We start from the raw sequence: 72089 nt of genomic DNA, 5'->3' as shown, positions 1-72089 counted from the left end.
AATCACCACTTTCAATTTCCCGCTCCGGCTACTCGCCGCTCCAGCCCTCCTCACTGCTTCCCCCCCTCGGCCCCTCGCTCCCCACCTAGCCGAGGCCATCCTTCAGCCACTTGCTCCTGCCCTCACCGCTTCCCCCCTCGTCCACTCGCTCCCCGCCTCGCTGATGCCTTCCCTCAGCCACTTGTTTCCCTCCTCGCCACTTCCCCTCTTCGGCTGCTCGCTCCCGGCCTCACCGCTTCCCACCTCAACCACTTGGTCCTGCCCTCACCACTTTCCCACCTTGGCCGATCGCTCCCTGCCGCGTCACCCGAAGAAGCGATGGGTGGGGCGGGGGGGGGGGGGGGGGGGGTGGGGGGGGGCGAGAACAAGCCGCAAAAGTGGCAAGGCAGGAAGTGAGCAGTCATGACGCAGAGTGGCCAAGAGGCAGGAAGCAGCAAGGCCTGCAGCAAGCGACCGAGACGGAGGACTCGGCAAGGGCGGGAGTGAGTGGCTGAGGGAAGGCAGTGGTGAGGCCCGGAGCGAGCAGCGAGCAGACAGGCACGGGAAGGAGCAGCGAAGAGAAGCGCGATGGCAGGAGGGAGCGGGGTAATGTTGGGGGTGGGATGGAGGCGGCAAGGGGGTTTGGGTTTAATTTGTTTTTTGTGACAAATTGAGCAGCGCCATCTTTGTTACTGGCAACTGCCTGAGATGATGCAGACAGTGACGTTTCAGTGAATGAGGTTGCATTTGTGCATGTGCCAGTACTGTGCCACCTAGTGATTGCATTATCAGCAAACGCAGCCATTGTCCAATGGGACATCTATTTCTTTGCTCAAACCATGGTGTTAGAGTCCTCCTTGACTCTGGACACCTTTCTTAAACTTTGTCAGTAAATTTCCATCACCCTGGATGCTACAGATGTCTTTAGATTGTTATCAGCACACACACAGCAGCATCTTCTTTTCCTGGTCACACATTCCAAGATAATTAAGACAATCAGAGTCCCTCAAATTGCAGACTTTTTGAAAGTTGTTGCTTAGTGAATTAAAAACAGAATTAATCTGATAAAGTATATTAAAACAAAACATGTGGCGTTAATTTCTCTGCATTTCAAAAGAAGACAAGCTCTGACATCATCAATCAATGTCAGCTTGCGTCAGTTTCTTGCAGCTGCCAAGTAAATGTCACATGACTTAAGTCTGCTGAATTGGCATTCTTTTTCTGGTGATTGGAGACTTCTGTCTCCGATTTGTAAACTGCCTTTTCAGGCTTCCTTGTTTGAATTCGCTTATTATCATTTATTTATGTCATAATAGTAACCCAGTCAATGCTCATTTCTTATCCTACTTATTGAAACATATAGTTTCGCGAAGATTAACGCAGCTTTGAAGCCTGGTCGTCTGAGCTATTTAGATTTAATTTTATGACCCCAGACCTCTGGCTGAACATTCCATGGCTTTGAAAGTGTGATCTTCACAGACCAGTGGCTTTTGTTTATCTGTGGTAAAACAGCCTGCAGCTTTTAGTAGGTTTTGCTTTACTTTGAAGTCTCTTTTCATCTTGCAGAACGTGCTGGCATAAAATTTGGTCAAGTTTTTACATTCGATGAAGTTATATCAGACCTGTATTCTTACACAGCCAATGAAGTACATTTGAAGTGTCACTATTGTAATGTTGGGAAACATGGCAGCTAATTTGCCTTCAGCACCATAAACATCAATGAGCTAAATCAGCAGATCATCTGTTTTTTCGTGTTGTTTGAGGCAATAAATATTTGCCAGGACACCAGGAGAACTCCCTGCTCTTCCATGGAATAGTGTCATGTGTCTTTTACGTCCACCTGAAAGCGTAGTTGGGGCCTTGGTTTAACGCCTAATCTGAAAGATAGCACCTCTGAAAGTGCAGCCCTCCTTCAGTACTGCACTAATGCGTTAGCCTAGATTTTGCGCTCAAGTCTCTGGAGTGGAACTTGAACTCACAACCAGCCTATGTAAAAGCAAAGCTCTATGTAAAAAGATCAAAATCTGTCAGATACATAGAATGATACATAATCTGTCAGTGAAGAAAACAGCAACCAGATTACCATGCACTGCTGCTGATGTTATATTGAAGGTTCTATCCATGTGAGCCGCATGGAAGATGGCAGGATCCCCAAAGACACATTGTACAGCGAGCTCGCCACTGGTATCAGACCCACCGGCCGTCCATGTCTCCGCTATAAAGACGTCTGCAAACGCGACATGAAATCGTGTGACATTGATCACAAGTCGTGGGAGTCAGTTGCCAGCATTCGCCAGAGCTGGCGGGCAGCCATAAAGACAGGGCTAAATTGTGGCGAGTCGAAGAGACTTAGTAGTTGGCAGGAAAAAAGACAGAGGTGCAAGGGGAGAGCCAACTGTGCAACAGCCCCGACAAACAAATTTCTCTGCAGCACCTGTGGAAGAGCCTGTCACTCCAGAATTGGCCTTTATAGCCACTCCAGGCGCTGCTTCACAAACCACTGACCACCTCCAGGCGCGTATCCATTGTCTCTCGAGATAAGGAGGCCCAAAAGAAAGAAAGAATTGTGTAAAGGAATATGATTCCCTGGAAGAGCTCACTTTGTCCATCTCATGAGGGAGTTCTAAGTGTCTCAGTCAACAAAATCGATTTTCCAGTGGTCTCTGTGATATATCCTGTTTTAATCCCAGATGTATATAGGAGTGCCAGTGGTCTTGATCTCCGTGAGTGGCGCGCTGAACAAGCACATAAAATGACTCCTTTAATCAGCTAAAAAAAAAGGCAAATGTTCAAACACAATGAAATACAAAGGGAACTGGAGATGCTTCCAGCTCTTGTTATAGCGTCCGAACAATTTTTCTGATTTGGCCTATAAATATAAAAGTTATTTCCTGAAATTTACCTTGTCAGGTTTGATATAAGTAGGGAATAAATTATTCACAGCTCTTTGCCAGACATTTTTCTAACTAAGACTGGGTGGTTAACTCAAAAGGATTTTATTAATTGGTTGTGGAAGGTTTCATCAATGAAAATTTGTCATTATAACCTAAGTCGCTCAGTGGGGAACTGACAGGATCGGATTGGCTGACCATGTTGCACCCCACTCTGTGGCTGGGATTTTACACCGGGGCAAAGGCCCCGCCCACCAGTCCAAAAGGTCGGGGGCAGCCCGCCTCTGCCGGGACTGGAAGACACGCCGTAATTTAACGTGGCTCAGCCCCTCAATTGGCCCTGGGGCAGGATTTCTGCCCCTTTGAGGCAGGAAGCTTTGCCTCCAAGAGCTGCAGGCCAGTGAGCCAGTAGCTCCTCAGTCCCAGCAGCATCACTGGGACTGCACCCAGTCAGAAGGGGACTGTGGACGTCAGCCTCCATAAAGGTGAGTGGGGTTTTGGGCCATGCCAGGGACAATTTCTGGGCCCTGGCGAGAGGGGTGGTGGTCGTACAGGAGGGAGGGGGGAGGGGCTCCAGTGGGGATGGCTTGTGCTGCTGGAGGGGCCCTCTGTGTGGGACAAAGGGTGCCCAATCAGGAGGGCCCCCCCCAGGCCCACAAGGAGGCCACCAGGTTTTACCGGGCAGCCTCCACAAGCATTGAAGTTCCCGGCCACCACTGTTAAAATACCGACGGCGGTGGGAGGAGGCCCTTAAATGGCATCTAATTGACAATTTAAAGGCCTCAGTGGGCCTGGGGTAGGCCAAACATTTGTCACCTCCCCCGTTGCTCGTAGAATTGCAGCGGGGACAGGAACAGTGCCCCCATCTCCCACACAATTTTATGCCCTGTCCCTCCCCTCACCTGCTCTGGCAGGAGGCATAAAATTCCGGCCATGTCTCCAGGGTAGATCTTGTCTCTGTGTAATAATATAAAACTGGTGATAGCAAGATGGCAGCTCGATTTACATCTTTCCCACTTTTTATCTCCATTGACTTCATTAACACTGCAGAGTGATGTCACCAGAGCCCGACCTGCATACTTGTAGAAGGATCCCACCGGCTTGGGTGTCATTGCTACCTGCAATTTAAAAGTCCAGTTGGCCAGATCAGAGGGGTGAAATGAGTGGGTAGATCCCCACAGTTTATTTTAACTGCTCATCCACCACTCCACCCCGGCCCCCTCCATCTGCATGAATTAAAATCGACCCCTCAGTGTCAGCAGGCTATTTGAGTACAATCGAGCCCATTCCTGACTTCACCTACTGTTCACACAACTGCCACTTCTCAGCTGGAGTCACTCGATCACTATTAAGAGTTGGCAACTTGGCTGCTTTTTTTCTCATCTTCAGCCCAGGATAGTTGACGCTAACAGAAGCACACGAGCAATGCTCCAACTAAGATCATCTATCACAGCACTGACAGAGGCTGGATCCAGAGCTTTCAAGATTTCAAACATGTAATCACCAGCACAATGTAGAGATGCAAAGACAACACCACCGAAGTATCCCAGTGTGACTTTCATGGTTTATAATTAAAAGACCTTTATCTCTAGAGGGCTGGAATAAAAAGGGCTGGAGGTTATGCTGCAGCTTTACAGAGTTCTGCTCGACCTCATCTGGAATACTGTGTTCAGTTCTGGTCACCGAATCTCAAGAAATATATATTCGCCTTGGAGGGGGTGCAGTGCAGATTTACCAGAATGATACTGGAGTTAAAAGGGTTAGATTACAAGGACAGGTTTCATAGACCAGGCTTGTATTACTTTGAATATAAAAGATTAAGGGTGATCTAATTAATGATGATTGAAGGATTTGATAAGGTAGATAGAAAGAAACTATTTCCTTTATTTGGGCAGTCCAGAACAAGGGGGCATAACCTTAAAATTAGGGCTAGGCCTTTCAGGGTTATGTCAGGAAGCACTTGTTCAATAAAAGGCTGTGGAAATTTGGAACTCTAACTCCTAAAAAGCATGGCATCTGGCATTGCTGAGAACATTGAGGATGATGATATGTTCCTGCCTTACGCCCCTTCTTCAGCTCCCAGCTCACCCTTATCCTGTTATCTGACCTGATGAGGAAGTTGCAGATGGTGTGACTATGGACCTCTTGCTTTCTAACTCAACTTCATTCCTCAACCCAAACATCCCCCTTCTGATTTTCTGCTTTCAGACACCCACAGTTGCTGCCTGTCTAACCACAGCACACCCAGGACGGGGAGAGAGAGTAACAGCACAGCACTAATGAAGAGGCCTCATAGCTTGATCTGACACTTAAAGGCCTGCTCGGGTCTGGAAATAAAATCCCGACCCGAACCCGACAGAACCACATCGGACCTGAGCCTGACCCGGCTCGAATCCTTCCATTTTTTCCCGCGCCCTCCCCGGCCCAACCCGCCCCCGACCCGACCACCGGAATGCTCACTTTCTCCAGTTGACAGCATTCGTTTTACATCCATAGTGCACTCACTGTACTTACCACTTTTGGATGGATGGAGTGGAAGGAAGCTGCAGCATGAGCGCGATGACGTCCTGGAGATGCTCACTCGCTCACTGTGCAGACTCAGAGTCTGTGGAGTCCGGATGCACATTTCCCTCCATGATGTCCCAGACTCCCAGCTCAGGCAGGCTTTACAAATTTTGACACTTACTCTACTTCCCTTTTCCTCCCAGCAGAGCAAAAGGTAGTACTGTGTGTGTCCGACCCGGACTGGGCCCGACCCGGAGCCTGCCAGACCTGGACCCTACACAAGCCCGAAAGCTGGACCCAGACGAGCGACCCGACCCGACCCGAACCCGACACATGTCGTCAGGTCCCGTCGGGTTCAGGTCAGGTAGCAGGCCGTTACTGACACTTGCAGCCAGCAGCTCAGATACTGGCACTGCATGTACCTTGGAGGCAAGCATAGAGTTAGGATCAGCACATGATGAGTCACTGACCGTGGGTGGGCTGCAGCCAGACCAGGGATAAAGGATGTTTCTTGTTCCAGCTGACCAGAGGGCGAGGTCACAGATGTATCCTGATACAGGTTACAGATGAGGATCTTGATGGGGTGGCATACATGAAAGAGCTGATGATGATGCACACCAAGGTTTTGAGTGCATTGGCCTGCCAGTCTCCTGTCACTATCAAGGAGAATGGAGGAGACCAGGTCCAACTTGGCAGAGGGCACCACACAGAACGTACCCTCTCCACAGCCTCTGTTCCATTTCCCTGTCATGTTGCAGATCCTGAGGCACTTTGTGAGGATTCCAGCATCGATCTCTGTCAAATCCAGGAAATCAGCACCTCCAGAAATACTCCACAGTACTTCCAGAGACTTCGCAATAGCAGAGGTTATTCTAATGATCTCATGTTGGGTGCCTGACCCTTCCAATAATGCTAGAGCTGGGCCCCTTTTGCAGCTGTCCGCATGTTCTTTGGTGAGTGGCAAGCGAATACGTTAAATGGACCTGCATGGTCCAAATTTGGAAATAAAGTGTCAAATCAGCTGCTTGATGTCATGACAGAAGCAGTTGGGAGGCTTCCAGCATATACAGGGGATGCCTGCATGAACATCCTTCCGAGTACAGGGCGCCAGTGTGGATCTGCCGGAAGCACCCATCAGCACTACCAATCTGAATTTTGTGCCCATACTCTTTTCTGTTTTCTTTGCCCTCAAGCCATGCTTCATCTGCCAAGGTAGAAGGTAATCCCTGTTCACTGCTAATCATTGGCAAATGGGTGGTGACTGGGGACCAATGTACAGGCTGTGGCAAAATTTCCCAGCCAGCGCTTCTCCAAATGAAACCTACTTTTATTTATGTGTACAGCAGCTCTGCAAAAAAAACCGTTCTGTTTCCTACTTAATGAATAGCTAAATCATAATAAAAGAGGCTGGGAAATTGCGATTAGGTTTGTACATTACTCCCCAGTCATTCATTTATCCAAATGGTGCTATATTATCGCAGGATCTCAGCATTAATGTGCTTTAATCAGCAAGCTAGATCAATGCTATACTTTATTTTCCAGTTGCTTTTTTTTTGCATTCACTACATTTCTCCTTGGGATGATGGAGAGGGGTTTATTCACCTGGCGTTTGTGATTATCTCCATAACTTCTGTTATTTGCTCTCAGTTCGCTTTATGCGCTTTATTCGCTTTTTATGAGCTTTAAGGAACACTAAGCTACTTCTGTCAGTTTCCTCTATATTTCGGGATAGAAGCAGAGGCAGATAACTAATGTCCTTGAGGGAAGGAAATCTGCTGTCCTTACGCGGTCTGGCCTATATGTGACTCCAGAGCCACAGCAATGTTGTTGACTCTTAACCGCCCTCTGAAATGGCTGAGCAAGCCATTCAGTTGTCAAGGGCAATTAGGGATGGGCAACAAATGCTGGCCTTGCCAGAGACACCCACATCCTATGAAAGAATAAAAAAAAGATCATCTGTTTTTAGCAGTGAGCGTTGTTGGTGAGGGAGGAATGTTGGCCAGGACAAATCTGCTTTTGTTCAAAATGGTCCAATTTATATCCACCTAAACAGGCAGACATGGCCCCATCTTAATATCTCATCTGAAAATCAGCACTGAAGTATCAGCTCAAGTCCTGAAAGGGGTCATGAATCTCCAATCTTCTGAGATAAACATGCTGCCAAGTTGACACTTATAAATACGTGTAGACCATGGATTGAAACACAGAGCAGCAGATACATTTGTAAAAATTATATAACATATCTATAAAATAGTATGTATCAACTTAACTCTGAGGAGTACTACAACAGATCTAAAGATAATTATTTTCACCAGCCAAAAACTTCAGAATCTGGAAGCATTTTCATTCATTTTCAAAAAATAAGCATGTTTTATGCATGGCTTTCTACACGGACAGCAACATGGTCTTGCTGAGAAGAGGCAATATTAGATCCTTGCCCTGAATTCTTAGGAATGGGGAAACCTTTTTTTAAAATCGGTAGTGTTCTGTAGAATCTGTTAGGCGTGAAAGAGCTGCAGTATTTTCTTTAAGGACACTTTGCCTGTTTACAGTTGATTTCATAAATACAGAATCAAAGGATCAGGATGTACCTCGGATTTATTGCAGAGTGGAGCTATGAGCAGTGAACAGATCACTGCAACTGAGATGTAGGATACCTTTTCCAGGGAGAATCCACAGATCAACAATAACAACTTGCATTTATATAGTGCCTTGAACATAGTAAAATGCCCCAAGACACTTCACAGGAACATTATCAAACAAAATTTGATACTGAGCCATATCAGGAGATATTGGGACAGCTGACCAAAACCTTTGTCAAAGAGGGAGGTTTTAAGGAGCATTTTAAAGGAGGACAGAGAGTTAGAGAGGTGAAGTGGTTTAGGGAAAGAATTGCAGAACTTTGGGTCTAGATAGCTGAAGGCACAGCCGCCAATTGTGCAATGGTTAAAATCGGCGCTGCACAATAGGCCAGAATTGGAATAGTGCAGAGAATTTGGAAGGTTATAGAGATAGGGAGGGGCTAGGCAATGGAGGGCCTTGAAAGCAAAGGCATTAATGAAGGTTTCAGCAGCAAACGGGTTGAGGCAGGGGCGGAGTCGGGTGATTTTACGGAGGTGAAAGTAGATGATTTTGGTGATGACCATGGAAGCTTATCTCAGGGTCAATAGGGCACCGATGTTGTGAATGGTTTGGTTCAGCTTCAGACAATGGCTAGGGAGAAGGATGGAGTCGGTGACTAGGGAACGGAGATTGTGTCAGGGACCAAAAACAAAGGCTTCAGTTTTCTCAATATTTACTTGGAGGAAATCTCTGGTCATCAGTATTGGATGTCAGACAGCAAGAGAAAGCAGACAGTGGAGGAATTGAGAAGGGTGGTAGTGAGGTAGAGGCGGCTGTTGTCAGCATACATGTGGAAGCTGGCTTTGTGTTTTCGGATCGTGTAGATGATAGAGGCAGTATGTAGATGAGAAATAGGAGATGGCCAAAGATGGATCATTGAGGGGGGACTCCAGAGATAACGGTGCGGGAGCAGGAGCAGATGCCATTGCAGGTGATGCTCTGGCTCTGACTGGATAGATAGGAATTAAACCAGGCAAGTAAGTAGTTACAATCCTCTAAATCATTGAGAAGTGCACTCTAAGGGCTGAATTTTGTGCAGACGTTTAAGGTGGATTCGGTGCCAGGGGGGGAACGGAGAATCGCAGTGGAGCCGTCCGCCCTGAAATCCAGCGTCATTCCGTAGGTTCCCGATTTTGTCAGAGGTGGAGAAGCACCATGATGGAATTGATGCCCCCAATGTGAGGGGAATCTAATTTAAATTGCTGAAATGCCATTTAACATGAATTTAAATGTAATTATCTCCGATTTAATGACTGAATAATGATTTTGTAAATGGCGTGCGGCACTCACGTGCCTTCAGCTTTGTGACTGTTAAAAGCTGGCAGCACTAAGACGAGAGGCCTCAGTGCTGTGACGGGGAGGTATCCTGACCATTGCAGCATAGGAGAAATGGGGGGATTCTGAGGCCATTGACGCTCTTCTGATGTAGGCTTTGCAAGGGGGTATTGTGCATCAGGGGCACTGAAAGGGGGTTGTCTGTATCGGGGACTCTGCAAGGGGATTGTATCTGCTGCGGGCTCTGCGAGGATTTAGGTCGGGTGTGGGTGGGCATTGGATGGTCTCATAACTGCTGTGTCACTGTGTGTGCTGGCTCACACTGCTGGAAAAGATGGTGGCCATCAGTAAGTTTGAGCTCTGAGGTACATCAGGCATTCCGCCAAGCAAATAGTGATGAGCATGTTTGCCCAGGCAGGCTCATCTCTGCATTTGAAGCAATCCAAAGGCCCCAGGACACCTGCCATGGGTCTCATACACCCTGTGTTTTTGGATCCCCTTGGTGTGTTGAGGTGCCTCCACCAGAGACAGGCCCAAGAGGCAGCTACACCTGACCCTGGAGCTCCACGACAAGAGCAGCAGCAGCCAGCCAGACCAAGAAGGGTCCACATACACCACAGACTCTGCAGGACTTGCATCGCCTCCATCCAGATGTCCAAGAAACACCATCAGCAAAGACTACAGCTCTTCAGAGAGGCTGTCACCGACTTATGCGGCGTTCTGCAGGATGATTTGCAAACTCTGGGATTTGGGGGTAACTGTATGCCAGTGGCTCTAAAGATTACCGCGGCACTAAATATCGACATATCTGAATCTTTCCAGGGATTCACCGGGGACATGTGTGGGGTCTCCCAGGCTGCAGCCCACCATTGCATCAAGGAGGTGACCAATGCCCTGTTCAAGAGGGGCGGTGACTATGTGTGCTACCGGACTGAGCCTGACAATCAGGCTGAGAGGGCCATCGGTTTCGGGCCATAGCTGGATTCCCACAAGTGCACGATGTGATAGATTGCACGCATGTAGCCATCAAAGCTCCCACGGACCAGCCAGCCCACTTCGTCAATATGAAGGGCTTCCATTCAATCATCATTCAACTGGTCTGTGACCACCAAAAGAGTTTTCTATTTTTTATATTCTTTCATGGGATGTGAGCGTCGCTGGCAGGCCAGCATTTATTGCCCATCCCTTATTGCCCTTGAACTGAGTGGCTTGCTCAGACAGTTTAGAGAGCAGTTAAGAGTCAACCACATTGCTGTGGATCTGGAGTCATATGTAGGCCAGACCAGGTTAAGACGACAGATTTTCTTCCCTAAAGGGCGTTAGTGAACCAGATAGGTTTTTACGACAATCGATGATAGTTTCATGGGCAATATTAATTGAATTTTTATAAATTAATTGAATTTAAATTCCACCAGTTGCCATGGATTTGAACCTGTGTCCCCAGGGCATTAGCCTGGGCCTTTAGATTACTAGTCCAGTAACATTACAAGTGCGCCACTGTCTCCGGGGAAGCTGCCACAATGCCTACATACTTCAACAGTCCCAGGTGCCTCAGCTTTTTCAATTCTCCTGTTCGTCTTCAGGCTTGGATTCCCATGGACAATGGCTACCCATTGAAGACATGTCTACTGACGCCTGTGAGGAAACCTCACACTGCAGCAGAGGAGAGGTACGACACTAGCCACAGTTTCACCCAAGCGGCCATCGAGCAGTCCATTGGGCTGCTGAAGGTGAGGTTCCGCTGCCTCGATCTCTCTGGTGGAGCCCTGCAGTATGCCCCAGTGAGGGTGTCATGTATTGTGGTGGTCTGCTATGCTCGGCACAATCTAGAACCTCAGAGTGGGGGAGGCCTTACATGAAGAAGATATGCCTGAGTGACAATCATCCTCTGACGAGGCCACAGAGCAGAGACAGGGGCAAGCAGCAATGGATGGTGGGAACACGGAGACAGAGGCCAGACATGTTGAGCGAGATGCAAAGGAGGCAAGAGGCAACTTCATAATGACCCACTTTCAGCCACCCTGATGTCCACTCACTGAGAACCCAATGAAGACTCACCTTCATGCATCTAGTCCACTGTCTGCTTATCATCTGTGCTCCCTGAATGCCAACCAGTTGCAATGTGCACTAGTGCCCATCGGAGAAAATCTGTTCCTGAGATCTGCAGTCAGATTGCCATGATAATGAGGGCTGTAGTCACATTGGCACTGCACTAAGGAGTAGGGTGGAAGTTAGAAGCTCACAATTAAGGCATGATGGAACATGGGTTTCACATAATGATGGCTAATGATTGGCAATCTGGGGTGTCAATCAAATAGTTTACTTTACCAATTCTCTTGACCACTTTATATGGAGTACTGAACCATGCTTTCAGCGGTTCACCCTGTAAAGGCATACTCATCTGCCCATTTCTTCATGGTTGTTTGGGAAGCTTTAAAGTGTTGCTGAGCCACTTTGCAGGCTTTCATGAGCCATTCCCAGAAAACAGATACATAATCTAACACAGAGATTTGTCCCTCTGTTCTAAAAACTTTTCTTTAATTAGTTTTAGAGGACCTCTTATCTCATGTCCATAAACTAATTCAAAAGGACTAAAACTGGTAGACTCATTGGGTGAATCCATAGCGGCAAACAAAAGAAATTCTAGCCCTTTATCCCGATCATGACTGTATGCCCTGATCATCGTTTTGAGGGGCTGATGGTACATTTCTAAAGCTCCTTGTGTCTGGGGGTGGTATGCTCAAGACTTTAACTGTGTTATACCTAAATTACCCATAAAAATTTTAGACATAAATTTGGAACCTTGATCCGACTGACTCTCAATTAGTAATCCATGTTTAGTGAAGAACTGGGTTAACTTCTCTACCACTACCCGAGCAGAAAGGGAACCGAGTAGCCATATCCATGATAGTGAGTATATATTGGTGGCCCGCTTTTGTTTTCGGTAAAGGTCCTACACAGTCTACCAACTCCGTATTAGATATTTCCCCGGTTTTACGGCAGGTTGCGGTTTTCCCACAATCTGGCACATATGGCACATTTTACAAAACTGTACCACGTCCTTAGAAAGACCTGGCCAGCAAAATGTTGACCTATACGTGATTGGGTCTTCCAGATCCCCACATGTCCCACTACAGGAATTTCATGGGCGATACTTAATATTTTCCGGCGATATTTGAGCGGTACCACTATCTGGTGAACAACTGTCCATTCTTCATCCGCAGGTCTGTGAGGAGGTCTCCACTTCCTCATCAGAATCCCATTTTTAATACAGTAGCCCTCCGGAACTCCCTTTGCCTCAGCCTCAGTTAGAGCCGATTGTGCAACTTTATTTAATTCTGGATCAGCTTGCTGAACCTTGATCAGAGGAGATTTATTGAACATTTGCTTCGGATTATCCAAATTCTCAAAGAAAGTTTCAGATATTCGACTATCTGACTGTGGTGCCAATTTTACCTCCGACAATGGAACTTGTTTAGCCATTGCTCAGGTCACTACATATGAAGGAAAAATTCCTGGAGCCTTTTCCTGCACCTGTTCTGTCTCTTTGACTTCAATTGGTCTTTCCGTGACTACTGGAGAAGCTACCACTTTCGATCTGGCCAAATCATTCCCAGGAGTAGGTCAACTCCGTCTACAGACAAACTATGGACAACTCCTACAGTAACTATTCCAGACATTAGGTCACGGTCTAGGTACACCTGATACAAAGGTATGGGTATATACTTCCTGTCGATACCATTCACTCAAACCTTGGCATTCTGTGCGCTTTCTGGTGGAAAAATTATGCCTTTTCCCAACAAAAGTGTTTGAGGGCTCCTGTATCCCTAAGTATAACTATAGGTTTACCTGCCTCACTTAAGGGATATGGAGTTACTTTTCCTTTTGGCAAAAATTCCTTATAACTCTCAGGTAACTTACTCACCTCCCACACACTCACAGTGGTTTTCGTACTTGGCCTTATAGCTGCAGTCAGAGCTACAGCCTGATCTGTCATACTCTTGGTCAGGGCCCCTTTCCCTACATTAGCTTTGTGTACCTCAATACGTCCCATGGGTTAACCCCATAGCTTCCAGCATTCTGCATGAAGGTGTCCCACCTTGTGAAAATGCCACTTAGGATTGCAGACCTTACTTCTACCCTCAACATCTTCCTTTCTGACCTGAAGAGGAGATCCCAGGGCATTCCCAGCTGTCCCTTCTTGTCCCTGGCTACTTGCCTTCCTTTCACCCTCCCACCTTCTATGCTTCTTACATTTTGGGGGGGGGGTGATGGACAAAGGGTTTGGGCTTATAAACAAGCTCATAATCATCAGCGATTTCTGCTGCCTGTCTGGCTGTTGAAAGCTTTTGGTTCTCTACATGGGTTCTTATGAATGGAGGGAGTGAATTTTTAAATTCTTCTAGGAGAATTAATTCCCTAAGAGCCTCAGATGTGGCCTCTACCTTTAGTGCCCGCATCCAACAATCAAAATTAATTTGCTTTACCCTCTCAAATTCTATATAAGTCTGCCCAGGCTGTCTTCGGACGTTCTGAAATTTCTGCCTGTACGCTTCAGGGACAAACTCATAAGCAGTGAGAATAGCCTTTTTTACCATCTCATAATCTGCAGAAGCCTCCACACAAAGCATCAATAATCTTCATGAACTCTGCCCATCAACCTGCTTTGCATAAGCAGTATCCAGCTTTCCTTCAGCTATTTCATCTGTCTGGCTATCTTTTCAAAAGAAATGAAAAATGCCTCTACGTCCCTTTTCCTCAAACATCTGGACGGCTTGTACAAATTTAAACAGCTCTCCACTGGGTCCTGGGCTGGAGTCAGTTCTTTCATCACTAGAACTTTCACTGAAGTCTTAGTTCCATCTTTTTAAATTCGAATTCTCTTCCTTCTCTTTCTCTTTGAAATTGCAGTTCAAGTTTTTTCATCGCTTTTTCCTGTTCAAGCTCAAGCTGCTTCACCTGTAACTGAATTGTAGCTAATACAACTGCACTACCATCTTGTTCACCTTTCAATTTCAAATGGTGTGCTATTACTGCAATTATGTCTGCTTTCTTAGCTCCTGGTTTTAATTCTAATGCAACAATTTTGCCAAATCCTTTAGCATAGCCTTGGTTAAGTTTCTCAAATCACTCAGGGATACATCCTCCTTCCCCAGAAAGGACAAAGACATTCTGTTAGTGTAAACTTAACTGTAATTCACAAGAAACCTTTTTTCATACTTTTCCTCTTTTCAATTATTATTACTCCACTTACAATTGCACTTCATTGGCATTAGGTTATCCCGCACAGAGCCCTCAATTACGACCAAGGCGGGAGGAGTCTTTTCTAGTTCCACTTCTCCACAGGTCACAACATATATTTTTTAAAATGTACACCCAGTGTCATGCTGGGCCCTCAGCTGCCAAGAATGAGGCATATAAATTTTGCCATATGGACATTAAATTTCAAATTGTTGCTGGGAAGAAGAGAAGGCCTGTTACAAGGGCTACCAGCCACTTGGCTGGAGGTCATTTGCATACCAAAAAGGACAAGAGAGGTTACTTCACTTATCCACTTACCTTAAAATGGACTTTGATCACCAGGTATTGTGTGCAAGAGGAGACATTCCGGTGTCTGCTAGGACAAGAGAATCCACAAACACATGACTAACCTGCTGGCCAACTTGGGAGTCTTTGAATTGTACAGACAGTATTTAAACTGGAGAGAAAGACTGTTTGTTCCTGGACTGAGAAGACCTCTCCTGTCTGCTCCCATCTTTTTCTCACAAGCCTCTGGATCCACTGAAGACACGTGAACCACAAAAGAGAAAAGTCTCCTACATTGAACAAGGTTTAAGAAGAACACTGGGCCCCAACGAAAAGCAAGACCTACCTACAATCAAGGACTTTACAGCGAGCTCGAAGAACAGTAACCAAAACCAGCTTCAGATATTATCTCAAACATTTCCACTTTATTTCTTCTCTTTTCTGTCTCTATCTGCATGTGTGTATCGCGTATGCATGCTGCCATGGGCGTGTTGAGTATCTGTAGGCATTAACTGAATTAGAGTTTAAGTTTAATACATTTTAACCGTTCTTCTTTAAACCCAAGAAAACCTATTTGGCTGGTTTCTTTGCCTTATAATTGGAAATCAGTGAACAAGGATTCACCAAGGGGGAACTAAAAACATGCTGTGTTTAAAATAAAACCCTGTTATGGTAAGACCAGGTGAAGGCTGAGAGTGAACCCTAGACCCCTTCTCACCTGGTCATAACATGAGTTACTGATGCAGTCAATCATATACTCTACTCTTGATCCCAGAATAAAATACACCAACCAGGTTTCTTTAATAAATTAATCAGTTTAGTATAAAACAAGACTTAACAAGTAATGAAGCAAAGAATTAACATACAGATTGAAATATGAAAGTTCCTCTTTTTGAATTCCCCACATACAAACTCACACACACACCGAAAAAAAATACAGAAATTCTCTCTGCAGAGGTCTGTTAAAAAAATGAATACTTTGGCTAAATACTTGCTAATTCTTGAAGAAACAAAGAGAAGATATGGAAAGATGTCAATTGTTCCTTTTTGGTCTGGTGTCCCAAATACGTGTAGGTGGCTGTCACTGGGATCTTTCTAGAGCAGTTCTTTGTAGGTGACGTTGAGGATTAGTTTGGCAGGCTTTCCAGGCAAAATGTAGCATCAGAAGTTTCTGGCAGGCTTTTCTGGAGAAATGCATCATCAGTTTCTCTATTTCTTCCACTTGGTTCTCAGGAAGTTCTCAAAGAGATAGAAGGGATGATGGTGGCTGCTCTCTTGGCGGGTTTTCTCCAACTGTCTTCAAAACAGTTCACACCCCAACACACTGTCCAAAGTGCAACCAAAAACAATATCTCAAGAGTCAAGCATCCTGACCCCTACAAATCTTGACCAATCACTTCTCTGTAAACATCTTCCCAGGTCACGGAGGTTTCTGTTATTTATTGCTTAAAGCACATGACATCTAGCAAGGCTATTTTTAAACAATATCTCAGTGTCCCTTCAATGAATGGTCAACAACAAAGCAAAGTCCAGCTTCTATGAAATCTTCAGCCTTCCAAAGAAACCATCTTCACAATTTAAATATAAGTCCTGTTATGACCAGGTGAGAAAGATGTTTAGGGTTCCCTCTCAGCCTTCACCTTGTCTTACTGTAACAGGGTTTAATTTTAAACACACCGTGTTTTTAGCTCCCCCTTGGTGAATCCTTGCTCACTGCTTTCCAATTATAAGGCAAAGAAAGCAGCACAAACAGGCTTTCTTAGGTTCATAGAAGAAAAGTTGAAATTTATTAAACTTAAACTCGACTGCAGTTAATGCCTACGGATACATGACACGACCACGCTAGCATGCATGCGCGATGCAAATAGAGATAGAAAAGAGCAGAAGAAAAATAAACTGAAAAGTTTGAAGCAATATCTGAAGAGTTTTTTTTACGGTTCTGCATGTAGAGTCCTTGATTGTGGGCAGATCTTGCTTTTCGTTGGGACCCGGTATTCTTCTTAAATCTTGTTCGCTGTAGGAGACTTTTCTCTCTTGGGGTTCATGTGTCTTCAGTGGATTCAGAGGCTTGTGAAAAAGAGATGGGAGCAGACAGGAGAGAGATATTCTCAGTTCAGGAGCAAACAGATTTTCTGCCCAAACTGTTTGTACAAATTCAAACAACCCAGCAGGTTAGTCTTGTGACTAGCTGGTTTGACCATGTCTGTTTGTGTATTCGGCCACCTTAGCAGTCAACCTGGAATGCGAGCTCCCCCACCTTCAACGTCTGGTGATCAAAAGTCTATTGTGGGTTGAATGTGTCAGGGAATGGTCCTTTGTCCTTTCTAAGCACTGTCTGTTAATATGCAAATATCTTTCCAGCCAAGAGTCCATCATGGGTGAATGTGTCAGGAAATGGCTGCTTTGTCCTTCCAAACACTGTCTGGTAATATGAACATGTCTTTCCAGCCAAGACAGAGTCATAGTCATAGAGAGGTACAGCACTGAAACAGGCCCTTCGGCCCACCGAGTCTGTGCTGACCAACAACCACCCATTTATACTAATCCTACATTTAATTCCATATTCCCTACCACATCCCCACCTTCCCTCAATTCTCCTACCACCTACCAACACAAGGGGCAATTTACAATGGCCAATTTACTTATCAACCTGCAAGTCTTTGGCTGTGGGAGGAAACCAGAGTACCCAGTGGAAACCCACGCAGTCACAGGGAGAACTTGCAAACTCTGCACAGGCAGTACCCAGAACTGAACCCAGGTCACTGGAGCTGTGAGGCTGCGGTGCTAACCACTGCGCCACCCTGGCAAGATCTGCCAATTTTTTTTAAAGCAAGTCCTTTCTTTACTTCAACAACAGTTTAAATTTAATGTCCATGTGGCGCAATCAATATGCCTCATGCTTGGCAGGTGGGGCCCTTTATGACAGTCTTCAAAAACATATACTTAACAAAAAATATAGAAGCACTTTCATAACAACAGCAATAATCACTCTCTTGCACAGGGACTCCAGTCTCCCCATCAAATATTGTACATCCGCTGTGGCTCCCCGCCAGTTCTAAAGCCTCTTCTCCGGCCTGGCTTATAGGACATATATGACGGACCTCATCCACCAGTCCTGGCTGCCTCCCTTCTGTTATGTGCCCTCTTCTCCTGCAAGAGGAAGGATGGACAAATTGGCATAAGTATCACCATGACAGTTCTGCTACTGTGGGCCCCTCATCCCCAAATGGGGGATCTGCTTTATCTCATGATGACACATGCTGTCATGGGATTTACTGGAGGTGAGCTATGAATGTAGGTGGCATGTGACCCAGATACTGTTTAGTTTAGTTTAGTTTAGAGATACAGCACTGAAACAGGCCCATCGGCCCACCGAGTCTGTGCCGACCATCAACCACCCATTTATACTAATCCTACACGAATTTCATATTCCTACCACATCCCCACCTGTCCCTATATTTCCCTACCACCTACCTATCCTAGGGGCAATTGCTAATGGCCAATTTACCTATCAACCTGCAAGTCTTTGGCATGTGGGAGGAAACCGGAGCACCCGGAGGAAACCCACGCAGACACAGGGAGAACTTGCAAACTCCACACAGGCAGTACCCGGAATTGAACCCGGGTCCCTGGAGCTGTGAGGCTCCATGCCATGCATCCGTCATGATGAGGTTATAACCTCTCTGCTTTCGCGCTGGCAGTGGCACCCTCACCATGTCGCACACCCTGTAGTGACATCCAAACCCCAGGAAAGAGCATTGGAACATAGCACTCACCTTAGCTGAATGCAAGAGGTCACTGACCCACTTCCTGCACTAGACCCAGTTGCGTCAGGTGACACCACAGCTGCTGACCTCCTCTATGATCTCCACCCAGGCTTGCTTGGTAAAGTGGGAGGACCTCTTCTTGCCATCGCTGGGGAAGAGAACCTCCCGCCTTTCCCTTGCAGCCTGGAGGAGAATGTGCAGGGAGGCATCACTGAAGCATGCAGCCACCCTTGGTCTACCCTCTGCCATCCTGTCCACTCTTCTTAGGGAGGGTTGAATGGTTTAGGAAACAGTGCTGTGAATGTTTATGCCTCACAGTACATGGGGTTTCTACTAACTACAAAACAGGAGTGAATGCAGGGTTGATAAGCTTTCAAAGATGGTGCCAGCATCTGATCTGCTGTCAACTGATGCTGTAATCAGCATCTCGCTTCCCACCCTGTCACATGATTTGGGGTGACCACGCTAAATGGCTGCATAATTGCGGTGCCGCAGCCGCATATGTGATGCACGTAAATGCCGCCCTTTTCCAGGCCCGCCGTCGGTCCCGGAAACGTAAACCTCGCCACCACAAAGGGCAGTTGAGGTGAATAACATAGATGCATTTAGGGGAAGATAGATAAATGCATAAGGGAGCAAGAAATAGCAGGATATACAGATAGATGAGGAGAGGTGGGAGGAGGCTTGTATGGAGCATAAACAATGATATAGACCAGTTGGGCCGATGGCCTGTTTGTTGTAAATTCTATGTAATTCCATGAAATTGTACACCTAATATTAGATGGATTTGCTGTTGCACATAATTTGGACCCATTCTGCGACCATTTTATGGACCCTGCTTGTCAAGTTCTTTCTTCTTGGTAAAATAATAATCATCCAGTATCAGTGTAAAGTTTCTCATCAAGTCTTTATATGGTTGTGTAACATCTATCACATCCAAAGTACTATTGAAGTGTAGTCACTGTTATTGATGTTGGAAATGCAGAAGGCAATTTTGTTGTGAATCTGACCAGAGAAAAACAAGAAAAAATGTTTTCCTTTTTTTAATCCTCCACCTCCCCTGCACCCCCCCCTCCCCCCGCCCCCCCCCCCCCCCCCCACCCCCACACCCTGCCATCGCACAGATTGTTTGCAGGAGCATCCGGAAAATTATTCTTTAATTCCGGGAGACTCCATGTGGATTGACAACCCAAGCCCTCCATTTAGTGACACTCTTTATGAGTTATTAAAAGATAAACTTTTCTTTTTATCTTTAACAAATGCACAGAGCAACACTGCGGGTTAATCACAAGAGGCAATGGGGTTAAGAAATAGTTTCATTTCTCCACCATAAGTTGCTGCATCAGTGTCCGTGATCTGTTATTGCTCATGGCCATTCTTATTTTTCTTCTATAGAACACTATTCAATCATCTATGGGATACAGAAAAGAAGCAATTATTTCCTATTTTATTTGTTTCAGGAGACCCAAAGGGGCTTGCCTCTGAGCTACTTCCTGTCTGTTTCTCTGTGTGTTACTGTTAATCATTTTTTTTTTAAAACACGCATGTTGCAAAATCTCAGTGAAAGCGCAATGTAAGCCACGACGAACGTTGAGAAGAGTAGATAAGGCAAATGAGGTAGTGATGATGTGAGGCAAACAAAGCAGCCAACTTGTACACAGCAAGATCACAGAGACTGCAATGAGATAAGTGACCAGCTAATCTGTTTCTTAGTGTTGTTGGTTGAGGGATGAATGTTGGCCCAGTTCTTCTTTGAGAAAATGCCACAGGATCTTTTATTTCCAACTGAGAGGGCACACAGGTTTAATGTCTCATCTGAAAGACGGCACCTTTGGCAGTGCAGCACTGCTAAAGTCTGATATAGGTAATTTAGAGTGAAATAAAGAAGGAAGAATTTGCCTTTATTTAACACTTTATGATATTCTTTAATGCTTCCCAAGGTACATTATCAGCCAATAAGCGCAGCAAATAATTGCAGCAATCAACTTGCACACACTAACATCCCACAAACAGGGAGGAAAGTTAGTTAGGACAGCAGGAAAACTCTGTCTTATTTCAAATACTCAATGGGATCTTTGATGTCTACCTAAGCTGCATAAAAGTGCCTTGGCTGAAAGGCAGCACCTCTGGTCCAGTCCATATTAAGACCTGAACCTGCACAAGCTGACAGATCTTTTCACTTATCTTCCACTCTACTTTTCAGTTGGATGAATGGCACATTTGAAATGTTCGAGGACTGCAGTTGTTTTCCTGCAGAAGAGTCAACATTTTACTTTTGTACCATGAACTGGTTTCAGAGTAGAAGAAAGCCACATTTCTGGTAGTCAGACTTGTTTCACCTGAATAGCTCCACTTCCAACATAATTATAAACAGAGATGGGACAATTTGAGTGAGCCTGTGATATGTTGCCCAACACAAACTCTGAAGTGAATTACAAATTGTTCTCTACCCTTCATAAACTTCAGCCCAGCTGCCTGTATTCTACTTCACACCAACTGCCATTTAACCATCACCCCTGTGCTTGCTGACCTACATTAAATCCCAGTCCATCAATGCCTTAATTTTAAAGTTCCCATCCTTGCATTCAAATCTCTGCAAGGCTTCACTTTTTAACCACCCCAGCCCTACAACCCAACAAGAACTCTACAAAACCTCCAACTCAGGCCTCATGTACATCCACACTTCCTTTGCCCCACCACTGATGGCCAAATTTCAGCTGCCTAGGCCGCAGGCTCTGGTTTTTCCTCCCTATAACTCTCCATCTCTCTCTTCTCCTTTAAGTCGCTCCTTAAAACCTACCTCTTTGACCAAGCTTTTTGTAACCTTTCCTAACATCCCCTATGCGGCTCGGTGTCAAATTTTGTCTGATTACACTCCTGTGAAGCACTTTGGGATGGTTTCCTACGTTAAAGATGCTATGCAAATGCAAGTTGTTGTTGTTTCACATATACTTTTTAATATTTAGACTTTTAAATGTCTGCTTTATCTGGAAGATCAAATTTGTAACTTTGCCTGGGCAGTAAGCTGATACAGTAAATTGCATCCCTGTTCTCGAACCTGCCCATTGGGTTTTTTTCTTAATTCATTCCTGGGATATGGGCATCACTGGCTAGGCCAGCACTTATTACCCATCCCTAATTGTCCTTGAGAAGATGGTGGTGACCCGCCTTCTTGAACTGCTGCACTCCATGTGGTGTAGGTACACCCACAGTGCTGTTAGGGATGGAGTTCCAGGATTTTGTGACAGTGAAGGAACAGTGATTTCCACATCAGGATGGTGTGTGATTTGGAGGGGAACTTGCAGGTGGTGGTATTCACATGCGTTTGCTGCCCTTGTCCTTCAAGGTAGTAGAGGTCATGGGTTTGGAAGTTGCTGTCAACGGAGCCTTGGCGAGTTGCTGCGGTGCATCTTGTAGATGGTACACACTGCTGTCACTGTGCATCAGTGGTGGAGGAACTGAATGTTTAAGGTGTTGAATGGGGTGCCAATTAGGTGGGCTGCTTTGTCTTGGATGGCATCAAGCAGTTGTTGGAGCTGCACTCATCCGGGCAAGTGGAGAGTTTTCCTTCAATGGGATGAAGATCGGGCAGTTTCTACAAACCGCTCTGCCAGGTCATCCCAGTAGGTGCTTGTTATACCCAACACTCAGTCCTAAGCGGGCAGCAATAACACCACCAAACTCAACCTGCTTTTGCATTGCTGCTGTTTGCATTGAGACATATTCAACTCCCTTACGGTACCATACAGCACAGGAGGCCAATCAGCACATCATGTCTGTGCTAGCTCCTTGAAAGAGCTATCAAATTAGTCCACTTCCCTGCTCTTTCCCCATAGCCCTGCAAATCTTTCCTTTCCAAGGATTTATCCAATTCCCTTTTGAGAGCTAGTATTGAATCTACTTTCCATCACCCTTTCCGACAGTGCATTCCACATCACAGCAACTTGCTGTGTAAAAAATGTCTCCTTATTTCCCCTCTAGTTCTTCTGGCAATTACTTTATGTTTGTGCGCTCTGGTTACCGATCCTGCAGTCACTGGAAACAGTTTCTCCTTATTTACCCCATCAAAATTTGAAACCTCTATGAAATGTTCCCTTAATCTTCTGTGCTCTAAGGTAAACAACCCCAGCTACTCTAGTCTCTCAACATAATTGACAACCCTCATCCCTGTTACTATTCTAGTAAATCTTCTCCGTACCTTCCTCAAGACCTTGATATCCTTCCTAAAATGTAGTGCCCAGAATTAGACACAATTCTTCATCTGAGGCCTAACCAGTATTTTATAAAGGTTTATCATGACTATCTCACTGATCGCCTCAGAATCATATTTGTTTGTAGATGCATGAGTCAGCCTTCACCACAAGGAAGCTGGATTTAGTAGTGTAAATTTCAGAAGCTAGGTCATCGATGCTAGTCTCTGGAAATCCAGATTAAAATATTGTGGCTGTGAAATTCAACTCCTTAGCGCCCGGGTTTTCAGTGATACGAGTGCTGGTGTCACTCCAAAATGCCATGCACTTCTGGTGCGAGGCGTGCTGGATACCATTTGTAACGCTCCTGTGAAGTGCTTTGGACTTGTTGACATTTAGCTATGTTAAAGGTGCTATATAAATACAAGTTGTTGCTGCTGTTGACAGTGACTGCAGGCTTTCTGTCAGGCCTGCCAATGCACCAAGCATTTCATTGTGCATACCCATCAGTCTTCTTCTGTATGCCGCCCCATCGAAATGCTCACCTGTGTCCTCTCCAGCAGAAATCTTGTGTAACCTTGCCCTGTGGCAAACTGCAACCCACACTACCCTTTCCTCCTGCCCTGGCTGCAGGGCAGTTGTGTCCAGTGTCTCACCATCTGCAGTTCCCACCTCTAGGTTATCCTCTAAAGTATGTGCAGTGTCAGTTTCTGAGCTGGTGGCTTTGAGTTTGAGAGTAAGCGACAGTGTTTCTTCTTCACCATGTGTCTTTCTGTTTTTCCACCTGTTGCTCTTCCACCACTATCTCACCAGATTGCAGTTCTTGGGTATCTGAAAGAAGAAAGGCACAATGGTAGAGTTTATGGTGAGGGCAGGCGGGGGAAAGCAAGGAGTACAAGCCTATATCATCTGCAGCTTGTAAATCAGAAGAGATTGTGGGATGAGGGGGAGGTGGAATATGAAATGGAGATTAGGTATGAGAATACCATCATCTTCGATCGTTTCAGCCCCATCGCTGGCCATATCCTCAGCTATGGCCACTCCAATGGTGGTGACCACTCCAACAGGGTAAGGACATGCAGCCATGCCTTTCCCCCACCAGTTCGGTCTTACTGCTTCTGGTTATGCAACACCTTATCCTGCAAGACAGATGAGTGTATCCATAAGAGTGGTGCATTGTGTTTGGGTGATCTGGTTATCATGGTTGAATAGCTGGCAGTGTGCAAGCTGTAAGATGTGCGTGTGAGGCTTGCAGCAGTGTTAAATGTGTGAGGGTGAGGTGAAGTTATGAATTTTAGGTATGAGTTATGTTTAATGGGATTGTTGGTAGGTGATGGGGGTGTGGTGCATTGAGCAGTGTGTGAGGCTAGTGGTGCAGTTAGTAGGATATGGCATTTGAACATAAATTCACTGACCCTGACCACTTATATGAGGTCATTGAACTTTTTGCAGCACTACGTCCAGGTGCTCGGGGCATGACTCCTGGCATGGACCACAGCTTGTCTGCTCCTACAGCCCTAACAAAGTTGTCTGGAGGGCTGAGATATTTGGATGTTGACTTCGTATATAAGAATAGGAAAAGCAAGCAGTTTCAAGGAAGCCAGCCAAGGGTTTTTGACCTCCTTAGAGCAACACTTTGGAAGACAGGGGAGTCACTGTGTCTGGCCATGTGATCAGCTCAGGAGGGTTTTTTTTTGGAGCCTTTTAAAAAACCAGTGAGTTGGACAAAGAGCAGGCATTTGAAATTCAGTTTCTGACCTTCCTTGGGGATCAAAGTGGAAGACCCAGAAAAGTCCTCTCTCTGTAAAGAAAACTTGCATCTCTTGAAAAGAAACCCTGTATTTGTAAGGTGGCAGATTCCTATTACCTCCTGTCTCTGAAGAATTCCTGCATCCAGTGTGGTTCCTGTTTCCTCCTGTGGTTTGGGAAATCCTGAAACCTGTACAAAACTTCTACTGCTATACTGCTACTGTGAATCCTAAGCAGACCTGTTGCTATACCCCTGCTGAAAGACCTATGTGATGCCTGTTGTAGCCAAATTGCCTTGAATGCCTACCCATCAGTGACTGTTCATCAACCTCGCCTGGAGAGACTTCAAGTAGCATCTGACTATTCGACTCTGGGACACCTCACCCAACCAAAGAATTTCCTACCAGAATGTGACAAACTGATTTATTTTATTATTCCTTCTATTCCTAAGAAACAGCTGTAAACCAAAACCCTTTTTTTCCTGGTTAACAGTTGTTTTTGAATGTATGTGTGTGTGCATGAAATCTAGGGAACTAAGGAGCTTTTCATATATATAGATTTATCTCATTAGTGATTAAGACTTTTTTTCTAATAAATAGTTAATGTTGTTGTTTAAAGAAACCTGATTGGTGTGCTTTATTCTGGGGGACAAATAGAGTCTAATTGGCTATTCTTCAGTAGGTGGGAAAAATGTATTGATATGCTGTGACCCATGGAGAAGTGGGACTGAATTAATAGTGCATTTCTCCCGTCTTGGTCATAACAAAATTAACAGACAGCACAAAGTTTGCTTGCTACCTGCACTAGAAGCGATGAGCGCAGGGTATTAGTGCTTCGCAATGCTCTCACCCGTTTTCTGGCCCTGCCTAATTTTGTAGCCTGCGTGTATAAAAGCAGCTTCAAATTCAAAGACAACTACCTTCTAGATAGAAAAAGTGCCATGGGAGTATTTTTTAAGGGTCAGCTACAGGGATTTGCGTCGAAGCAAAGAGGTTTTGGAAGTGCATCAATGCAAAATTGTTGTTGAATTGTTTGGGATAGAGCATGAGATATGAGATATGGTTTCGTAATATATTAAAGATACTTGGTCCAAACAATGCAAAGTTAGCCTGGCACCGAAAATGACAGCCACCCACAGATTGCTTCAGGAGTGCAAGAAAATTGCCTTCTCAATGCGGGTAAAACTTTATAAAAAATTGTTTGTTCATCAGCTGCATGGGGGCTCTAATGTTGATACTTCTTTCATGTGGATTGAACAAGTGAAGCCAGGGTAACCCTAGAATCAACCTGTAAGGGATTTCTACCACTGCCATTGTGGATTGCAAACTGCCTGAGCAGGTATCAATGACAATGTTTGTAAATTCAATCAATTGTCAGCCAAACAGAGGCCATTAAAATGCTGACTTTGTAAAGCAGCCAGCAAGGTAACAAAATCAATCTGCGTACAACTTTCAATCTTGGATTGGTGAGATGGTGAGCTGAGTGCAATTTAATAAACAAACCATGATTCGCTAGCTCAATGGTGATTAACCTTCTTTTCCAATTCAGAAAACTGATAGAAATGCTGTAAACAATGAATTAAAATTACTTTGTGTACTCAGCAATGCAATAATTTCAAGACATGACATAATAAAACACTAGACAAGGAAGACTCAGCCTGTAATGGCTATTAGCCTGGTAAATATTTATCATAGGATGCTACTTTAGGAGGGCTGAACTGCGAGAGAGAAGTTCAAATTACACCTCATTGCTCTCCCACCCAATATACAGTAGATCCCAGTTTTAACTGTGGAGCGAGGGTGGGAATGCAGATTGACAACAGCAGAAGTATTATGGCAATCTGCACAACAGGTTAGACAGCTGAGAGTTTGAAAGTGCAGGTTGATAGATTTTTGTTAGGCAAGGGTATGAAGGGTTTGGAACCAAGGTGGGTAGATGGAGCTAAGGTACAGATCAGCCATGATCTAATTTAATGGCAGAATAGGTTCGAGGGGCTGAATGGTCTACTGCTGTTCCTTCCAATAACAGCAACAGCAACATGCATTTATATAGTGCCTTTAATGTACCAAAACATCCCAAGGCACTAAACAAAAGCAATATCAATAAAATATTTTTGACACTGAGTCACAGAAGGAGATATCATGATAAGTGACTAAAAGCTTGATCAATGAGGTAGGTTTTGAGGATCAGCTTAAAGGAACAAAGAGAGGTAGGGTAGTGGATTTACAGAGGGAATTTTAGAGCTTAGGGCATTGGCAGCTGCAACAATGGCCACCAATGATGCAGCGATTAAAATTGGGGATGCGCAAGAGGCGAGAATAAGAGGAACCCAGAGATCTTAAAGGTTTGCAAGGCTGGAGGAGATTACCGAAATAGGGAGGGCAAGACTACGGAGGATTTGAAAACATGGATGAGAATTTTGAAATGGAGATAATGTTGGACTGGGACCCAGTGTAGGTCAACTGAATAAGACTTGGAGTGAGTTGAGATACAGGTGCTAGAGTTTTGGATGAGCACAAGTTTATGAAGAGTGGAAGATGGAAGGCTGGCCAGGAGAGGTTTGGAACAGTGAAGTCTAGCAATAACAAAGGAATGGATTAGGGTTTCAGCAGCAGATGAGCTGAGGCAGGGTTGGAATCAGGCAATGTTATGGAGGTGGAAGCAGGCAGTCTTGGTGATGGAGCAATATATGGTTGAAAGCTCATCACAGGGTCAAAAATAACACCAAGTTTGTGAATGTTCTGGCTCTGTTTCAGCTAATTGCCAGGGATGGAAATGATAGCCAAGGAACAGAGTTTGTGGCTTCCTATTCCAGTTGAAAGTGACGGAGAGAAGAATTTTATTCCTAGGAATAATCCTCAGGTTATACAAATTTTATCATCAACTCTGGTCCATAATAAAATAAAAAGCACTAAATTTACAACCTCTTGCACTCTAGTGTTTTGAAACATTTGTTGAAAATATGAAACATTAAAATAAATGGCAAAGAAGTGTATTGCAAATTCAGCCATCAAGCTATAAGCAGTTCAATCTAGAGAGAAGCAATCACTGAGTAATCATGATCATGAACAGTATCCAAACTATCACCACAGGCTTATCCTCAGCTAAAGAACCATCGGATACAGGAACATGCACTTAACGAAGAATGTTCCTGTTAATCAATTTTTAAGATCTATACAATGGTGAAGAAGGAAGAATTAGCATTTATATTGCATCTTTCACAACCTCATGTTGCATCCAAAGCACCTTACAGCCAATGAAGTACTTTTGTAGCCACTGCGGTAATGTAGGAAAAACAGCAGTTAATTTGCAAGGTCCATACATATGGCAATGAAATAATGACCATGTAATCTGTGTTTAGTGATGATGGTTAAGAGATAAATATTGGCCAGGTCACCAGGGAGCACTTCCATGCCGTGGGATCGTTCATGTCCACCTGAGGGAGTGGTTGGGGCCTCCGACAATGCAGTACTGCACTGGGAGTGTCAGCCTAGATTCGTGGGACTTGATTCCATAACCTTCTGACTCAGAAGTGACAGTGCTAATAACAGAATGAAAGAGTGATTTTTTTTCCCCGAACAATTGTCTAATACAACCCAGCATATTCCGGCAGTACAAACGTTGATAGAAAGTGGTAGCTTGTGGTGGGGGTGGGGGGGGGGGGGGGGGGGGGGGAATACGTGGTGGGGAGGCGGTTGGGGGGTTGTCATAGGGGAAATTGGAGTACAGTGGACCAGACCAGAAGAGCAGTGGATTCATGATATGTCATGGGACTAGAGAAGATTGCAGAGAGAGGGGAACAAGGCTATGGAGGGATTTGAAGATGAGGACTGTCATTTTGGAATTGCTGTGTTGGAGGAAAGGGAAGCAAAGGGAAGAGCAAATACAGGAAAAAACGTGTACAATGATGCACGTGGACAACCCAAGGACCTCAGTAAACAGATTTGGCGGCTGCGAAAGGAACACTTCAGAGACAGGTGAGAGGGCTTTACAATAATGCGCAGAGAAGGTGGGCAGAATGACACTGGTATACTGAGTGCTGCATCCTGTACAATATTGACACATAACAAACTAACAGATGAATCATTGCAACATGATTTACGAGGACGGTATAGAAAGTCAAGTGCTGATAATGAACCGTGGATTGGCCCAGATCATACAGTCTGTAACACAGTAACCTTAAAGTGTGCAATCACTCCTCACTTAAAATTGACAATTCATCTGATTGCTATGCAGAAGTGGCTGTCATATTTGCCTACATAACAACAACATGCATTTATATAGTGCCTTTAATGTAGCAAAACATCTCAAGTTGCTTAATAACAGCATTATTAATAAAAATACTTTTGACACTGAGCCACAAAAGGAGATATTAGAACATATCACCAAGAGGTAGTTTTCAAGGAGCATCTTAAAAGAAGAAAGAGAGGTATAGATGCAGAGAGCTTTAGGGTGGAAATTCAAGAGCTTAGGACCCAGGCAGCTGAAGGCACAGCCGCCAATGTAGCAGTGATTAAAATTAGGGATATGCCAGAATTGGAGGCGGGAGAGATCTCAGGGGGTTGTGGGGCTGGAGGTAATTACAGAGATAGGGAGGGTGAGGCCTTGGAGGGATTTGAAAACAAGGATAAGGATTTTTAAAGTAAGGTGCTGTTAGACCTGGAGCCGTGTGGGTTAGCACCCACACGGGCGATGATGAATGGAACTTTGTACGAGTTAAGATTTGGGCAGCAGAGTTTTAGATGAGCAGAAGCTTAGACAGTTGCCAGGGATGGAAATGTTGGTCAGGGACCAGAGTTTGTGGTGGGGACAAAAGATAATGGTTTCAGTCTTCCCAATAGTTAGCTGGAGGGACTTCCTGCTCATCCAAAATTGGATGTGGGACAAACAGTGTCACAAATCAGTATACTATTTAGGAGATGCACTTTGACAATTTACCAAGGATTCTTCGACAGCACCTTCCAAACCTGTGACCTCCAACACCTCGAGGGTCAAGGATAGCAGACGCATGGGAAGACCACCGCCTCGAGGTTCCTCTCCAAGTCACACACCATGCTGACTTGGACATCCTTTATAGTCTCCCCCCATGGCTCAGCAGGTATTTTTTCTAGCGTGGACACTATAGGCTGGATGGCCTCCTTCTGTGCTGTAAATGTCTATGATTCTCTGAACAGCATTGTGAACACCTTCAAAACACAGACGTCAGCGGTTCAAGAAGACCCACCTTCACTGGGGCAACTAGGAATGGGCGATAAATGATGACCTTGCTAGCGACCACCCCCTCTTCCGTCCGTTCCCAAACAATCGCTGACCCTTCTGTTTGTTACAATCTTGTTCAATGAAAGCTTCCTTTCCTCTCCCTCACCGATCTGTACAACTTGTATGCTGACCGCTGGTCGCCAGAGGGAGCCATTGATTGTATTTGGAGACATTGAGTTCCATTTCCAAAGCGATCCCAGGACAGGTTTCACCGGCTGAAGGTTCCAGAGGAGAAAACAGACTTATATCAAACAGTTCTGTCAGCCTCCTAGAGCCCCGGGTTGGCGGTGAGGGTCTTTATGTTATTAGTAAATGTGGTTCATTATTTCCTCTTTTGCACGTGCCGTTTAAATAGTTTCAAAAACTCACTTTTTGAAACAAAATGTTTCCTGACAAGGGTTTTAAAATCATACTGCCCTTTATTGAACTGATGGCGTTGGTTTTAAAATGTTATTGCATTTTAATTAAGCGAGTTGAGTACAACATATAAGGACACGAGACCCAGTCATGCCAGACTCCACTGATATTTAGTGGAATGGCAGCGTGTAATAAAACTCGGTTACATTATAGCTGATTACAAGATTACTGGGATGATACTGGGACGTATCACCCCGTTTACTGTGAATATATAGTCAGCGATGTAAATAAGAACTTTTATCTTAATAATGAAGTTTACAAAAGTGACTACATCTCAAGGAGTATTTCTTTAGCTCTGGGACATCCTGAGGTCTTGAAAGGTGTTATTTAAATGCAAAGTTTACTCCCTATTATAAAAATCAGCATTCGATGCCCTCCAGACTTCAGATTTGTGCAATATTATGGGATAGGCGGCAGTGAATGATTGGACTGAGATTGGAATAGGACACTGAATTGAATATTCCCTGAGATAGAGAAGGGCTGGTTTAAGTGACTATCTCTGGCCCTGTCTTATTAAAGATACACGTCCTGAGTGTGTTTTACAGGCAGGAAGGAGGGGTCATGAGGTGTTAATAACCCCCACCCCATCCCATCTTTCAGTTTCCGAGCTTCTGTATCACTTGAAATAGGAGCAGGAGCTTTATTCATGAGGTCTGACTAGGGGGAAGCAAGTCACAATACAGGCCAGGGAAAAGGTGAATAAAGAAGGGGAGAGGAGTGAAAAAATCCCAGAAAGGAGGGAAACAGAAAGACAGTAGGTACTGTTTTTTTTTTAAATGAAACATACGTGTTCCCACGTTAACAGATTGCCTGCGTCCTTTTACAATTCTGTTTTAAACTAAATGGTCTTTTCAAATGTGTGGGAAAAATCTCCTGCAATAAATGTACATTTTTAATTATTTTAAATCTGTCTTAGTTGGCAAAGAAGGCTCCAATTCACAGATTAAGTTTCAGTTTTACATGTTTGATCTGTATAATGATTGATCAATGAATCAGGTTGCCTTTGTAGAGTTGGGAGTATTTGTGCTCCAGTCTATACATAGTGTTTCTGGCCCTCGATGACTCATATTCACTTTCGCCAATCTACTGGTTCGATGGTTTGTGAAGGGAGGGAGTAAATCCTGATCTCAGGCTTCCCCCTCCCGCCCCCTCCCACTACACAGATCACTGCCTGCACAGAGCCAGTCTGCTTCTCTCTCTCTCTCTCAGTCACTCAGTGCTTCAGTCAGGAACTCAAGACAATCTGCAAGCTCGGTTTGAGTAGCAGGCAGTGTTAAACCCAACAGAACTCCTGTCCCCGGCTCGCCATCTCACTAACCATTTGGATCTGCTTCTCCCACACACGGTGGAAGGCACGCTGTTCTGGATCATCCTGCTAGGGCCAGTTTAAAGATCAGATCTCATTGAAAAGCCGCTCCTCTTCACACTTCTCGAGGACTGTAGATTCTTAGACCTTCAATCTTCACCATTGGATGGCGGATATGCTGGAAATATCCCAACAGGTAAAACAAAACAATGTAGACGCAGATTGATAAGGAAATTATGTTTGTTTAAGCTCAAAGGATGTAAATTTCTGTATTGACACCATGTTCCATTTGATTATAAACATAGGGCAGTCGTTACTGTATTTTAACACGGCATTTGCCTTTAAAAGATTATAGATGTCATTCCAATCCATGCCGGGCTCCCAAGCTGAGAGATGTTGCTTGGACCCACAAAGAGGCAGAACAATGTTGTAAACCGCCGGCGTGTTCACTGCTGCCGTTTTATAACTTTCAGAACGGAATTTATAAATACCTGAAGAGTGAACATTTGGATGAAGGCAATGGGGAAAAGGCAGATACCAGGATAGCTCTTTCAAAGAGCCGGCACAGACACGATGGGCCGAATGGCCTCCATCTGTGCTGTATTCGATGATTCTACCCAAATGATGGCCTGACTGTACCTGAAGAGTTGGCTATACTGCCGACAGTCCAAGAACCGTGGCGGCAAGTTTCATTCAGTCCATGCACTCGGCTCATTCACATTTAAGCTCGTTTTGTTTTTGCAGGACCTGTACGTTTGATTGTTAATTGTACTGGGAGACGAGTTCCGTTTTATTTGACAAATATTTCTCTGCCTGTATTTCCATCACAAGCGAATGACTTCAAATGTCACAAGGGGGAGAAGATTTTGTCCCAATTGGATTGATTTTTTGAAGTATCTGAAACCAAAGCCAGTGTAATCCTTTTAGAATTAAACAGCGAGGAAAAGGCAAACAAGGAAACGCTTTAGAAAGTTAGCTCTGTCCAAACTAATGCCCACGGACAGCTCTGTAGTGAGCGGGGATGGACCGCCATCAGCACATTAACAGGAGTCATTATGTTTCAAGCCACGATTCTGTAAAAATAGATAAAACCTTTGCCCTGTGCTTCCGGCGGCTCTGTGTTCAGCTATTCCAGGAGGCAAAGTGTTACATTTTCAGTTTAGGAAATTACAGCCTCTCAGTTAACTCACTGCAGGGACACCAGCTCCCGACTCTGGACAGGGCTTGTTTATTTACTTTGTTATCGATTGGAGCTAGTGGGAATGGCAGCCAGTGAGAACAAGTCATTGAGGTTCAGATTATCAGCCACTGTAGCTCAGTTTTGGGATTGGGATCAGGAGGGAATGCAGGTTGTTTTTCAGACTGGAGGATGGTAGACAGTGGTGTTCCCCAAGGGTCAGTGCTGGGACCACTCTTGGAATACAGAGTAGAATCTCAAAATTTGATGATGACACCAACTTGCAGGTGAGGCAAACAGTGAGGATGGTGCAAACTGCCTGAACATAGATAGACTAGCGGAATGGGCAGACAAGTGGCAGTTGGAAGTGTGAGACCATGCATTTTGGCAGAAGGGATGGGGTGAGGCAATATATACTTAATGGCACTGTTCTAAAGAATGTGCAGGAACAGAGGGACCTGGGGGTACATGTGCATAGATCTTTGAAGGTGGCAGGACATATTGAGAGAGTGGTTGGTGAAGCGTATGGGATCTTGGGCTTCATAAATAGAGGCATTGAGTACAAAAGCAGGGAAGTTATGCTGAACCTTTATAAAGCTCTGGTTCAGACCCAACTAGGATTGCATCCAGTTCTGGTCACCGCACTTCAGAAAAGATGTGAGGGTCCTTGAGAGGGTGCAGAGGAGATTTACCAGAATGGTTCCAGGGATGGGGGATTTTAGTTACAAGGTTAGGTTGGAAAAGTTGGGGTTGGTCTCCTTAGAACAAAGGAGATTGAGGAGAGATTTAATACAAATGTACAAGATTATGACAGGCTTAGATAAATTAGACAGGGAAAAAATGTTCCCATTAACTTATGGTACAAGGACTAGAGGACACAGATTGAAAGATTTGGATAAGAGATGCAGGGGGAATATGAGGAAGCACTTTTTTTATACAGTGGGTGGTAATAACTTGGAACTCACTGCCCATGAGGGTGATGGAAGCACAGTCAATCAATGACTTCAAGAGGAAGTTGGATGGCCACTTGAGAGAAATAGACTTGCAGGGCTACGGGGATCGAGCAGGGAGTGGGACTGACTAGATTGCTCCATGCAGGGCTATCATGGACTTGATGGGCTGAATGGCCTCCTCCTGTGCCATAAATTAGTCTATGATAGTTCAGTGTTGGGATTGGGTTCAGGAGGGAATTCAGGTCAGGGTTGGGACTGGGATCAGGAGGGAATGCAGCTCAGTGCTGGGATTGGGATCAGCAGGGAATGCAGGTCAGTGCTGGGAATATATTAAATGGGAATGCAGGTAAGTGCTGAGATTGGGATCAGCAGGGAATGCAGGTCAGTGTTGGGACTGGGATCAGGAGGGAATGTAGCTCAGTGCTGGGTTTGGGATCAGGAGGGAATGCAGGTCAGTGCTGGGATTGGGATTAGGAGGGAATGCAGGTCAGTGTTAGGATTGGGATATGCAGGGAATGCAGCTCAGTGTTGGGATTGGGATTAGGGGGGAATGCAGGTCAGTGTTGGGATTGGGATTAGGAGGGAATGCAGGTCAGTGTTGGGATTGGGATTTTTTATTTTTATTTTATTTACAGATACAGGACTGAAACAGGCCCTTCGGCCCACCGAGACTGTGCCGACCATCAACCACCCATTTATACTAATCCTATACTAATTCCATATTCCTACCACATCCCCATATGTCCCTATATTTCCCTAACACCTACCTATACTAGGGGCAATTTATAATGGCCAATTTACCTAACAACCTGCAAGTCTTTTGGCTGTGGGAGGAAACCGGAGTACCCGGAGGAAACCCACGCAGACACAGGGAGAACTTGCAAACTCCACACAGGCAGTACCCAGAATTGAACCCGGGTCCCTGGAGCTGTGAGGCTGCGGTGCTAACCACTGTGCCACTGTGCCGCAGGGAATGCAGCTCAGTGTTGGGATTGGGATTAGGAGGGAATGCAGCTCAGTGTTGGGATTGGGATTAGGAGGGAATGCAGGTCAGTTTTGGGATTGGGATTAGGAGGGAATGCAGCTCAGCATTGGGATTGATAGCTCAGTGTATCTCAAGTTCTTTCAATTTAGATCAGCTGAAGAAAGAATAAACTGGCATTTACTAACTGTCTTTCATGACCTCAGGACATCCCAAATTGATTTAAATCCAATTAAGTAAATTGAAAGTGTACTCATTGTTATTCAGTAGGGAAACGCAGCAGTCAGTTTGCACGCAGCAACATCCCATAACCAACAATGTGATAAAGGACCAGATAATCTGTTTTAATGATGTTGATTGAGGGATAAATATTGACCAAAACGTCACAGGGAACTCCCCAAGTCCTTTTTCAAATAGTGCCATGGAATCTTTTACCTCCATCTGAAAGGGCAGACAGTGCCTCAGTTTACTGTTCCATCCCAAAGAAGGCACCTCTGACAGTACCGTATTCCTTCAGTACTGCAATGAAGCGTCAGCCCGGATTTAGATCCAACTGATACAAACAAATAGGAACATAAGAATACAAGTAGTCCATTCATGCCCTACAAGATGACCTGCATGAATTGGCCATTCAGCCCTTCGAGCCTGTTCTGCCATTCATTTAGATCTTGTTGCTGATCTGTATCCATTTGCCCCATGGGTTCCATATCCCTTAATGCTCTTGTAACAAAAATCTATCAGTCTCAGTTTTGAAATGTTTAGTGACTCCACGACTGAAGAGCTTTTTTGGGGGGAGACAGTTTCAGATTTCCACTACGCTTTATGTGAGGAAATGCTTCCAGACATCATACTTGAATATCCTAGCTCTAATTTTAAGGTAGTACCCCCTTGTTTGAGACTGCACTACCAGAGGAAATAGTTTCTTTTCCTATCAAACCCTTTATTCATCGCAAACACCTGAATTAGATCACCCTTTAATCTTTTATACTTAAAGGAATACAAGCCATAAAATATGCAATAAAAACAGAAAATTTGGAAATACTCAGCAGGTCAGCTAGCATCGGTGGAGAGAGAAACAGAGTTAATAGGCTGAATTTTATCAACATCAAAGAAGTCCTGCTGCTCTGACCCAAAGCAGCAGCTAACCCTGTTCCGGTGGGCGGCAGGATCCTGGGGGCGGCATTTTACTGTTAACACTCTGCTGCTGGGACTGCTGTCCAATTGAGGATGGCAGCCTGTCTCCCAGAGTTGCCAGCTCAATCAGAGGGTCAGCAGCTCGGCAGCCTCGGCAGCACCACCACTAGTGGTGGCCACTGCTGAGGTTGCAGGTGGAGAAAGAAGGTGCCGCCATGGCGATTCCCACCCCCTTTAAAGAGCCGGGGCCAGGCAGACAGACCCCGGTGACTGGTGGCGGTGGGAGATGGGGGAGATGTGGGGGTGGGGAGGGGGTGTCACCTATAAGCACTGTAGCCACAGGGCGGCCATTGCCATTGGGGGGCTCCTCCGTGGGCCATGGAGCACCCATTAAAGGAGGGCCTCCGTCCCCCTTGGGAACCCGCTGGGAGGCCATCAGGGTATACTTGGCAGTGTCCCTATATGGTGGCAGCCCAACCCATGCTAGTGAAATGCTGGCAAGGGTGGGAGGTGGCCCTTAATTGGGCACTTAAATGGCTCAATTGGCCACCCTGTGGGCAGACACGCCACTGAGGTTCCAGCTGCTGGTAATAGGCCATGATGGCGGGAAGATGTCAGGCTCCCGCCATATTACCAGCACTCCCGCCTACCAGTCCATCTGCAAAGGGCTGGGAAAATTCAGCTCAACATTTCAGGTTGATGACCTTTCATCAAACCTGGGCTTGCATAGACCAATACAAGCTGTCCTCATAATTTAAATCTTTTAGCCCCAGTAAACCGGTAAAAGGCAGACAATTTAACCTCGTTTCTGAAAGTTGCCATCTCTGACAGTGAAATATTGCATTAGCACTCCATTGATGTGGCAGCTTAGATTATCTACTCACCTCTCTAGAATGGGCTTGAACCCACAACCTTTTGGCTCAGGTGAGAATGCTCCCAAGTGAGCCATGGCTGATGCCAAGTGTTGAGCAATTGATGATTCCAGGAACATGACACAGCTAGTGAGAACGGGGCATAAATATGAATGCTGGCTGGTGTCGATATTATGGGAAATCTTTGTGCAGTGGGCACAGGCACATTGGGAATTTTGTTAAAAGTGCTGAACTCAATTTGCTTAGGATGCAAGTCAGCAGAGAAAGGATAATTTCATCTCGTCACTTTGGGTTTGATTTGATAAAGGACCCAGCGGCGAAAGTACCTGAGTTTTTTTCCAAGTGTAAGGTCCACTCATGAATTTTACATCACCTCCTGGTGCATGAGAAAATGATTAGACATTCATCTCTGTAATGCTTTTTTAAAATGAAAAATGAAATGATGGGGTGAAAAGAAAGGTTTGATAAATGAAAAGCTTTTTTGATACTGATATCTGAAGCTTTAATGTTCTTATCTTCTATTTATCACATTTGGATAGGACTGCATGTGTAGCACTGAACATCTCACACTGGCTGTACTGTCATTGTTCCCTCTAGTTACAATGGATCATTTTAACGTTGGGTGTTGGTTTAAAACTGGTGATATCAGTTCAACCCCCTCTTCCCATTTTCATCAAAAATTTGCTTTATATTGATTTCTTTAGGTGTTTAATACATTGCTGCCATTCTTTCTACTTATCTGATACTCGGAATGAAAATTAGGAGTCATTTTCATTTGGGGAATCTCTTGCTTACCTTTAATGGTGTCTGAATGGTCCATTCAGTTACCATTGGGTGGAGCAATATTAAAAGCAGACTGCCTGTTAAAAATGGGAAATATTTTATATTGTTTTTGTTTCCTTTCCATGGACACCAGCAGCCTTCTGATAACTGATAACCCAAATGCCTATCCTTAGACAGTGAGTTTTGACAGGCTATTGTAGCATAGTAAGCATCACAACCAAGTCCAATTCTATTCCATAATAAAACTATAAAAGCAAAATACTGCAGATACTGGAAATCTGAAATAAAAACAGAAAGTGCTGGAAATACTCAGCAGGTCAGGCAGCATCTGGGGAGAGAGAAGCAGAGTTAGCGTTTCAGGTCTGTGACCTTTCAACTATTCCATTTCAGATCCACATGTGTGCACTTCTCAGAAGAGTCATTGGGCATCAATCAGGAGCAGAATCCCTGATTAATTTCCCCTCCTTAACACTGAGGCCAATGGTAGTATTTTAATATTATTGGCTTGTAAAAAAAGAATTTGCATTTATATAGTGCCTTTCACAAACGTAGGCTGTCCCAAAATGCTTTATAGCCAATTAAGTACTTTTGAAGTGGAGTCACTGGTGTAATATAGGAAAACAGCAGTCAATTTGCACACATCAAGCTCCCACAAGCAGCAATGTGATAATGACCAGATAATCTGTTTCAGTGATGTTGGCTGAGAAATGTATGCTGGTCAGGACACTAGTGAGATCTCCCCTGCACTTTTTTGAAGTAGTGCCATGGATCTTTTACGTCCATCTGAGAGGGTAAGATGGGGCCCTGGTTTAAAGTCTCAACTAAAAGTTGCCCTACTGTGTTTAATAACTTCCGAACTTGGCGCTGAGAAATCCTCACATATAAGGCTGGATTTTGTGGAGGAGACGGAGCTCCCGGTGTCAGGTCGAAACGGTGGAGGGAACCTCGCCTCGGCCTTCTCGTGCCCTCCATCCCCCCACCCTGAAGTGATCTTCCAGTGTTTTGAAGGTTAAGTTTCTGGCTCTGGGATCTCCATCCCTTTATAGACCTCGCCTCGGGAGCCACATAAAATCCAGCCCATAGAGTCTGTCCAATTTGGAATGAACACTATGTCCACATAGGGACAAACTCCATTTACAAATATCCAAACAGCATAATGGCAGGCTGTCAATGGCTAAGGTATAAGGAACCTCCAGGAATGCACAGAGGTACTGCTGGAGCTGAAGCAGCTGAGGCCACACAACTAACCTGCACAGAGTGCCAGTAAATTTCCTACTGCTTGTCCTATAGGTCTGTTAGGAACTTAAGTGTCAGCCATGGCTCAGTTGGTAGCATTGTTTCCTCTGAGTCAGAAGATTGTGGGTTCCTGTTCCACTCCAGGGATTTGAACACAAAATCCACCAGAAGTATTGAGGGAGTGCTGCACTGTAGGAGGTGCCATCTTTTGGATGAGATGTTAAACCAAGGTCCAGTCTGCCCTCTCAGGTGGATGTAAAAGATCCCATGTTCTATTTTGAAGAAGATCAGGGAAGTTTTCCCTGGTGTCCTGACTGTTATTTACTTCTCAACCAACATCACCAAAACAAGTTATCTGGTGATTGCCTTATTGCTGGGTGTAATTGGCTGCTGTGTTTCCTATGTTAAAACACTCGCTACATTTCTAAAAGTACTTCATTGGCTGTAATGCTTTGGGATATCCTGAGGTCATGGAAGGAGCTATATAAACACAAGTTCTCTCTGTTGGTTTGAAGGTTTATGTGGCATAAAGTGGGAAGATTGCAGCCAATCTTGACAAGCCTACCCCATCAGGCAGCGCCAAGGAAGAAAAGTCAAATATAGTGCCATCAAAATGATGAGACATGAAGGCAATTCTAAATTAATTGTCCCTGTTACTTTCCTTCACTATGGTGAAGGCTTCAAATGTCAGAGGACAGAATTAAAAGTGAGAATTAGGAGCAAGAAGGGAAGTGAGGCACAACATTTTCAGCCCCAAGGAAATAGATGATCTCCAGGTCCTGTCTCTCTCTCGCCCCCTGAGTGACAAAATTGTCTGTTCTAACCAGGTAGGCACCATACAGACATTTGCAGTTTCGATTCAAGAGAGCTGAGATATTTTCAAGTCTAATCTAACTGGTCGCATGAGCCACTTAACCATATGGCAATGTGAAGCATTGTTGTATGTGCTTATTGCCTGACTTTCCAGAAATGAACTGTTGACAGTTAATCTAGAATTACAGAATGATATAGCACAGAGGGAGGCCCTTTGACCTATTGGGCCTGTGCTAGCTCTTTGAAAGTGTTATCCAATAGTCCATCTCCCACCCTTTTAGGCAGTACACTCCAGATCATGATAACTCGCTGTATAAAAATAGATGCCGCTCATCTCCCTTCTGGTCCTTTTGCAAATTACCTTAAATCTCTGTCCTGTGGTTGCTGACCCACCCACCAGTGAAACAGTCTCCCATTATCCTTCCCTGCTCTAAGAATAACCATCCCCACTTCTCTCGTTTCTCCATATAACTGAAGTCCCTCATCCCTGGTATCACTCTGCTAAATCTCTTCTGCACCCTCGCCAAGAGGTGAGGTTAAAATCATTCCCTTGCTGTGTTATAGACATGACAGCAATGCACAGCAAATTTGCATTTCTACAGCACATAAAGAAAAGCAGGAAGTTGAGCAAGATGGGGGTGAGGCTGAAGTCAGCAGGTAGGATCTGAGAAGACAAAGTTCAGGCAATCAGCCTGCTTTTGCTTCCTTACTTTTGAAGTGGTTCTAAAACCATTGAATCTGGTTCATTCGGTGATAAGCAGTGACCCATTGTTTTAGACAGGCCCATCTATAATCATATAGACTCGCTACATTTATTGAATTATTCATAAAGTTATTTCCTGATTAAAACAATACTATGAGTAGAAAAACAAGCTAATGATCAGATTTCGTTATTGCTGCCTTCAGAGATTTGTGGTAATGACTGCCAATTTATTGAAAATTAAATCACTGTCAGAATCATTAATTCCTCAGTGGGAATCATTACCTATCATCAGCATGGAATATATTGGTGTGATCTCTAGATCAACACCATAGGTTTGGCATGTGTGGTTTGAGCTTCTCATCAATGTTAAACCCATTCAATGTAAACTGGGTGCAAAGGCGTGACCCGAGGCAAAGTGAAAGTTGAGTGAGACACCCTCATCCTCTTCCAGGGAGTCTCAATCCACTTCACTCTAGTGGCAGGTCTAGTCCATGTTCATACTTCATTTACACTCGTGCTATTTTGATCCATGGTATCTTTTACATCCACCTGAGAGAGCAGACGGGGCATCAGTTTAACATCTCATCTGAAAGATGGCACCTCGGCAGTACAGAGTTCCCTCAGTACTGTTCTGGAGTGTTAGCCTAGATTTTGTGCTCAAGACTCTGGCATGGAGTCTTAACCCACAAGGTACAGACTCAGAGGTGAGAGTGCTTTCCACTGGTTCATGGCTGGCGAGATTGCCAACATCATCCCATTGCACCCACTCTCATAAAGTGGATAAGTACAGAAGTCCAGAGAGGAGCTTCATAAACTGTAAGAATGAAAACAATGCAATTTGAGGTACAGATAAGAATAGAGACTTAGCTGGCAGAATAGAAAGCACAGAGACCTCTGCTCCCTGCACAGTTAGTTTAATTGCATGTGTTTCACAATCAATCACTTGGTGGGAGTTTTATTTCTAAATCACCTCCATGCTCCAAATGGTCTCTATTTGCGAGAATCACATGTCACAAGTCACCTCTCATTTCCTAGGGATTAGATCACCAGAAACTTACACTATCTTACACCATTAAAACAAGAGACATTGCATATTTTGAACACCAGGGAGACGTGACATAGATTTATGAAGCTTTGTCGTGCTACCTTGCACCCTGAATCAACATCCTGTATGGATTGAATTAAACAATCATCAAGTTAACAATTAACAAATGGAAAATCATTGCATAGGCCATTCAGCCAGTCAAACCTGTTCCGCCATTCAATTAAACCATGGCTGATCCATAGCATAACTCCAGCTACTCGCCTTGGTTCTGTAACCGTTAATGCTCTTCCTGAACAAAAATCTATCAATCTAAGTTTTTAAATCTTCAGCCTCAACAACTTTTAGGGGAGAGAGTTTTAGATTCCAATAGCCTTTGTGTGAATAAGTGCTTCCTGGCATCACCCTCCATGGCTTTGTTCTAATTTTAAGGTTATACCCCCTTGTCCTGGACTCCCCGGCCAGAGGAAATAGTCTTTCTCTATCTACCCTATCAAACCTTCAACATTTTCTTCAATTCTTTTCCTAGGGGCACAATGGACATGAGTACAGTTTTGTAGAGAGCGAGACCTTGAGGACTACACTGCAAGAGATGGAGCCCCTAAAAATATCCACTGTCCCTGTTTGGGAACAAAGCACAGAGAAGATCAATGTATCATCATTTAGTAATGAATCCAGTAATTGGACCCATGGGGACCCATTTATGTCTAGTGTAAGCACCATTGTACTTCCTGTGATTTATTTCATTGTCTGTGCAATAGGACTCAGCGGGAATACTCTGGTCATCTATGTTGTTGTGCGCTATGCCAAGATGAAGACAGTGACCAATATTTATATCCTGAACCTAGCTGTGGCAGATGAACTCTTTATGCTGGGACTGCCATTTATTGCTGCCCAAAATGCCTTGAGCTATTGGCCGTTTGGATCCTTTATGTGCAGACTGGTTTTGACGGTTGATGGCATCAATCAGTTCACCAGCATCTTCTGCCTGACTGTAATGAGCATTGATCGCTACCTTGCAGTTGTACACCCCATCAGATCCACCAAATGGCGCAGACCTCAGATCGCCAAGATGATCAGTGCCTCGGTATGGACATCATCCATTGTGGTTGTTCTTCCGCTTATCATATATTCTGATGTCCAAGTCGACATGAACACTTGTAACGTCATCTGGCCAGAGCCCAAGTCAGTTTGGTCTGCAGCCTTTATCATATACACAGCAGTGCTGGGCTTCTTTGGCCCACTGTTAATAATATGTCTCTGTTACTTACTGATTATAATCAAAGTCAAGTCATCTGGTTTACGCGTTGGATCAACCAAACGACGAAAGTCTGAGAGAAAGGTTACCAGAATGGTGATCGTCATTGTAGTTGTATTCGTGATTTGCTGGTTCCCATTTTACATCCTAAATATTATTAATTTAATTTCCACTTTGCCGGAGGAACCTGTTTCTGTAGGAATATATTTCTTTATGGTGGTCCTTTCCTATGCCAACAGTTGCGCCAACCCCATACTCTATGGGTTCCTTTCAGACAACTTCAAAAAAAGTTTCCAGAAAGTTCTGTGCTCATGCAACTCCAATGGCGTTGAGGATGCAACTGAACAGAGGCAAGAAAAGAGTCGATTTCCAGATACATGCATGACACAGAGATTGGCCGAACCCAATGGCTGCATGCAAACTAGTCAGGTTTAAGGAAGGTGCCTCAGTCACAAATAGTGGCACTCCCGAGATCTGACAAATCTCTCTCCAATACTTGATATTTGACCAAGTGCTTGTTGAGAGTATTCTGAAATGTTTGAAAGGTCCAAAGCTTGTTTTGGGCTAAGATGTGTGTATGTGTGTACAGTTATTCTTTGGTAAAGTAGGAAGGCATGAACTTTGAGAGTCTGCAGAACTCCTTTAAATGTACATATGGGAGGAGTTGCACTTTCCACTTAAAATAAGTGGTCTCCATTTCATTTCAAGTGGCACAAGTGTGATGAATCAAATCAGCCCAACTGGGTTACTTGACTGTTTTCAAAAACATTTGGATGATACAGCTTATGGTAAGAGATCATTGGCTTCACACTGAGATCTCTGTGTGAGGGCAATCGATGTCTTGAAGCAAAATCACAGTTAAGCTGGACAGTGTATATTTTCCATTCGCACTACACTTCACGATCAATCAGTAGTGCAGAAACTGAATGGTGCAATGAGCTAAAGCTGTCCTTTTACCTTCAATATGTGTGTTCAACTCCGGCTCAGATAAGTGGGGAGCGTTGTCCCTCTGAGAACTCCTCATGCTTGGGCACTCTTAATACAGAGGCATGGGACTGGAGCTCAAAACTGCTCTGAATTCCATGTGGAGAATCCTAGCATGGGAAATGAAGAAGGGGGAAAATACTTCGATGCGATAGATGGGACTCTTTTGAAGGAAGGGGACAGGGTACATTATTGGGTAGAGTGGATGAAGATTTATTTCCTGTTCATCCTATGCTACGTGCAAATTGGAAGTTCCTGATACTGACACCAGCTGCCTGAAGTGGAAACGCACCTCAGTACTCTGACAAACAGAAAATGAACACTCAGAATGCACAAAATTTTACCAATGTTAACTTCTGGTATTTAGACAGTTCGCTGGGTATTTATTACCATATTTGTTTGGCAAAGATAGAAACAATATGAAGGTGAATAAAGGGACAGTAGGACTGTTTTGGTATCCAATCCGGAAGAAATAATACCCAGCTCCTGTTGTGAGCCAAACATGTGTTCCTCCAGTAGAGGATAAACAATTTGTAGGTCATTTTCTTGGATGGGAGGGCACAATATCTACCAACATTTGAAAATCTCCAGTCTGCAGTTTCCAGGCTGATAGATTTTGTGGGTTTTTTCTTAAATGGTTTTTAAGAAATGTTTTCACTGAGGCTGAAAATAACACAGCTCTTCTGTAAAGACTGACAATGTTGGTAGTTCTGTAAAAGGTTCAGTATTTTAAATTTAGCTAAGACAAAAAATGGATATGACTGTTGCCAACTGTTGTGCTGCTGTGTGCATGTGTCTACCTCCCTATATTAACAGGGACTCAGCATACTCTTCGTATATACATCAGGGTAGCAAGGAGCTATGGCAAATAAAGTACTTGTCTCTATCATCTGGTTATCCATAACCAGTTGCTACCCTGAAATATAATGGCCCAGAATTTGCGACCAAAATAACTGAGTTTAATGATACTTACCATTATTAATGTGCAAAATCATCCAGCAACTTGTGGCAAGGAAGAGATTCCCTATAAATTGCGAATCACACAGTTCGCTGGACAATTTGCACCGCTCCGCCATTATCCTCGCGAAAATTACAGATCATCCTTAACCTCCCCATGAGTTTCATGAAGTTGCTGCACTTCTGCATTAAACTCACCATGGAAAGATAGGGTTGGTAAATAAGGACTCTTTTAATGAGGACATTTATGTTCTTGCAATGCTATTCAACCTCTCTGACCCAGAAAGGAAGCAATTTAAATGGTGGAGTCTCATTCCTACAGGTAGTAAATTGTTGTTCGAGATTTTAAAAGTTTTCAAATGAAAATGTAAGACCAAAATTGTTACTTTTCTTTTCTGTCTCTTTTTTTTCTCTCTCTCTCTTAATCCACTCTTACCTTCCCTCTCTTTATTTCTCTCTCTGGACCTGATCCGACCCTAATTCACCCTATTTCCTTTACTGTCATTCCTCAGTTTCTTTCTTTCTTTATCCCTAAATCCTATTGATTAAGGAGATAGACTATGGGTTCCACCATTCACTAAAGTCCTAGATGCCTTGTTATCAGCTTGCACTTCCAGAAACTTGCAGGGCAAATGTTTTGAGCTGAAGGATGAGGGAAAAGGTCGAACTAATGGGGCACATTGCAAGTTGCCCCAATCCAGCAAAATTTGGGCCACTTACTTATGCTAGGTGATTTGCTATCCTTTGGTTGGTGAGGGAGAGGTTGACTTGGTTTTTATTGGAATTTGTTTTGTAAAATTTTCTGTAGTGTTCTGGAGGTGAAATCAAGAGGATGCAGGATAGAGAGGTTTAGTGTTGTAGCTGCTTCTACTCTATGGTTCAGACAGGCTGTAAGTTCCAAGTTACCCCCACCAAACGCACTTTTTTGTGATGTGAAACTGCACAAAATTATATAAAAAGCGAGCACAGGCAAAGAAGGGGAAAGACATCAGAAGATGGAAAGAGAATTGCGAATTAAAGTAGGACTAAAAAGCAAGCCAAAAGGCAAGACAGGAAAAATCTTGAAACCGACCAAAAGGAGGTGTGTGACAGGATTGTAAATTAGTTGTTAGCCAGCTGGGCAATGCGAGATAGGAGGGCTGACACACACTGAACATTGATGAATAGCAGTAACGGAATACAAATATTGCAAATCGCCAAGCGTGAGCACATCGTGCAATATGTTATGGTCTATGTTCATGTCTTCAGGTTCATTATGCGTGCATGGCAGCCAATTGCTAATATGTTTGCAGAAGAGAAAATGCAGCATCCATCAAAACTGTTCCACACTAGTTTAGAAAATAAACCAGAAACTGAATGTCCTTACTTAGCAAAAACATCACTCTATGAAATAGATTATGCTAAAACTGTAATAATTGCTTTTTACTTCACTGATCAGAAACAAACGTAGTGTAAAATGTGTCATCACTTTTTCTTCGTGGGCCTATATTGTAGTAAATGTGTCATTTTTTTCCTTCGTAGCAATTGTGGATCCTTTGACGAAATGTCTGTAAGATGGTCAGTTTATGTTTACTGGTGTAAGTGTTTGCCCAATTTTTCCAATGTTTCCAAGCCTCTCATCAAGGGACAATCATGGTTGAAGGTGCATCCTTTTGTTATGCACTTAGCTTTGACGTAAAGAAACTGTGAAGAATTTGTGTGTCTGGTACCCTCCAATGGCCTTATGGGTAAATGCACCACTTGGAGTGGGATCGCACAACAGATACCAGTGGGGTCCCTGGTTTGTGTTGTCAACTCTGGCTGGATGTATTCCAGGAGGTTTCAACACATGACCGTTCACCTCCACCAACCTGCCCGTCCCAACTCTCCTGCCATTGGTCATCCAAAAGGTAAATTCTTGCCAATTGAAAAGAGAACAGACTCTTCATTACCTGATTACATGGTTCTTGACTGTAAGTCAAATAGCCTTTATTCTTTTTTAATGCCCCTGTGAGTTTTCTCCCCAGGATGCTCACAGTAGAGTCCTGGAGATTAGTCTAGAGGCTCTATGAAAATCCTATAGGGTTGGCAACATTATCCCGAGTTCAATTAACCCCTGACCTCAGCAGGATGACACTTGGAAGACTACTTTGTCCTACTGATGCTTGGGGTATTGGCGGCGGGGTGGGGGGGGGGTGGTTTGCAGGGGGGGGTGAATTTCCTCAGGGATTCACCTGACAGAAACCCTGGGAAAAATGCATCACTGCCTCTTGACTCTATATTCCTAGGGATTTCATGGCTCTTCTATCATAAGTTATGATGGATGAGAGAAAAGATCCCTGTATAAAATAACCCCCTTCATGGTCTGGCCTCACACATTAAGGCTAACCACTTGGCTAAGATACTGGGCAGGCACCTGGGACCATGGCACGATCCTCCAGCAAGATCCAAACCTTCAAGTGAGGACGGTACAAAATAAATGATACTGAGCCTGAAATCTCTCACCTTGCAACACATTGATCCCATCTTAAAGTATTTAATGCTTGTGGTGCTTAAGGAACAGGACAAAGTGCCATAATATTTTGGGGATAGAATTCTGGATATTTCCGAACACCAATCCTTTTAGTATCACTATATGTGTCATGCAATTAAATCCGCCAACATTGCATGTTTAAAATGTGATACAATCAGTGGGGTGACATCACTGAATGATAGATGACATGTGAATGTAAGGGATTGATTGGGGGATGGTGCTTTGAGTTAGGTCACTGACCTTTCCCAGAGTGAGGGGATGCAAGTCTTTTCTAGCAGCTACATAGGTCCTGAATTGAATTGAGTTTTACTTTCACAGCCCAGATCACAAGGAAATAGAATGACTTGCATTTATATAACACCTTTCATGACCTCTGGACATCCCACAGCAGTTTATAGCCAATGAAGAACTATTGAAGTGTAGCCACTGTTGTCATGTAGAAGAAGCAGAAGCTGATGGCTCAACTGGCATGTGCAGAGAAGTCATAGGGATGGCTGGAATGCCAAACAAGCAAAGGGACAATCAAAGATGAGAAAAAATCATTTGGTCCATTAGATTTGTCAGTCTAAGGCCCCTGTCTGCATCAGCCTGATAGCCAGCTTTATTTTGATCTCCATTTATGTCCATGCCTGGCTGATTATTGCAACATTAGCTATCCTCATGTGGAAGAAAAGACGGGCTGAATTTTATAAGCCCGCCACCAAAATCAGTGGCGGACACCAAGATACAGCAGCTCATTGGAACAGCCGGGGTGGGTCCGCCCCCCCCACAACCCGATTACGTGGAAGAGGCGGGCTGTCTATCCCCAGCAATGGGGTCAGCTGCCCGCGTACATGTGCTGACGCCATTTTAAAGGGCTGTCAGCCCTACCTGGAAATTTAAATATTTAAAGGGAAATTGAATTTAAATAAATAAAAACATCTCTTTTGCTCTTCTTCCACCCCCACTATCAACTAAATTAAATATTTGCTCTTCCTGCGCCCCCCACCCCCCAAAACACTTACCTTTACCATCTGACCTTCCCCCACCACAAACTTTCAACAACCCTTCCCACCATTCCCTATACCCATGACGCTAGTTTGACCAGATTTACCTCCCTCTTGTACTGATAAACTTGGCTCCCTCCTTTCCCCACAAATGTACCACCTCGTTTCCCCGGATGATGACGATTGCAACGGGACTTCAGGAGGAGACGTGAGATTCATCAATGCGATAATTTTAATTTATTTAAATATTTAAATTGTGGTCCCGCTGCCGAGCGGCGGAGGGCAGGGGGAGCGCGGGAGGTGCTGCCACGAGGCCTCACTGCCGCCAGCAATATCGGTCCAGGCCCTGCCAGCATCGAGGTCCGTGGTGGGCCTCATCTTGGGCCATCTTCAGGCACCCCCTCCCCTGCCACGGATCCCAACGTCGACTGCTCCTTAAAATCCAGCCCAACTTTTTTAACATGCTGAGTGTTTCAGGGATAGTCTCTCGACGGCAAGAGTTAAGCTAGATTGTTAGAGCAGTGTACTGGCGAGATAGGAATGAATGATCTTAAATCTACACTGAGGATTGCTGGGCCAACATACATTTCTGTAATGAATGAGAATATTCTGGAATTTAAATATATAGATGTGCCAGAATCATAGAATCTTACAGCACAGAAAGCGGTAATTCGGCCCAATATATCTGTGCTGGCTCTCTGAAAGAGCTATCCAGTTAGTCCCATACCCCTGCTTTTTCTCCATCACCTTGCAAGTTTTTCATTTTCAGGTATATCTTCAATTTCCTTCTGAAAGTTACTACTGAATCTGCTTCCATCATTCTTTCCATTCTCCTCATTTATCCTTTTTATTGACAATTATCCTAAATCTAGCACAACAAGCAATGTTGTTTTAGTGATGTTGGTTGACGGGTAGAACTTTGACCCATGACCTTCTGACTCAGGGGCGAGAGTGCCTTCACAGAGCCACAACTAACACGTAGGGCAGGGAAATCTTCAATGTTTTTAGTGCAAGCTACTCAGTTCATCCAGTTGAGTGGGATCTCTGTACAGATGGTGATCTACCAGAGAATGGCCACTGGCAGGACATGAGGAAACTTCTCAACAATTTGAATCTTCATCAGCTTGGCTTACTCCCTGTGTTAAATAGTGTAAATGCTTGAAGCATAACAGAATGCATCACCTCACAGGTCTGTAAATTTACACCTGCATACTAATCCAGGTTAAGCAATAAATTTAATAGGGAGTTCCAATGATTTATATATGTTTTCTAACAAATTTCGACTTTAATGAGAAATGCTGCCTTGATTTATTTTAGGGCTATTTAATTTTTTTTTTGTTGGTTTCCTATGCAGAAAACAATGGCTATTTTAAAATACAAACTTCCTGTAGGTGTGAATAAAGAACAGTGGCTGTAACCACATAGGCTACAAACCTAGTTGCAAGATAACCATGATTGAGCTGCAGAATATTCCCATGTGGATGGCCTGCCTTTAAACCTATTTAATCTCCCGCTCTTTTTATCTATTCTGGCCACAATTTCTCTAGTCAACCAACACTGATTAACTGGTCACTTGCTGTTTGCAGGACATTGCTGTGCACAAATTGGCTGCTGTGATTTCCCACATAACAACAGTCTGCACTTCTGAAGAATTCCCTGGCTGTGAAGAACTTCTACATTAAAGGTGCAATATAAATGCAAGTTGTTGTTACTGTTAGATCCACATGCTACATACACACACACACACACATTCTTCAGCATGTAACCTCATTCCCTGTCCCAATGGCTAACACTCTAAAACCACTTCTCATGAAGCTGTGCAAGTAATCCAATGGAATTGTTCAATTTTTTTCCTTCCTCTCTCTTTTGGAGGCCACTTAGCCTCTGCACCACTCTGCCTACTCTGATTAGCAGCCAGGAACGTGGGGAAATCACAGATGCAAACCTGGTTCCTACCACTCGGTGGTGCTGTACATCAGCACTCTGATGGGTTGAAGCACTACGCCGGACTATGATTGAATTACTGGAGATTGCACCATTAGTAATGATGCTCTTGTTGCTGCTGACTTCTCTCAGGAAGAAGTGAGATTTCGAGCAGATTAACCTGACCAAACAGAACATTGCTCTTCTTTAGACAGAAGAGGATCTTCACTTAGGGTTGCCAACTCTTGCTGAATATGTTCCTAGAGGTATCATCATGTCTTGCTGCCTCCAACTGGCTCCACATCCACATTCAGTCATTGAACGCCAACATGTCCATCCTCACGACACCCGGTCTTCCCACAGACAGCTGGAAAGTGAAAAGACTCTTCATTATCTGATTGGATGATTCTTGACTGTCAAACAAATAGCCTATTTTCCCATCTCTGATATTTTTATAACTAATAAACAGAAGTCTTGAAAGAAAATGAAGAAAACACATTTTTTTGAACGCCCCTAGATTTTTCTCCTGGGTTTTGTTTCACAGCAGTGTCCTGTAAATTATTCTTCAATTCCCAAGGCTCCCGGCCAATCCTGGACGGTTGGCAATCGAATCTTCACTCCATTGTAAGCAAGTAATTTGAATATTTTTAAGGCAGAGGTAGCTAGATGCTTGATAAACAAGGGGTGAAAGGTTATAGGGGATAGACGGGAATGTGGAGTAATCAGTTCAGCCATGAGCTTATTGAATGGTGGAGCAGGCTTGAGGGGCCAAGTGGCCTACTCCTGCTCCTAATTCGTATGCTCGTATGTATGTTCATATGTATTGTCACTTCTGCAATCGCCAAACTCCTCTTTAACTCCTGTACTGTCAACACTGTTAGTCTATGTTCAAACTGCAAACCATTTGACTTTCCAAATGAAACCAGCGGCTAGCTCGTTGTTTACTGTACAAGCTACCTACTCATTCCTCCTGTTCACTTTCTTTACGTCATGCTGAGAATTAGAAGGGATGATGGGAGAACATCTTAAACTCCTCAGTATTCTGATGCATATCATCTCCATCATCTTGCGTTACACCCTTGGTCAAATGGTACAAATACATCATCTTGCAGGTCTGCCCATTTAAATCTTCCTGCTAATCCAGGTGAAGTGGTAGGAAGGTCAATGGAGTTACATTCTCCAAAGTATAGAGCCAGGAGATCTGGTAAACGTTAACTGACAGGGATGGCTTCTTTATTCTACCAAAGCTTTAAGTATCTGTAATTATTGGTGATAGGAGATATCAGGACAGATTATCACCTGATGCCCTGGGATACAACTGCCACTGGGAATTGACCTCTAGTTATAGAAACCACCTGATTTTCAATCCTATTGGGTTCAATGGAAATGAAAATTGGGCCGTTTCCACCCCTCCCCTCAACACCCAGGCAGCAGACTGAAAATCTTCCCCACAGTTTAATAAACTGGGATTTCATGCCAAATATCACTAAACTCCACTCCTTTCCCCTTTTACTCCCCGTTGTGGAGATGGATAGGAGACCCAATCCAGTTCCTAGATCCAGGTCTATGCAACCAATCACTAGAAAATGCAAAATGGAGGCCTAATCTGATTTACCCATTGTGGGAAATTTACTCTTATCCAAACTTTGCACTTTTGAGCCCAAAAATATTAACATAAATAGAAGTTTTTAATTCCTTCTTGCCGAAGAGACCTTATAGTTATGAAAATGTATAGAAGTAATTGCATATTTTTGCCTTATATATGATCTGTACTCAGTGAGTCCTTGCCTGGAATGCAGATTCAATTGTGTGAGCATAAAAGAAGATATTTTTAAAGAATGCAACATGAAAGTTTAGGAGGTGAATTTCCTCTGTGTGGAGGAGGCTTCTTTTGCTCTGACACCTTAATTTCTGCTGACTACCCTATTTAAGGTCAGAATCCTCAAATCTCCCCCACCCCCATACTGACAGCCTACACTCCCTTTACGTGCTGTCTAGTGCAATGAGGAATTTTGAGATCGTACATAGGCATCTCAGTACAGATCTGAACATATATCTCTCACATGTGTGGCACTTTAATCTCAATTTAATATTTTCGCTAAGAAATGCTAAATTCAGATTGCTGTATTTTTGTTGACTATGAAATGACCTAGAGAACTAAAAAATAAGAGCAGTTTGACTTCAGAAGAGAAACACAACAACTGCACTAAAGTATACTTTATTACAAATATGAAATTATAATTTAAACCTGAGAAAAATCTATATTTGCTTGGTGGAGCACTCTAAGGATAAGCTTGTGAAAAAAGTACATGGTGTTTAATATAGTTCAAGTTTCTCACTTCATTCAAGTTATTGTTAATATAGTGTTTGTGAACAAGACTGAAATGCTCATTAACAACTGTGTAAAGTATTAAACTGTTGTTAGAAAAATGCCAAGTCAAACCGCTTTCATTAATGTGTCATTTTTAAAATGATATATTTACTGGGAGGTGGAAAAATATATAAAGGTTATTTCAAGATTGAAGGCATTAGGAGAAATAAATTTAACAGTGTGCTTCATTCTCTGCTCATCTGTATCAAGTATCGTACAATAACGCTTTATGTGAATGGCTAGCAGCAATGTCTTTGTTATGTATATGTAGAATCAAATCTCTAAGGGATTAAAATAAATGTATTTCCCTTACGTTGCTGATATGTGATTTTTTTCCCCTTTCCAATATTTTTAAGATACTAAAGCTAGCTTTCTTTGGTAAATTCACCTGTTCCCATGCTGCCCGAGGACAGCCATGCTCAAAGTGAGTGTGTGTCCAAGCATCAGCCCGACAGTGTAGAAATCCTATCTCCAATGTTTACTCTTGTTAAGGGATTGCTGACTTTATTCTCTCAACAGAGCCATTATGCTCATTGCATCTGTGTCAGACTGGTGGTGGGTGGTGGGGGTGGGGGCGGGGAGGTTGCGGGTGGGGAGGGGGACATGCGGGGAGGTGATGTTGGGTGAGGGAAGATAATAATGGGCTTGTGTTTGGAGGTGGAAGTGATGGGCTTGGGTTTGGAGCAGGAGCACATGTGAATGGACAGAGGGATCATTACTCATTGATCCACTACTTTAATGAACACATTAGGGTAAATTCATCAGTCCTGCCTTGCAAACAGGAAGCACAATTGAAAGGAGCATGGGTTGGAGAATGGATGTTACAGTGTTGCAGCTCTATCTCTGACCCATGCTCCTTTCGAGTGTGGCTGCCCACGAGAAACATCCAATTGGTGAATTTATCCTTAATTTCTTTCCCTTAACACCCCAGAAAAAGTTAAGCAATCTTCTTAACAGCTCTGAAGATATGTGGGGGGGGGGGGTGGTGGGTGGGGTCCTCTGATCCAGCAACTCTCATGGGATAACCACCAGGAAACAACAGGATCTCCCCCATTTCTGGCCTGTTTTGTAAGGGCGGGACCCCTTATCAGGGGTGCCGTGCCAGGGGCGGGGAGTGGGGGGCGGGCAGATGTGAACAGACTCTCTTCACTGGGTGTTCCCACTTCCTCATCTCATTCGATGCCCCGGCAAACTACTGGAGGCTAATAAATTATGTTTGATGAGGCATATCAACCTCCAGTTGGATAGGTGAGCCTCACTGGGAGGACCAGGCCTGGGAAACATTCTGAACACTCAAATAAGGATAACAACGTTACAAAAATATATATTTTTTTGATCAGCTCATTTAGACAAAAGGCTGAAGTGGACATGGTGAAGTCTCGGATGGAGTGGGGGATGGGCGGGAGTGGGTGCTGGTGGTGGTGGTGGGGGGTGCGGTTGGTGCTGTTGGGTCTGGGAAAATCTTCTCCCTATAGCAGGAAGGCACTGGTGTTTCCAGATGCATAGGCAGGCAGATGTCTGAGATTCACCTGCTGTGGCACTTTGTACTGACCGAGCCAGCAAACTCCAACACTGGAGGGCAGCTGCCAGCAATGCTGGTCTAATCACATCCCAGGGATTTCTTGGGCTAATGAGTGTAAAATTTAACTTTGGTGGGAAGGCAGTAGTGGATTAGCAGGATGTATTATGGGCGGTCGATCCATTTTCTGACCCACTGAAGGCGTGTTTTATCCTCAATATCTCTATAACCTTCCATTTCCCCAAACCAACAGCAAACAATCCTACTCCTTTCAAAGGCATCAATTGACCCTGTGTCAACACCCTTTGTCTGTGAGTTTGTTGCAATCATGCATGATCCTATGGAACAAACAGTTCTTTCCTACTCTCTATATATGTCCAAGCTTTTTTACTTTTATACGTTAGTTTTAAATAGCTTGCTCACTTTGATCTTATTTATTCCACTGACTATTTACTTTCATGAGATCTTTCAAAAATTCCACACTCAACCTCCACTTCATAAAACTTCCTCACAAACTGTGTTCTTCAGACCTTGTCTAATAGCTTCCAGTCTGGTGGATGTATCTGTCATCTTAGGAACGGAACAGATTACCTTAACCATCATCATTGCCACTGGCTGGTTCTCCTTCATGTGATCTTAGCATCCGGTACCTCAAAGACACATCAGTCGTTATGTTCAGTGAATATTTTAAATTGTACATCTGTCACGCCTTCAGGGGTCAAAGAGTGCTTCAATTACACTCCTGTTAGTTTCAGTCCTGTCTTTGAAGAAATTTGCCTTTTGGGAGCACTGTAATGTCCTTCAAGAAACGCCATGTCAAACAGCCTGAAAATGAAGAGAGGTTTCAGGGATCCTCAGACATACGTATTCAAGGCAGTGACCTAAGCAAGTGGAGGGGGTTCAAATCTCAACTCATATGGAGGAGATCACTCAGCAAATAATGGAAACAGACAGAGAACCAAAAGTCCCCTCCATTGTTCCCTGCAAGTTGTGCATGCATGTGGCCACGCAAAAACCTGGAAGTTACTGTGCAGGCTGCTCACACGTTGTCCCCTTTAAGATACCACTCATGTAAAGCGGCGCAAAAATGTTTAAAGGTACCGCGTCTTCAAATGAACAAGCGTTCACAATGACAAAAATTTAAACGGGACATTACTTCCCCCCAATATCCAATGTCCCCCAAAACACAAAGGAGCCATTCATACAGGCACTGCAACCTGGAGGGAGGGAAATCCTGTGAGCTAATAGCCAGGAGCACTGACCCCTTCATACAATGCGGACTCCAGGGAGTTCCAGGATTTTGCTACAGGGGCAGTGAAGGAACTAATCTATGTGCCCTCTAACGTTTCTATGGGAAACATTTATGTAACGTGGGAGCAAGGCTCAGGGGTGGAAATTATTGGCACAGCCTTTAAATGTCCAGAAATGGCTGAAGATTTTAACAGCTGGTAAGTATCAAATCTTGAAGCCTTTGGACCCATTGAGGCCTTGGAGAGGGTGCAGAGGTGATTTTCTGGTGGAAGGACTTCAGTTATGTGGAGACACTAAAGAAGCTGGGATTGCTCCCTTGAAAGCAGAGAAGGTTAAGGGGAGATTTGATAGAGATGTTCAAAATCATGAGGCGTTTGATTAAGTAAATAGGGAGAAACTGTGATCGGGAGCCAGAAGCCACAGACTTAAGGGGCCGCTTTTTCTAAGGGCCGCGGGGTCGGGACCCGGTGTGGATACAATTTGAATATCATGGTCCCGAAGGTCGTATCCAGAAACCGCGCCTCCGGGACACGCCAAAATTTTCAATGTGAGGGTGCAGGGGAGGCAACAGGGAAGTGGCTCACCTCCAAATAAGGGCCCATTAGGCCCATAAAGGAGCTTGGGAAGGTGCCAGGGTATCGGCACTGCAATTGTCAGTGGCGATTCTGGCGAGTCCGACCAGTCTGATGTATGATTGTGAATGACTGTCGGGCTCACAGCAGGCAGGGGGCACACTTTATTTTTGCACGATGAAATGATTTGGGCTCACTGGGATCTTGCACCGGGCCAAGCACAGAACACTTCATTTTAAATTCTGGAAGCGTGCCATACCTTTTTATTCCGTGGGCCCTCCATGGAGCTGACTGCTGTCATCGGCAAGTCAACGGTAGGCCCCATCATGGCTGCCACCTGCCTTTGCCACTCGCACTCTGCAGGCAGCTCGCCCTTCCTGCAGACACTTGGCACCACTAACTGGGCACTGAGCTCGCCTCCTGCCTAAGTGGAGTTGATGGCGTAGTAGCATTGTTACTGGACTAGTGACCCAGAGACCCAGGGTATTGCTCTGGGGATATGGGTTCGAATCCTACCACAGCAGAAAGTGGAATTTGAATTCAATTAATAAATCTGGAATTTTAAAAAAAGCTAGTCTAATGATGGCCATGAAACCATTGTCGATTGTTGTAAAAAACAATCTGGTTCACTAATGTCCTTCAGGGAATGAAATCTGCTGTCCTTACCTGGTCTGGCCTACATGTGACTCCAGACCCACAACAATGTGGTTGACTCTTAAATGCCCTCGGAAATGGTCTAGCAAGCCACTCAGTTGTATCTAACTGCTACAAAGTCAATAAGGAATGAAACTGGACGGACCAACTGGCATCGACCTCGGCACCAGAAACGACAACAGCAAACCCAACCCTGTCGACCCTGCAAAGTCCTCCTGACGAACATCTGGGGAGAGCTGTCCCACAGACTAGTCAAGCAACAGTCTGACGGAATCATACCTTACAAACAATGTCCCAGACACTGCCATCACCATCCCTGGGTATGTCCTGTCCCACCGGCAGGAAATACCCAACAGAGGTGGAGGCACAGTGGTATACAGTCAGGAGGGAGGGGGGACTTCACCGTCCATCACCAAGAGTGGCTCGGTAGCACCACGACTGATTGAGCTGGCCGAGTCCTAAAGGACATAGCTGCTAGACTGGGTCAGTGGCAGGGGGTGAGAGAACCAACAAGAGGGAAAAATATACTTGACCTTGTCCTCACCAATCTGCCTGCTGCAGATGCATCTGTCCATGACAGTATTGGTAGGAGTGACATCCACACAGTCCTTATGAAGACAAAATCCTGTCTTCACATTGAGGATACCCTCCATCGTGTTGTGCGGCACCACCACCGTGCTAAATGGGATAGATTTCGAACAGATCTAGCAATGTAAAACTGGGCATCCATGAGGTGCTGTGGGCCATCAACAGCAGCAGAATTGTACTCAACCACAATCCGTAACCTCATGGCCTGGCATATCCCCCAGTCTACCATTACCATCAAGCTGGGGGACCAACCCTGGTTCAATGAAGAGTGCAGGAGGGCATGCCAGGAGCAACACCAGGCATACCTCAAAATGAGGTGTCAATCTGGTGAAGCTGCAACCCAGGACGACTTGCATGCCAAACAGCAGAAGCAGCATGCAATAGACAGAGCTAAGCGATCCCACAACCAAAGGATCAGATATAAGCGCTGCAGTCCTCACATATCCAGCCGTGAATGGTGGTGGACAATTAAACAACTAACTGGAGGAGGTGGCTCCACAAATACCCTCATCCTCAATGATGGGGAGCGCAGCACATCAATACAAAAGATAAGGCTGAATCATTGCAATGATCCATCTCGGCCTCCTCCTGAAGTCCCCAGCATTACTGATGCCAGACTTCAGCCAATTCGATTCACTCCATGTGATATCAAGAAATGACTGAAGGCACTGGATACTCCAAAGGCTATGGGCCCTGACAACATTCTGGCAATAGTAGTGAAGACCTGTGCTCCAGAACTTGCCGTGCCCCTAGCCAAGCTGTTCAAGTACAGCTACAACACTGGCATCTACCCAGCAATGCGGAAAATTGCCCAGGTATGTCCTGTACACAAAAAGCAGGACAAGTCCAACCTGGTCAATTACCGCCCTATCAGTCTACTCTTGATCGATGGGAGAAATGGGTTTCAATTCATGGGACACTGGCACCAGTACTGGGGAAAGAGAGAGCTGTTCTGTTGGGATGGGCTTCACTTGAACCATGCTGGGACTAGTGTCCTGGCGAATCGTAAAACTAGGGTTGTAGATAAGTCTTTAAACTAAATAATGGGGGGGGGAGGAGGGTTCAATTGAAAGGAAGTTTAAAAAGTTGGTAAATAACGAGAGAGCAGAGGTGCAGGGTAGTGAAGGGGCATATATCAATCAGGGTGTGACAGGAAGGGATAGAGAATACAAGCATAAGAGTACAGCAGAAATTAGAACCAGAGTAGGTAAAAATGGCAAAAAGACAAAGCTTAAGGCTCTTTGTCTGAATGCACATAGCATTTGTAACAAGATATTTGAGCTGACGGCACAAATAGAAATAAATGAATATGATTTGATAGCTATTACAGAGACATGGTTGCAGGATGACCAGGACTGGAAACTAAATGTTCAAGGATATTCAATGTTCCAGAAGAACAGGCAGAAAGGAAAAGGAGGAGGGGTAGCTTTGTTATCAAAGGAAGGGATCAGTGCAGTTCTGAGTAATGATTTGGGGTAATAGATCAGGATGTAGAATCAGTTTGGGTGGAAATAAGGAATAGCAAAGGAAAGAAATCACAGGTGGGTCTATAGGCCCCCGATAAGTTGCCTCTCTGTAGGACAAAATATTAGTCAGGAAATAATGGAGGCTTGTAAGAAGCGCACTGCAATTATCATGGGTGATTTTAATCTGCATATAGACTGGACAAATCAAATTGGCAAGGGTAGCATGGAAGACAAATTTGTAGAGTGCATCAGGGATTGTTTCTTAGAACAATATGTTGCAGAACCTACCCGGGAACAGGCTATTTTAGATTTGGTAATGTGTAATGAAGTAGGATTAATAAGAGATCTCGTAGTTAAGGATCCTCCAAGGGGAAGCGATCATAACATGGTAGAATTTCAAATTCAGTTTGAGGGAGAGCAACTCGGATCTCAAACCAGTGTCTTCAACTTAAACAAGGACGATTACAGAGGTATGAAGAAAGAGTTGCTAAAGCAGGCTGGGAAAATAGACTACTGGGAAAGTCAGTAGATGAGCAGTGACAGACTTTTAAGCAGATATTTCATAACATTCAGCAAACATTTATTCCGGTCAGAAGGAAGGACTCGATGAGAACGATGAACCACCCCTGGATAACAAAGGAAGTTAAGGAGAGTATCAAATCAAAAACAAAGGCATACAAAGTGACAAAAGCTAGTGGTAGGCCAGAGGATTGGGAATTTTTTAGAAACCAGCAGCGGATGACTAAAAAACTAATGAAGAAAGAGAAAATTGATTTGAGAATAAATTGGCAAGAAATATGAAAACAAACAGTAAGAGCTTCTAGGGATATATAAAAAGGAAGAGAGTAGCTAAAGTAAGTGTGGGGCCCTTAGAGGATGAGAATGGGGAATTAATAACAGGGAAATGGCAGATAATTTAAACCAATATTTTGCATCGGTCTTCACGGTGGAGGACACTATAAACATCCTGACAAAATAATGAGCAATGTGTAAATGGGAAGGATGAACTTGTAACAATCTCTATCACGAGGGAAAAGGTGCTGGTCAAACTGATGGGACTAAAGGCAGACAAGTCGCCAGGAGCTGATGGCCTGCATCCAAGGGTTTTAAAATAAGTGGCTGCAGAGATAGTGTAGGCATTCGTCATAATATACCAAAACTCACTGGATTCCGGTCGGGTACCAGCGGATTGGAAAACCGTTAATGTGACGACCCTAAGCAGGAAACTATAGACCAGTTAGCTTAACATCTGGCATTGGGAAAATGCTAGAGTCCATTATTAAGGAAGAAATAGCAGGACATTTAGAAAAACATAATGCAATCAAACAGAGTCAACATGGTTTTATGAAAGAGAAATCATGTTTGACAAATTTGTTAGAGTTCTTTGAGGATATAACAAGCTGAGTGGATAAAGGGGAACTGGTAGATGTAATGTATTTGGATTTTCAGAATGCATTCGATAAGGTGCCACATAAAAGTTTATTGCACAAAATAAGAGCTCAGGATATTTGGGGTAATGTGTTGGCATGTTGAAGATTGGCTAACACACAGAAGGCAGAAAGTCGGGATCAATGGGTCTTTTACAGGTTGGAAAGCCGTAACTAGTGGGGTGCCACAAGAATCGGTCCTGGGGCCTCATCTATTTACTATCTATCAATGACTTGGAGGAAGGGACAGAGGGTAGTGTATCCAAATTTGCTGATGATACAAAAATAGGTGGGAAGGCATGTTGTGATGAAGACACAAAGAATCTGCAAAGGGATATAGATAGGTTAAATGAGTGGGCAAAAACTTGGCAGTTGGAGTTCAATGTGGGAAAGAGTGAGGTCATCCACTTTGGTAGGAAGAATAAAAAGGCAGATTATTATTTAGATGGAGGAAGACTACAAAATACTGCAGTACAGAGGGATCTGGGTGTTCTTGTGCATGAAGCACAAGAAGTTAGCATGCAGGTGCAGCAAGTAATTAGGAAGGCAAATGGAATTTTGGCCTTTATTGTTAGGGGGTTAGAGTTTAAAAATAGATGGCTCATGAGATTTGATGCCACTTTTTAAGGTTCTGCTATTGAAGGAGCAGGCAAAGGCAAACCAACGAAGGAAGCAAGAGCAATGGTACGAAGCAGAAAAAATTGGCATAAAATGTTAATGATATTGACCGTCTGTCACTCCTTGATAAGACGCAGTAAACAGAGGAAGAGACTGCTGGGTGTTCACAGGAGGAAACCTTAGGTAAATATCTCATAAAATAACTTGCATTTATGTAACACCTTTCACAACTACAGTACGTCCCTTTACAGCCAATGAAATACTTTTGAAGTGTAGTCACTGATGTAAAGTAGGAAATATAGCAGCTAATTTGCACACAGCAAACTCTCACAAGCAACAATATGATAGTCTGCTTTAGTAATGTTGAGTGAGGGATAAATATTGGCCAGGACACCAGGGTACAAAAAGAACAGGTAAAGACCAGCAGTTTTTTTTTATTTATTTGCTTCATTGGATGTGGGTGTTGCTGGCAAGCCCAGCATTTGTTGCCCATCCATAATTGCCCTTGAGAAGGTGGTGGTGAGTTACCTTCTTCAACTGATGCAGTCTATCTGGAGCGGGTGCACCCACAGTGCTTTTAGGGAGGGAGTTCTACAATTTTGATCCAGCGACAGTGAAGGAACAGTGACATATTTCCGTGTCAGTATAGTGTGAGAATTGGAGGCTGTCATGAGTTTCTTTGTGTTATCTCAAGCAACATGATGAGGTACTTGGATTCCAGTTCCTTGAAGATCTCTAGAAGGTATATTTAAAAATAAACTATACACATAATACAGAGCAAACTCTATACAGAACCTTTGTCCGGGGTGTTACAGTGCAGAGTGACTGTGGCTTCTGGTCCAACAGTACATCCTGGTACTTAGCTCATTAGCATACTGAGTTCTTAAAGGAATATCACTCTTAGAGTGATCATACAACATCCCCTTTCTTTCCAAAGATAAGTTTCATACGCTACAAGTAAAAACAAATTAAATTGGATAATATCAAAATTAGTTTTACAGGCTAGAGATTATAAAATTTACAAGTATAAAGATAAGGATTGTGAAATTTACGAGTGCAGAAGCTTAAGAGTCCACATATTATTTCGGTGGTTTGACACTCTTCCAGCTCTTGTTACAGCGTAACTTTCTGGGGATGTGGATTTCACCCTTGGCTGTTTTTGGTTGGCAGACATGTTGTCAATGTGTTGGTTGTTATCCTGTTGTTCCGTCACTGCATGTCGGTCATGCACCATCTTCATTCTCCCTGGTGTTTCGAGCAGTGTCTCCTGTATCTCGGAGAATTTGCATCTAAGCTGTTGCTGTTTTTTCTGAAGTTTCTCCTCTCTGCATTCAGTTTCTGTTGCTCTGCCTTCAGCCTGTTAACATAATCTGTTGTTTTTTTCAGGATGACCACTTTTGAGGCCTTATGATTCTTGAAATGTTCCGGCACCTCATCTCGAAGAACCAACAGACAATGCTTCAACTCATTCCTCCTCTACCCCTTCAGGGCATTGTGTGTCCTTCGCCTCTCCTCATCCTTGGCGTCTGAAGGTCTGGGACTCAATGCCGAGGACTTGTTGGGGAAGGAGTACTTGGCCTCATGGAGGTACCTGTCCGTTCTGGTTTGTTTTGATGCTGGCAGTGCTCTATAGAGCAGAGGTGAGGGCACGGCATAGTTGTGCTGTTACTTGATTTTCAGATGGCACTATTTGATGTTGACCAGAGTCTGCGAGTGGGTTCTGGTACTTGGAGATTTCCCCTTGGCAATGCTCCCCACTGCCAGCCTTTGCTTCTCATTGGTTACAATGTCAATCTCTTCTTCTGAGTCGCTGGAGCATGACGAAACACTGCCTGTTGACAAAGAACTTTCACCACCTGAATTTGGATCTTCATTCTTTTGGTGTGGCATCTCTGAGAAGGGGCTGATACTCTTCAAACTAGAACCACTGAGATCCTGGAAGAATAGTGAATCAGTCTCAGACAACAGGGGGCTGGAAACAGGGAGTGCATCCTCTCTGAGGCACAATACGGCATCGTCTTTGAAATCTCCCTTGACATCGAACCTGCCCAGGTACATTTGTTGCAAGTCCTGGACTGATTCAATGCGGGTACCCTTGGCCTCTTCTGCTGTAATGGGTACCTTGATGATATCATGGATAGTCACGATATTGAGGTCCTTATGCTGGTAGTCCTGCCATTGCTGGTCCGCTTGCATCTATGGTTTCCATGCTGACATGCCATAGCTGCATTGCATTGTTAGTGTGCCACTGCAAAGGATGGGTGACCTATTATATGCAGTTAACTTTACAGTTCTTGGTTGTATCATTAATTTCTAACGACTGCGGTACATATTCTCTAGGATTCGGACTGGTAGGATATTTGCACTAGCTCCTGTGTCAATCTTAGTCCTGAATGTGTGTTTGCCAACATTCTTTGGGCACATGATGTTAATAGTAGCAAAAGCTTCCAGTTGTTTGACTTCATCAACACAATTAGCTGGATTTTAAGGAGCCCTCAACATCTGTGGTGGGGGAGGGGCCTGAAGATGGCTCTGGATGAAGCCCGCCATGGACCTCGGTGCCAGCAGGACCTGGCCTGATCCTCCCGGTGACGGCGAGGCACCTTGGTGGCCCCACCCCGCCGCTTGGCGATGGGACCACAATCATCATATGCAAATTAATAAAATTAAAAGAGTTACATATACTTATGTCTAATCTTGATGGTCCGCCACAATCTTTGGCCCGTTGGTCGGCACTCCCGTGCTTTCAGATTCCTACCTGGGGAAATGAGGCGCCAGTCTGGTAGGGAGGTGGGAGGAGGTAAGTTTATCAGTGTTGGGGGGGTGTTGGGGTGGGATGAACATAAGAACATAAGAAATAGGAGCAGGAGTAGGCCATTCGGCCCCTCAAGCCTGCCCCACCATTCAATAAGATCATGGCTGATCTTCCCCTGACCTCAACTCCTCTTTCGTGCCAGCTCCTCATAACCCTCAACTCCCCGATATTTCAAAAATCTATCTACCTCCTCTTTAAATACTTTTAGTGATCTAGCCTCCACAACTCTCTGGGGTAGAGAATTCCAGACATTCATTACCCTCTGAGAGAAGAAATTCCTTTTCAGCTCAGTTTTAAATGAGTGTCCCCTTATTATGTAACTATGTCCCCTAATTCAAGATTCCCCCACTAGTGGAAACATCTTCTCAACATCTACCCTGTCGAGCCCCCTCAGAATCTTGTACATTTCAATAAGATCACCCCTCATTCTTCTAAACTTTAATGAATAAAGACCTAATCTGTTTAGCCGTTCTTGATAAGTCAACCCCTTCATCCCAGGAATCAGCCTAGTGAATCTCTTTTGAACTGCCGCCAATGCTTGTATATGCTTTCCTAGATACGGGGATCAAAACTGTACACAGTACTCCTGGTGCGGCCTCACCAACACCCTGTACAGTAACAAGACTTCCCTATTTTTAAACTCCAACCCCCTAGCAATAAAGGCCAAAATTCCAATTGCCTTCTTAATTACTTGCTGCTCCTGCATGCTAACTTTTAGTGTTTCATGCACAAGAACACCCAGATCCCTCTGTGCTACACTTTTTTTGACATCTCTCTCCATTTAAATAATAGTCTGCCTTTTGATTCTTCCTACCAAAGTGCATGACCTCACACTTTACTACATTAAACTCCATCTGCCAAGTTTTTGCCCACTCACTCAACCTATGTATATCCCCTTGCTGATTCCTTATGTCCTCATCACAACATGCCCTCCCACCTATTTTTGTATCACCAGCAAATTTTGATATATTACACTCTGCCCCCTCCTCCAAGTCATTAATATAGATAGTAAATAATTGAGGCCCGAGGACTGATCCTTGTGGCACTCCACTAGTTATGTTTTTCCAACCTGAAAAAGACCCATTAATCCCGACTCTGTCTTCTGTAAGTTAACCAATCCTCAATCCATGCTCATAAATTACCCCCAATAACGTGAGCTCCTATCTCGTGCAATAATCTTTTATGTGGCACCTTTTTTTAATTTGTTCATGGGATGTGGGCGTCACTGATTATGCCAGCATTTGTTACCCATCCCTAATTGCCCTTGAACTAAATGGCTTGCTAGGCCAATTCAGAGGGCATTTAAGAGTCAACCACATTGCTGTGGGTCTGGAGTCACATTTAGGTCAGACCAGGTAAGGACAGCAGATTTCCTTCCCTAAAGGGCATTAGTGAACCAGATGTTTTTTTTTACAACAATCAACAATGGTTTCATGGTCACCACTAGACTTGCTTTTTAATTTCAGATTTATTAATTGAATTCAAATTCCATCATCTTCCATGGTGGGATTTGAACCCATGTCCCTAGAGCATAAGCCTGGGTCTCTGGGTTACTAGTCTAGTGACATTACCACGACACCACTGCCTCCCTCCTTATCAAATGCCTTCTAGAAATCCAAATACACTACATCTACTGGTTCCCCTTTATCAGCTCTGCTTGTTATATCCTCAAAGAACTCTTTGTCAAATTTGTCAAACATGATTTCCCTTTCACATAACCATGTTGACTGTGTGTGATTGCGTTAAGTTTTTCTAAATGTCCTGCTATTTCTTCCTTAATAATGGACTCTAGCATTTTCCCAACGACTGATGTTAGGCTGACTGGCCTATAGTTTCCTGCTTATTGTCTCCCTCCCTTCTTGAACAGGGGCATCACATTAGTGGTTTTCCATTACACTTAGACCCTACCGGAATCCAGTGAGTTCTGGAATATTTTGACCAATGCCTCCACTATCTCTGCAGCCACTTCCTTTAAAACCCTTGGATGTAGGCCATCAGGTCCTGGCAACTTGTCTGCCTTTAGTCCCATCAGTTTGTGAAATATTTTGTCCCTCGTGATAGAGACTGTTACAAGATCTTTCCTCCCATTAGCTCCTTGCTTATCTGATATCTGTGGGATGTTTATAGTGTCCTCCACCGTGAAGACCGATGCAAAATATTGGTTTAAATTATCTGCCATTTCCCTGTTCCCTATTATCCAGAGGTTCCACGCTCATTTTAGCTACTCTCCTTTTATATACCCGTAGAAGCTCCTGCTGTTTGTTTTTATATTTCTTGCCAATTTACTTTCATAATCAATTTCCTCCCTCTTTATTAGCTTTTTAGTGATCTGCTGCTGGTTTCTAAAAACAAATTCCCATTCCTCTGGCCTACCACTAGTTTTCGCCGCTTTGTATGCCTTAGTCTTTGATTTGATACTCTACTTGACCGCTTTTGCTAACCACGGGTGGTTCATCTTCTCATCGAGTCCTTCTTTTTGAACGGGTTAAATTTTTCCTGAGAATTATGAAATATCTGCTTAAATGTCTGCCACTGCTCATCCACTGACCTTCCCCTTAGTCTATTTTCCCAGCCCGCTTTAGACAACTCTTTCTTCATACCTCTGTAATTTCCCTTATTGAAGTTGAGGACACTGGTTTGAGATCCGAGTTGCTCGCCCTCAAACTGAATTTGAAGTTCTACCATGTTGTGATCGCTACCCCCAAGAGGATCCTTAACTGCAATATCTCTTATTAATCCTATCTCATTACACATTACTAGATCTAAAATAGCCTGTTCCTGAGTTGGTTCTGCAATGTATTGCTCTAAGTAACAATCCCTGATGCACTCTACAAATTCGTCTTCCATGGGGTCAAGTAAACGGCATGGGTGTAGGGGATGGTGGGAAGGGTTGTACTTTAAACTTTGTGCAGTTTTGGGGGCGGGGGAAGGTCAGATGGTAAAGATAAGTGTTTTGGGGGGAGGAAAAATAGTTAATGTAATTGTTATTAGGGGTGGGAGAGGGGCAAAGGAATGTATTTATTTACTTTTATTCAATATGTCTTTGAATATTTAAACAAGCCGGTAGGGCTGACTGCCCTTTAAAATGGCGTCAGCGCCTGCGCACAGGAGGCTGATGCCATTGCCTGGAATGGACAGCCCGTCCCCCCCACATAATTGGGTGTTGGCGGCTCACTCTGGCTATTTAAATCAGCCACCATGCTTGAGATTGCAGTGGCTGTTTGGCGTGCAGCCCACCCTTTCGGTGTTCTTGGCAGCGAACTTATAAAATCCAGTCCAACGTGTCAGGTTCACAATGTGTAATGCCTGCTCCTCTTCTGGCTGAGAATTGCTCCATTCTGAGTCCTGTCTCAGGTCTATTTCACTGTGGACTTCATGTATCGGCTTGCATTTACGCAGGTCTCTGGCACTCGCCTTGCTACTGTTGCATATTGTTGCAACTGTATTCTGTTTGCTTGTGTTCTATTGTGAGTTCTGGCTGCATCTTTGGAGCCAGATTTCTTGCATAGTAGGGCCCGGTGTTCTTTTGCACCGCATGCCTTGTATAGGTCTTTGAAATGCAGGACAACTTCGCGGTGAGTGGGACAAACCACACTTACCACACAATAGGCTTGCTTTTTGTAACTTGGTTACTGTTCTGATATTGTTGGCTGCATCTAATGCTTTCAGATGCTATTGTCCAGCTACAATGGCTTCGTAGTTCCTGCCATCTTCTAGCAGTGCATCAATGCTGTGACCTTTCTCTTTTTCCCCCAAGAGGTCTTTTTGAAATGTTTCAATAGGTGTTGAGAAAATCACCATTATTTGCTCAGCTTCTGAAAAATTGCATTCATTGCCCTTACTACAGCATCTACTGATGAACTGATCTATTGACTCCTGTGGCTGTTGCCTGCAGGACATCAATTCCAGGCGATGAATTCTAAAATTCACTTACTGAAACTGATCTTCTCGTACTTTCCATTAATTTGCAGGATCTTTCTGGTCCTCTTCAGATAAGCCAGAGGTATTGATTCTGTATAACCCCTCATTTCCAACTGCTATCAATATTTTCACAGCCTGCTCCTCCGGTTCTGTAACTGTTTGGTCTATGAAGCATAACTGCATTTTTGTTTTGAAAGTTTGAACTTGGATATCCTATCACTGGCCCTCCAGTTCATGCTGGGAAATTTGATATTCATCCTTCTGCCATTCTTTTGCTTTCTGCTCTATATTTAACTTTGTTCAGCTCTGTGTGTGCCTTCAGCACTGTACTTAAACCTTGTTTTAAAACTTGTTCTTTTAACTCTGCACTGTTCTCCCTTTAAGAAATTCTTCTTTCTAAGCTAGTTGCTTTGATGGAGTGTAACATGTGCTTGACAGCGTTCTCTGTTTGTTTCTCTTTTAACTTTCGCTTGCTTGTATGAGTACACAGCTGTTCGATAGGCAGTTCAAAGTCTTTCCCCTTTGCTTTTCTTTGCTAGAGTTTATTTATCCCAGAGTGGACTGGGAGCAGCTGCTTGTAGGAAAGTCTACATCAGACCAGTGGGAGTCATGCAAAGAGGAAATAGTGAGGGTTCAGAGCCAACATGTACCCATTAAGGTGAAGGATAGGACCAACAAGTTCAGGGAACCCGGGATGTCAAGGGATATAGAGGATTGGATCAGGAAAAAAAAGGAGGCTTATGGCAGATTCAGAGCGCTGAAAACAGCGGAGGCACTAGAGGAGTATAGAAAGTGTAGGGGGTACTAAAAAATGTAATTAGGAGAGTGAAGAGGGGACATGAGAAAACACTGGCGGGCAAGATAAAGGAAAATCATAAGGCATTTTATAAGTGTATTAAAGGCAAGAGGATAACCAGGGAAAGAGTGGGGCCCATTAGGGACCAAAGTTGCAATTTGTGTGTGGAGCCAGAGGACATAGGTGAGGTTTTAAATGATTACTTTTCATCTGTATTCGCTATGGAGAAGGACGATGTAGGTATAGAGATCAGGGAGGGGATTGTGATATACTTGAACATAGTAGCATTGAAAGTATTAACTGTTTTAGCGGGCTTAAAAGTGGATAAATCTCCAGGCCCAGATGAGATATATCCCAGACTGTTATGTGAGGCAAGGGGCTCTGACTCAAATTTTCAAATCATCTCTAGCCACAGGAGAGGTACCAGAGGACTGGAGGACAGCAAATGTGGTACTATTATTCAAGAAGGGTAGCAGGGATAAACCAGGTAATTACAGGCCGGTGAGTCTAACATCAGTGGTTAGGAAAATATTGAAAAAAATTCTGAGGGACAGGATTAATCTCCACTTGGAGAGGCAGGGATTAATCAGAATAGTCAGCATGGCTTTGTCAGAGGGAGATTGTGTCTAACTAACGTGATTGAATTTTTTGAGGCAGTGACAAGAGGTGTAGGTGAGGATAAAGCAGTAGATGTAGTCTACATGAACTTCAGTAAGGCTTTTGATAAGGTCCCGTATGGGAGATTGGTTAAGAAGGTAAAAGCCCATGGGATCCAGGGCAATTTGGAAAAGTGGATCCAAAATTGGCTTAGTGGCAGGAGGCAGAGGTTGATGGTCGAGGGTTGTTTCTGTGAGTGGAAGCCTGTGACCAGTGGTGTACCGCAGGGATCGGTGCTGGGGCCTTGCTGTTTGTCGTGTACATTAAAATGATTTAGACATGAATATAGGAGGTATGATAAGTAAGTTTGTAGATGACATGAAAATTGGTGGTGTCATAAATAGTGAGGAGGAAAGCCTTAGATTACAGGATGATATAGATGGGCTGCTAAGATGGGCAGAACAGTGGCAAATGGAATTTAATCCTGAGAAGTGTGAGGTGATGCATTTTGGGAGGACTAACAAGGCAAGGGAATATAGAATGGATGGTAGGACCCTAGGAAGTACAGAAGGTCTGAGGGATCTTGATGTACTTGTCCACAGATCACTGAAGGCAACAGCACAGGTAGATAAGATGGTTAGGAAGGCATATTGGATACTTGCCTTTATCAGCCAAAGCATAGAATATAAGAGCAGGGAGGTTATGATGTGGCTGTATAAAACACTAGTTAGGCCACAGCTGGAGTACTATGTACAGTTCTGGGCATCACACCATAGGAAGGATGTGATTGCACTGGAGAGGGTGCAGAGGAGATTCAGCAGGATGTTTCACCCAGAGGGTGGTTGGAATCTGGAACTCAATGCCTGAAGAGGTGTTCGAGGCAGGAACCTTCACAACATTTAAGAAGTATTTAGATGAGCACTTGAAACGCCAGAGCATACAAGGCTACGGGTCAAGTGATGGAAAATGGGATTAGAATAGTTAGGTGCTTGATGGCCGGCATAGACATGATGGGCCAAAGGGCCTGTTTCTCTGCTGTATAACTCTATGACTCTATCATCTTCATGCTTGACTGGTTTCCCGATTTCTTTCAGCTTGACTGCTTTAATGGAGTTTTGGGGGTTTTCCGCACTTTTTTCCACTATCGACTTTTTTTTTCAGTTTGCGTGCTTTTCAGGTTTTCCCCTTTTTAATCTCTCGTTTACATGGAACCTTTGGAAAACTAATTTTTAAAAAACTCTTCAAAGGCTTTTTTTTAACGGGGATGCTCGATTATCGGCACAATGACTCACCCAATCACTCACTTTTCAGCCATGCTTCTATTCAACGGAGCTTTGCTCAGCCTTCCAAGGTATGGAGCTTTCTTTCACTCTTTTCAAGTACTTGTGTTAAAGTTTCTTCACTTGTTGCTTCAAATTGTCTCTTCTGTTTTCTGTATTGTTTTTAAATATTGTTGTTGTTTTACCCGATGTCTTCAAGCTTATATTTTGTGTTTTCACCATATCATGAGTTTCTTTGTGTTATCTTAAGCAACACAATGAGGTACATGGATTTCCATTCCTTGAAGATCTCTAGAAAGTTTCTTTACAGTAAAACTAATGCACACAATACAGAGCAAACTATATACAGAACCTTTGTCCAAGGTGTGACAGTGCAGAAAGACTATGACTTTTAGTCCAAGACTACATCCTGGTATTTAGCTCATTAGCACACTGAGTTCTTAAAGGGACATCACTCTTAGAGCGATCATACAACAGAGGGAAACTCGCAGGTGGTAGTGTTCCCACATGTCTGCTGCCCTTGTCCTTCTAGGAAGAAGAGGTTGTGGGTTTGGAAGGTGCTGTCGATGAGGCGTGATGAGTTGCTGCACTGCATCTTGTATATTGTACACGTTGCTGCTACTGCGCGTTGGTGGTGGAGAGAGTGAATGTTTAAGGTGGTGGATGGGGTGTCAATCAAGTGAGCTGCTTTGTCCTGGATGGTGTTGAGCTTCCCGAGTGTTGTTGGAGCTGTACTCATCAAGACAAATGGAGAGTATTCCATCACACTCCTGACTAGTGCCTTGTAGACATTTGTGGACAAGCACTGGGGAGTCAGGAGGTGGGTTACTCGCTGCACAATTCCAAGCCTCTGACCTGCTTTTGTAGCCATTGTATTTATGTGGCTGTTCCTGTTCAGTTTCTGGTCAATGGGAACCCTCCAGGATGTGGATGCTTGGGGAATTCAGTGATGGTAGTGCCATTGAATGTCAATGGGAGATTCTCTCTTGTTGGAGATCGTCACTGCCTTGCACTTGTGTTATGAGAATGTTACTTGCCACTTATGAGCCCATGCCCAAGGTTCATTGAGTCTGTCCTTTACTGGCATGATAGAATTCTGCACACCATCACCCCTCTTCCCCTCCAACCACACAAATCTCCTAGGAAAGGAATATGTGCCATCTGGAGGGTGGCAGGGGCTTTGGGAGCCATTTCAATCACCCTACAACTGTAGACTAATGCCAGAACATGTCTAATGACTAGAATATTTTAAGAATTTGGCTTAAATGTGTATGGTCAAGTATCCCATCCTGTATTGCTTTCAGCTATTAGCAAGGGTGCTCAGTGAGCTTTTCATCTCTCTGTTAACAAAGCGAGCTGAGCCATGAGAATAATACACCCAGCTAAGGGATGACATCGTTACCAAGGCGCCAACATACCACAAAAACTGATAGCATTGAAAGACTGCTAAGGCAATCAGGACTATGGAGGCCTCAAGGCCAAGACTGCTCTACCCATTCCTGAGTATAATAAACAAGCTTGAGAGACAAGGGTGGAGGTCGAGGTGATTCAGACACTCCATAAAACTGCTCACCTTGGCTAGCCTCAGCTTAGTGGGATAATCAATGAGGTCAGAGAGGCATACTTGACGAGCAAAGCAGCCGAATAGTATAAAGACAGGGCATACTGCATCAAAGAGTTAGAGCTCTTGGGTCTGTCAGAAGTCCATAGGCTAGAAGGCAGCCCATGGAAGGCAAGCCTGATCACTTTGAGTCTGTGAGGAAACCAGATGTATTAATTGCTTGTCATTTAATGAAATACTGTAGAACAGTTGCAGAGAATAAATCTGTCATTGTGTAATATAATAAAGCTTTTTGCTTAAAACCACTCGAGCCCAAATCACGTGAAAGTTATTGCTGAAGGACTAATAACATTACATTGCGTCAGTGACTATAGGAAAGAAATCTGCTAGCAATGACACACAAGGGCAGGCAAGATAATAGTGTGGCCATTCTTCCTCCTTTATCTTTCAAGGACACCTTGAGCACTAACACCTTGTTCATCTAAAATGACTAGCAGCACAAATCATCCTTCACGCTGAACAGTGGTGCAGGTTTCGCTGTCCCACCAAATGGGAATTACTTGCTTAGGAACATAGGAACAGGACATTTAGCTTCTCGAGCCTGTTGTGCCATTCAATGAGATCATGGCTGATCTGTGACCTAATTCCATCTACCCTCCTTTACCCCATATCCCTTAATATCTTTGGCTAACACTAATCTATCAATCTCAGTTTTAAAATTAACAATTGATCTAGCAACAATTGGTGTTTGTGGAAGAGAGTTCCAAACTTCTACCACCTTTTGCATGAAAAAGTGTTTCCTTATTTCACTCCTGAAAGGTCTGACTTTAATTTTTAGACTATGTCCCCTTA

The 72089-nt window shown here is 44.1% G+C and overlaps 1 protein-coding gene across 1 annotated transcript; it reads left to right on the top strand.

The window, feature by feature from the left end:
- Positions 1–31361: 31361 nt before the first annotated feature.
- On the top strand, positions 31362–46490 carry LOC137383283 (somatostatin receptor type 5-like). Its single transcript, XM_068055855.1, has 2 exons — positions 31362–31682; positions 41711–46490. Exons 1-2 carry the CDS (start codon positions 31653–31655, stop codon positions 42872–42874), a joined length of 1194 nt encoding a protein of 397 aa, XP_067911956.1. The 5' UTR covers positions 31362–31652; the 3' UTR covers positions 42875–46490.
- Positions 46491–72089: the final 25599 nt, after the last annotated feature.

Source organism: Heterodontus francisci, chromosome 24 (assembly GCF_036365525.1).
Source record: "Heterodontus francisci isolate sHetFra1 chromosome 24, sHetFra1.hap1, whole genome shotgun sequence".
Taxonomy (NCBI): domain Eukaryota; kingdom Metazoa; phylum Chordata; class Chondrichthyes; order Heterodontiformes; family Heterodontidae; genus Heterodontus; species Heterodontus francisci.
This window is presented reverse-complemented; position numbering and strand designations above follow the sequence as displayed.

What these genes read in the sequence shown, in the direction of transcription:
- LOC137383283 (XM_068055855.1), top strand. Translation starts at nt 31,653, where the DNA reads ATGGCGGATATGCTGGAAATATCCCAACAG. An exon ending in TGCTGGAAATATCCCAACAG is followed by an intron (nt 31,683 to 41,710) that starts GTAAAACAAAAC and finishes TTCTTTTCCTAG; the next exon opens with GGGCACAATGGACATGAGTA.